General features: G+C 42.2%; 4 protein-coding genes across 5 annotated transcripts; 2 read left to right on the top strand and 2 right to left on the bottom strand.

Moving 5' to 3' along the window:
* Positions 1-12,913: 12,913 nt before the first annotated feature.
* megf11 (multiple EGF-like-domains 11) lies at positions 12,914-49,184 on the top strand (the record flags this gene model as incomplete). Its single annotated transcript, XM_084476039.1, has 24 exons — positions 12,914-13,035; positions 13,967-14,068; positions 14,594-14,694; positions 18,569-18,661; positions 19,355-19,601; positions 20,349-20,469; positions 23,413-23,549; positions 26,021-26,233; positions 26,780-26,954; positions 28,378-28,498; positions 32,194-32,357; positions 35,526-35,628; positions 38,791-38,937; positions 39,464-39,598; positions 39,985-40,113; positions 40,828-40,956; positions 41,894-42,022; positions 42,580-42,708; positions 44,043-44,279; positions 45,440-45,600; positions 46,005-46,074; positions 46,385-46,441; positions 47,716-47,961; positions 48,979-49,184. The coding sequence occupies 24 exons, from the start codon at positions 12,914-12,916 to the stop codon at positions 49,182-49,184; spliced, it is 3,474 nt and encodes a 1,157-aa protein (XP_084332165.1).
* Positions 49,185-54,664: 5,480 nt separating this feature from the next.
* LOC311356024 (ras-related protein Rab-11A) lies at positions 54,665-58,776 on the bottom strand. The gene is made up of 5 exons (XM_084475803.1): positions 58,616-58,776; positions 57,802-57,997; positions 56,804-56,997; positions 56,427-56,507; positions 54,665-56,198 (listed from the first exon to the last, which is right to left on the bottom strand). The coding sequence occupies exons 1-5, from the start codon at positions 58,653-58,655 to the stop codon at positions 56,062-56,064; spliced, it is 648 nt and encodes a 215-aa protein (XP_084331929.1). The 5' UTR covers positions 58,656-58,776; the 3' UTR covers positions 54,665-56,061.
* Positions 58,777-58,798: 22 nt separating this feature from the next.
* Positions 58,799-62,404, bottom strand: LOC311356592 (uncharacterized protein; the record flags this gene model as incomplete). Its single annotated transcript, XM_084476375.1, has 6 exons — positions 62,250-62,404; positions 61,131-61,220; positions 60,700-60,865; positions 60,250-60,501; positions 59,271-59,969; positions 58,799-58,816 (listed from the first exon to the last, which is right to left on the bottom strand). Exons 1-6 carry the CDS (start codon positions 62,399-62,401, stop codon positions 58,799-58,801), a joined length of 1,377 nt encoding a protein of 458 aa, XP_084332501.1. The 5' UTR covers positions 62,402-62,404.
* Positions 62,405-62,876: 472 nt separating this feature from the next.
* On the top strand, positions 62,877-71,316 carry dapk2a (death-associated protein kinase 2a). 2 transcript variants are annotated; one of them, XM_084476200.1, is made up of 9 exons: positions 62,877-62,934; positions 63,143-63,214; positions 65,743-65,964; positions 67,152-67,290; positions 68,927-69,056; positions 69,153-69,228; positions 69,332-69,484; positions 69,644-69,689; positions 69,911-71,316. In XM_084476200.1, exons 2-9 carry the CDS (start codon positions 63,153-63,155, stop codon positions 70,592-70,594), a joined length of 1,512 nt encoding a protein of 503 aa, XP_084332326.1. In that variant the 5' UTR covers positions 62,877-62,934; positions 63,143-63,152; the 3' UTR covers positions 70,595-71,316. The 2 variants fall into 2 exon arrangements, with proteins under 2 accessions (XP_084332326.1, XP_084332325.1); XM_084476199.1 differs by having other exon boundaries at positions 62,883-62,934; positions 63,080-63,214.
* The last annotated feature ends 773 nt before the right edge of the window (positions 71,317-72,089 follow it).

Here is a 72,089-nt window from a genome sequence, read left to right as displayed (position 1 = left end):
CATCATCATAAACATACTATAATATTGAATAATAGCACTTGGTACTTATAGTACTTAGTAACTGTATAACGTTAAAAGATTGTGACATGACATATTGTTGATGTTGATGATATATTGTTGATGATATTGTTTCCCCAGTATATTTCAGGTTTATAGTATAAAGGTGTGTGCAATAAAAATTGATCTTACAGAATATTCAGATGCTGAGATTGGTGATTGATTATTGGGCATTTGAAAACCACTGAACTATACGTGATTCAGAGTGTCAGTTCATATAGTAGGCCTAATCATTTACAGTGTAAGCCACAGTCTGGTGACCCCCTTCAGTTGGGAGTTGTTCATGTTCTGTTGGATCAATACCTGTTTAACCTGATTAATCAGGAGATCACTTGCTGTTGTCTCCCAAGGACATGTGGTGTTGGAGTGCCCATGTGGAGTGAGAGAGAATTCTTCACCCATTGATTATCTTGAAATCTGTCAAAATGTATAAACATTTGAATACGTGTGTAATTGAACACGTGTAAATTGACGAGTGTAAATTCACTTGTACAAAGTAATATAAGTAAAATATTAATTTAGTGTGGTTTTATGGTCACTACCTGATCCTCCTGATCCCAGAAATTGAATTTGTTATTCGGTCAATTGTGGCCAAGCATACAAGATTGGGCAAACAAAGAAATGGAATTCACGTTAAAGGATTTAAACTTTTTTGAAGTGATAATTGATGTTTCAAACAACAACACTGTGTCCAAAGCATGACACCTCTGAAGCAGTTTGACTGTATTATCAAGCATGAGTGGACATATCATAGCGCTGAACTCCCTTGTGTTAGGAGGGTAATGGAGTAATTAAATATAATGAGTGTTTCATTCATGAACACATTCACTTTTCTCAATCCTTTAGTGTGCTTGGTTTGAAATACATTCATTCTGTTTCTGAGAATTAGGCTCAAATTTATGAATTATGGAAGAGCTATGTTAGGAGGTTTCTGCCCTATTCCCTATGCTCTATGACATAAAAATAAAAATATATATAAAAATGGTCATGAAATTCAAATCGCTCATCATGCGGAGGTAAGAGGGAGCTACCATTAAGGTCAGGAGCCCCTGGGCTCTCTGTGGCTCATTCATTGAGGAACAAAGGGCACAGTGAGGCTAGATAGACGAAAAAAGAGTGCAAGAGTGACAGAGGCAGCATAAAAGGCTTCTGAGTGGTTCTGCCTGGAAGGGTAAGTGATGGAGCCGGCCAGAACAAGATGGAGGTCTTGAAACAAACAGAAGGGTAGCATAGACGTAGACAGGGATACTGTTAAGTTGTTGGCAAGTAGATGAAGACCAATGGAACCAATTTCATAAAAGGAACTCAAAAGGAATATTGTGGTTCATTCTTGGGGAGTACGGTACCATTACCGGTTCAGACCTTCCATTTAATAACAATAGAATGCATTCAATTGCATGAGAATTTATGCAAAAGTTTGAACAAAAACAAGTAGGCTATACATCCTTTATAACATGATAATAATCAGGATGAACAAAACATTGGAAATTATGTATGAGAATTTCCATCAACATCAGCCTGGAGTCCCCTAAAAGTCACCAATGGTGACTTGACTTGGAGGGACTTCGAGAGAATTATATATCTGGTCAGGAGTGCAGTCCAGGGGCAGCAGGAAAGTGAAGGTTCAGTATCAACTGACCAGAGTTGGACCTGAAGCTGATTCCTGTTCAATGTTTTGGTAAAGTGTATTTAAATGTACTGACGTCAGGGAAAGTCTGTGGGTGACCAACCTCATGATACATATATATATATATATATAGTGACATATCAGTATCTTAGTAAGTAGAGACAAGTACGAGGTGCCTTAGACCAAGACATTATGTGAAATAAGTTATTAAATTGACCAAAACAGTTAAAAGATATTGAGCAAGTATTATTATATTGTAAAAGAAAACATGCTTACGATACCATACAATGTTAACATTCCATTTTTTTTATTCCCATAATGGAACAAAATCCTACCATAGGAATCCTACCATAAGGAATCTACTGCAAATATTTTGAGAAGTGGTCTTTGAAGTCATTGCTTGGAAACTTTTCCAACACCACCACTTCCTGCTTGGGATGCTGGCGAGAAAATAAGTAGTTGTCTCCAAGTTAACCAGCTTTAACATTCTCCCTAGGAAAAGCAAAGCCTCTGAGAGCTGGAAGCATTATAGTGGATTATACAAAGTCCATCTGAGTACAGCAGGGAATCGCTTCACAGAAAGTATTTTTTCTCTATTTGTGACAATCAATATGCCGTCTCTTATGTGGTCTGCAATTTGGCAAGGCCAAGGTAGCCAGTAATCAATGATCTCCCATAACGCAATTATCTTATTGTAATGATTTAGCTATATCAACACAATGTAACAACAAAATAAATACTACTTGTAACATACTGTATATGGTGGAGACAGTGAGACAACTAGTCTTTGTTGTTTGTTTGAAGTTTAGTGCTTTGAAACCTTGATGATGCTTGGAGGGAGAATGAGGACAATTTAAAAATTTTGCCTATATTTCTGAACATCATAATGAAAGTCACTCGCCATTCTCAATATCTACTCTTCTATTCTCTTTATTTTCTTAAAATATTTTACTCATACTACATTCAATCTTTTCAAATCACAACAAGTTTAATCTTCCCTAGCCACACTGATTATAGTGTGATGGCTAAAATAGGAATCACATCTTTGAATTATAAAGTGAATTAGAAAGTATAACCAAGATAAATAAAGGAAGAAGGATAACAACAGCTAATTATCATTGGGGTTATTGATGGTTATTGATGGATTTCAACCCAAACAACCAACAGTATACATTGTATACACACATGTCTAACAAGTCCTATCTAGTTCCAAATGCTGAATCCAGCTATCTGACTAAAACTGAAACTGCAGTTGGAGGCCATTATCTATGTTTTTAAGAGGCAGACTTCAGGGTTCTTATCCAATATTGACTATATTGGCTATGCTTCATTAACTGTTTGGTGTTCTTAGGGTTGTGTTTCATCACTGTCTGGCATTCATAGGACATACTATGCAAGACCTGTGTAGACCTAGAAAATGTCACATTATCAAATACATAATGCATTAGTTGTTTAGTTGTAATGTATTAGCTATTTAATATTGGAGGACCTTACCTGCTCTTTAGATGCAACTTCAGGACAAAACGGCCAGGCCATTTTTTACACCCACTATTTGAAAAGAAAATCTGATTATGCAGAGGTAGATGTGGAAGGCACAGGTGCTGTGCCTAATCAGGACCATTCTCAGCACCCTCAATGAAAAAATACATACAAAAGATACATCTTCACAACTGCAGGGTGTCTATATGCATTTTAGACGGGTTTGCAATGGACCGGTTGTCCTGACAGCCATCACTTTTAAACAACAAAGCTTCCAGGACAGTGGCGTCTGAAGAAGTGTTTCTGGCGCAGGATGTCTCCAGTTTGCGTCAGTTATTACCTCCAATGGTTGCTGATGAGCGAGCATGTAGCCCTCATATGGTCATTCTTGACAGCAGGCTCAGAGATACGGAGTGAGGCTTTTAAGTCTAGTATAGTGTATTGAAGGGAGGATTTATTAAGGAAATGAGCAAGTCTAAGCAGGCTCCTTGGACTTAACTGCTGCTGGATCCCTGGGGTTTGTTCTCTACTTGTGAGAATATTTCATCAGTTTTCTTTGATTGTTCTTTGGTGCGCTAGGGCCATTGCAACAGGGTATGTTACCGTTCATGTGTGAGATGGAAGTGGAGCCAAGGCTGGCGTATGTGGTCGCTATTTCCATACATTGTGGACATCGGCCAGTTTGGGTCAGCCCTGCCCCCCCCCCCATCTGGGAAGTGTATTGAGACCATGTACCATGGTGATTTTGCACTTTAAATAATAAATTGATTGATTGATTGATTGATCTCCACACCCAACTGTTTATTGAGTATGTGCTCCCCACGTCCCAGTGTTTTTAGTCCTTTGAGATGATTTATGATACAAAAGTGCAAACTGGGGCAACCTGTGTGTGTGTCTGTGTCTGTGTGCAGGCCTGTGTGGAAAAACTCTGATCACGTCAACTATTAATGTTCTACAGTTTGTTCAAAGGGAGACCAAAGAGTAGTAATTATGAATGATGTACTCATTACAAAGTATTGCATATTGATCCTCCATTTAATTTTCATAGGGTGTATAGCCTATTAACATCACAAAAAAAAGTATTTGCACACACTTTATACGTGTGATAATCATTCAATCAATCAGACATTATACATTTCACACCTCCACACTGGATTATTGTGGCAAATATTCAAATCATTCTGACAATGATTATTTTCATAATTTAGATAGGGGAAGATTTAGTGTTATGATTTTTCAAAGAACTGAACATTTTATTAAGTACAGCAAACCAACTAAATCCTCAGGAAACCATTATAAAACTTGATTTACTTTTCAGGAAGCTTATGGTACATATTTTTTACTTAATGTATTATACACAAGGCTTTTACAAAAAAAAAGAAGCTTTTACATTATTTTAATGGGGTTGCAAAACAAACAAAATCATGGCGTTGCTTATTTTATCCTGAGATCCAGTTAAAAAGCCCCAGGTGTCATGAGATGTGAGGGACCATGAGGGAGAGCACTGCCCATAAGAAACACAGTTTCTGACCTATTCCCTTTAGTTTCGAAAGGTTGAGATTTTTTCTCCCATTTAATGTTCTTCTGGAGTTATATTCTTTGGTTTTGCCAAACCCTAAGGAAAACATTCTGGTCAGTAAGTCATTTCAAAATCTTTACACAATTTGCTTACATAACCCCACTTGCATCATCCACAATGGAAAACAAAAAGACGAAAACGAGACGAAAGCTTTGAAACAAGGGAGGCATGCTAAGTCTGAGGTTTCGCAAGGGGGTTGCTCTTTTTTTGCTCTTTTAGATATATTATAGTATCATTCAACGTATCCACGTATTCCACAGCGTGAATTATTCATCTGATTTGTCTGGAGTCAAGGTTGAAACTTACCGCATGCTCCTTATCACCGAGACAGCAAAACAACACCTACCTTAGACTCAGTGTAGGATGTGATGAATCAATTGGCTAAGGAGAAAAACTCCATGAATATGACAGTTTTGAGTGGTAATGGCCTACTATAGCTTCTAGACAATGGCACATTTTCTTGTCAAGAGCATAACATGACCAAATCATGTCGTTTAGCAAGCAGCGATCTCATTAGAGATTCTGGCAACAGGAGTTGAAAAATGATTCCTGGCTGTCTACTTCACCATCAGTTGTCCTTCAGCCATATCTATGCATTTTTTGCATAGATATGGCTTGCGATGCAAGTTCAATTTGAATTTGAGCTTGTCAGCAGCAACATACAGAAACCCGTTAATCAACATGAGTAGTATGACTTTAAGATCGAAAGGCGCCAAGTCGATCAATGTATTTGCTTGGTCTCAGGTCCATCAATAGCTATCCTAGCACTCTCTCTGCATCTCGTCAATAGCAGAGCATTGATTAAGACATGTTGAAAATTAATGGGGGGGGGGGAGGATTGGTGCAATGTCATAAGGACCATAGAAAGTTATTTTCAAAGACACATGATCTGGCCAGCATTGGTAAACTGTAAAAAAAAAAAAAAAAGAAGTGTCTGTAAATGTTTCAAATCAACACTGTTTATTCATGCCACTGTCCTCACACAAGTGGGTTTCTCTTCAGAATAATATCTCTGTAACGTAACAGGAAAGAGGCATAGGCATATCTCCGCACCTTTCAGTTTTGGTTTCTGGCCCAGCCTCTGTGCCGTCTGCTCCCAGATATGCTGCTTAACATAGTAGTTGGATCCGAGACTACATTAGCTAACTAATTTGGTTATGTGAATATTTTGCGTCTTCAATTCTAAGGGCAGTAGTAGCCAGTAGTATTAGTAGTAATGCAAGTAGAAACAACATTAAAGTGTAAATCCAAACGCTTACAAATCTTTATTCTATAAATTAATTTAATCTATATTGCTCAAAATAACACCAAACCTCTGCAGTAGCATGACTAGGGTCCATACACAAAAAACGAAGCATCAACTAACTAACAACTTAAAAAAGACTTTACAAGTTTTACCAGTCTGTGCCTTACCGGTAGGTCCATATTTACAGGAAGTATAATTGACTTACAAGTCAATTACCGAATGCACCAGAGTTCAGTTCAAGGAGGAAAGTTTGGGAATTTATAATTCCATCAAAATGCATGTTAAACTCCAATAATTGTTCTTGTTTATTCCATTTATTCCAAGCTCACGACAGCATAACAATCCTCCAGCACCGCCACAATGTCTGGAAACACCCGGCACACACCAACAGGGCCGGATTATCCATAAGGGCATGTGGGCCCATACCCAGGGGCACCAACCATTGACAACCAGTGGGGGGGGCAACACATGAAACAAGTTTTTAAAATATTTTTCGTAAATATTTATATTATTCACTTGAAATTGTCCATACATTACTCGTTTCTGAATATTAATTTCACAAAAATGACTAATAATAAATAAATTAAGATGGGCTTCTTAAGCCCATCAGTTACTTGGCTTCGCAGTGCATCAGTGTCTTTCTCTATGGCTCCCTGGCTCTCCTTCCACTGTATTTCGGCCTGGATTTAAGATTTTTAAGCAACGAAAATGAATCTGTTGATTGGTCTATTAAATTCAAGATGGGTGGGCGAGAATAGGGATATAGTGTCATACCGTCAATATGAATTTCATTCATAGAATTTCAGAAGTGGATGGTCAATGGTCAGACACAGATCTCGTTGTAACGAGAATTTATATTGATATAACGAGAAAGGATGTAATGATAACGGCATATGGTTATATATGGTTATAATAATTTAAATATAATTAACTTATATAGTGTGTAACGAGATAACGAGACAATCTAATTGTGGGACAGCAGAGGCTGAATTTTATCAGAATTGGCATTGGCTTGATGCCAATGCATTTCAATGGAGCATTTGATGATGCTGTGTGAGCCTTTCCCGTAGGGCTGGAGCCCCCAAGTTGATAATCGTGTTTGTCCTTTGAGACCCTCTTTGATATAAAAGAGACCCCAGGTCTATACTGTCTTGTTACTGTCCTTGACTCATAAGTCACCTATTGCATCACTTCCTTTAGGGCTTCGGCCTCCTTATTGATCATTGTTGCATATTTTAATGCCCTTTTTCATATATGTGACACCACCACCACTGGGACGTGGCAACAATTCTCCATATCCATATGGGGAGGGGGGGGGGGTTGTTTGGTGACAGTAGGATACACCAGACATAAATAGGAAGCTCACTCAGGAGGAGAAATGACCTCTCTCACATGATAACTTAATGAATTGTTTCAAATAACCCTGCCTCGTTAAATCCAATGAGCTTGGTGTTTTGCTTTCAGGAATATGTTATTGGCTGTGTCATAACCAAATCTGTCCATGCGCATCTCTCAGAGTGAGGTAACTAGCCCCCAGACAGTGATTTTAAAAAGTCGAGTCACGTTGATTACAAAAGTAACTTATTAATTACAAGTCTAAACTGGGGAAGATAGAAAGATATTCCAAGGTGACTTTTAAATCTACCTTGGAACATTTGACTATTTCCTAGCCAGCGGAACTTAGTTTACGACAAAAACAACACAAAAGCCCAGTTGCTAGAGCCGTTATTGTAAAACTACTGCTTTTTCCGCTGTGGACCAACGTGAGACTAGTGTGAGACTGGTGTGAGACTAAGTTTAAGGGATGTGGTTAGTTTCAGTTTTTGAGGAGGTCTGCTGCAAAAATCTGAGAAATCGGATTGTTGGTTTGTCATATCCGTGCGTGCACTGTGAAGCCCACCCCCCCTTCTGACGTTCTCCTGTTGGTTTGCATTTGTTTAATATTTAATTAATGAAATATTAAAATATATATTATATATTTATAAATATAAAAAATGTTAGTTATGATATTATAAGTAGACCGTAGCTCTTATTCAATTATCGTTATAACAAGATCTACATCTGACCATTGACAATCCACCAACTACATAAAAGTAACGTAAAAGTAATGAGTAACGGTAACGAGATACTTTCCATAGAGGGTAACTAGGTAAAGTAAGGGATTACTTTTTTTCTCTCGGACCCCGAGGGCAGTAAGGGGGGGTCTGAGGTTTCTGGTCAGGGTTAGGGTTAGGGCCGGCTTTTTTCCAGAGACTCACACTTTTCACAGAGTAATCTCAAGATGCACACTGGTTGAAGGTCTAATGGATTTTCTACTTTCAACTATCATCCGGAGGCGCAGCTTTTGACCATGATAATATATATTATATTATATAGATATCTAAATATAATATGATATTATTTAGATATAGAGCTCCGGGACTCCCGCCGGAGCACCCGGAGTGTTCAGTGTTCAACTGTAAACACTAGCGCATGGTGCCGTGGCCGCAAGCTGCTCAGGGCCACACCCCCACCCTCCACCTTGACCCGCCTCTAAAAACGGCGCATTTGTGGAGAGCTCATTGTGGGACTGGCTCGTAGTGGCTGTAACTCTGCACCAAGGCTGAATTTCTTGAACGTCTTCAAGTACTGTATTAGGGGCCCACTAATACCTATATTAAAGCGTCCATAAAATAGCATGCCATGGGACCTTTAAAATAACCCTAGCACGTTAAATCAATGAGCTTGATGTTTTGCTTTCACAAAAAGGTTATAGGCTGTGTCACTACCAAATGTCTGTCACTACCAAATGTCTGTACGTCACTCTTTCAGAGTGACGTAGCCCCCAGACAGCGATTTAAAAAAAAACCCAAGTAAAGTTCATTACAAAAGTTATAACCTATTAATTACAAATCTAAACTGTGGAAAATAGAAAGATATAGGGGGCTGGTCGACTGCAACCTCCATAGCAACCATGACAGTCACGTGACGTGGACGCAGGCCCATTGAAAAGAACAGGCGTGTCACATGTTTAGAGCCGTCATTGTAATGCGTACATTCTGGTGAGAGACTGGGTTTAAGGGATGTGGTTAGTTTATGCATTGGTTTAATATTGAATTAATGAAATATTAAAATATATTGTAATGTTCTCACATACGAGGCGGAGGCAGTGTCTAATCCAACGGTTTATTCAACCAACTGTAATCAATTCAGAACGGTAGGAATATTAACTAACGGTAACTCCAAATGGTAACTCCACTCCATCGCGCAATATCAAATGCAGCTGGCTTCTTTGCTACTGATGTAGGTTGCAGAGAAACGCTGAAATGCATGCCCATAGACCTGAAGAATAAGCCCCAGCCCTCCAAAACAGCCCTCCACCCTCCCTACATGGGACTGCTTCTTTCGACAGCCCTGCACCCGCTGCTGCAGTCCAACTTGTGGTGGCACTGGCAAACATATCTGTGATTTCGGCACATTTTGCTGCGTCCACTTGTAGGCTTTCAAGCCTTTTTTTTCATAGCTTCTCTGCGCCCCCCCTTGCGCTTTTGTGGTTTATCATCCATTTGCACAGACCTCGGACACCTTCTTTCAGTCAGCTGCTTAAATGGCAAAATCTAATCTGATAACCTCGGCCAAGTGGGAGGGGCGGGCCGAAGAGGGAGGGGAAGGCTGAGAGATTTTAAAAAATAATTAAAGCTGCAAGCAGCGTTGGGCTGGACCTCGCACTCCACGCAACTCGGGCCGCGGCCACGTCACGTGCCGTCGTAACATGTGCGCTGACCAATTTTGAAGCAGATCTGATAAATTCCCTAGGAGGAGTTCATTCAAATACAAGGCGAAAAAGACCCAAAATGGCCAACTTTGACGGCACGCCACGGACACGCCCTTCAAAGTACAGTCACAAATAGCACGGTGTTCATTCAGCAACATTATTCAAGTGTACTGTCCAATTTTGAAGCAGATCCGATAAATTCCCGAGGAGGAGTTCATTCAAATGCAAGGCGAAAAAGTGAAAATGGCACCATCAAATTTTACACCAGGCCCGACAAATTTGCCAAATAAAAATGAGTTTTCATATATGTTCGGGGGGGGGGGGGGGGGAAATGCAGTTGAAGACGCTAAAAAGAATAATAATAAACATAGCAAAAACAATAGGGACCTTCCAGTTCCTGGCTCGGTCCCTAATAATCAACCAATGGGCCGCGTTTCATGTCTCACATACCGTCGCCGTCGATACAAATTATTAGTTCTTCCTCCACAGTTCGTTCTGTGGAGCACGAAATATTCGTTTCAGTTTTTGAGGAGGACATATATATAACTAGAGGAAGCACTGTACTGTCTGCACACACCCCTTCTGAAGCCTCTTTCTCTCTCGTTTCGTTTAGTCCAGCACGAAAATTGTCGGAGAAACGCTCCCATTCAAAATGCACGGGTTTACATTTCGTTCCGTGTAGCACGAAAAAAGTCGGACAATCGTGCTCTGGGACACGATTCAATAGATTAACGATTGTGCGCATGAGCACGAAATCGCGTGATTGGGTTGGAGATAGACAGTAAGGTAGTTGTTACTGCAAGACTTATGCACAATATTCAATATCATTCCTGTTGTGCTGTGAGTAAGATAACGTCATAAACTGCCCCCGATCCCCAGCCCACCCCAAATCAAACCTTTTCAAGCCAGTGTCATGCTTCCGCTTCTTTGTTTCTTTCATCTTTTCCATCCCATGGATAAATGTTTGGTTTTTGGAAACATCTTTCATGCATTAATATCTATTAATGTCATTTGGATCTGGATGATCGAGTCTAATGTAATTGTAGTAGTAGTAAAACGAGTGGACCGTCTGGTTTCCCCACATATGAGCCAGGGACATGCTCAGCCAAAACCTGACAGCACTTAACAGCCTTCTTGTTCTCGTTGGAGACATTAGACAGGCCTCGAGGAATATCGTTTCATGAACAATAACAGTATTTCTATTGATTTTCTGTCCCAGTGACTCGGTATTCATATAAAACAGAACTAGCTCAAAACGCATCTGTGTGCGCACACACACACACACACACACACACACACACACACACACACACACACACACACACACACACACACACACACACACACACACACACACACACACACACACAAACACACACACAAACAATCATACACACACACGATAAGATGAACACATACACCAAACTGATGTGCACTCACACACACACGCATACACAAACACCCACACAAATACATTAGCCAAACACACTAGCCATCTGTTATCCTGCTATTTGATGTAATTTTCTGCAGTAATGAAACAAGTCGTAGCTCAGGCACGCTGTAGACTGTGACTATAGGGAAAACCGCCTTCACCAAGCAATAATATTGAGATAGTGGAGCCCTCAACGGTTGAACTCTGCAAGGATCTGTTCGAGCTCACACCTTTAGAGCAGTGGGACTGAAATTAAAACGGTTGTTTCAACATAACAATGGCATAGCAGAATTTCCATCAGTGAAATCTATCTACTTGTGTAAATCTCTGTGTTGGCTGCATGTGTGTTCATGTACTTATTTTGGAGAGTGTAGTCTCTGACTTTCTTTGTATCTGTCATGCAGGCCAGTCTGGTATCCTGAGTGATAATGCCGACAGCAGCAGTTCGTCCACACACCACTGTACATACAGCTTAAGTGAACAGCTAAAAGCATTCCCTATTTTGAGGGTAGCAATTGCTTGGGTGTAATTCATGAGGTTGAAGTGAAGAGGTAGTGTTCAGAGTTGCAACAGTCGATGTAATGGTTCCAACGCACAGGATGAGTTACATTGGTTGTCATTGTAACAAATAATCATTACTTAAAGGAGCTATATGTAACACATTTAGTGTATATCCTAAGATGACCATATGTCATCAAAGAGTAAGGAAAAATGCTAAATATAGTTACAAGAAACCATGACGGTGTCCTACTGTATGACCGACCGTATGAGTATGGCCTAATGAATACATGATGGTAAACATTATTTGATGTCATGTCTCACAGAATTATTGGTTGAGATTGGTCTTGAACCACCAACCTCATGGTCATGAGTTTGACACAATACCACTACACTTTATAGACATATGGACTGCCAGGGGCAGATAAGAGTATATTTTGAGAAATAGAAGTCTTCAGTACGTGGAGGTATGGTGAGCTTGGTCGGTATTGTAATATGCCATTGGTATGCCTAACAAACTGGTTTTCCAAAAGAAAATATATCAAAACAATCACCAACCATTTTTCTAAAGCATACTGTGTCAAAACCCACTGTCCAATCGGACGTTTGAGAAATTATGTGTTTACCGCTTTAAGGCCGCAGTTCAGAAATGCAACTTCAAACTAACGCATCCAATTTATATTTTCAGATATAGGCTTTAAATTTAGCATGGGTATATTATGGAATCTCCTCTTAGTAGCCATATTTTCGCTGTTGATAAAATGATAAATCCCTTTAATCCCTATTAATCTCTAACTCTTTAATATGTATTTAGAAATACATATTTCTTTGTTGTCATAAACAAATATTTTTTGATTGGGTTTCACATTCCTTTTAATGCTGTTTGTGTTTGTTTCCTGAAGGTAAAATGTCTTCTGTCCTTATTTCAGGGTTATTATGTCTTTATCCAACAGCAACTACTCACTATTTCTCTTTCTTCTCGCCTGCTATCAACCTCTCGTGCTCGGTTCTACCCTATATACCTTAGTTAATTAAAAAATGAATTCCTATAAGTACTCAATGAGTGCTGCAGTTCTTTGTTCTTTGTTGCACTCAAAATGTTTGTCGTTAATCCAACTGTGATTGTGTGCTGTGATTGTTCCTCAGCCTCACAACCTCACAATACATTTTTCTATTTTTCCTCTCTCTCTCTCTCCCTCTCTATCACAGGAAGGGAGACCTGGGGGTTAGGTGGTGTGAAGATGGGGGCAGTAGGGGTCCCCCCCCGGGTCTTATCCCTGCTGGGGTTCTGCCTGTGCGTCTCGGTCGCCGTGACGTTGACCCTTAACCCCGACGACCCCAATGTGTGCAGCCACTGGGAGAGGTCAGTCCCGTTGCTTCCCCTCTTGGAACCTCCCACCTTCCGTCTCCTGGTTACTGGGGAATGAAACCGCTCATCATGACGGTGCCGTAGCCTGTGTAATGGACCCCCGTCCAAAAGTCAAGGCTTAGACTTTACTAGGGATGGGTCAGAATATTCGATTATTCGATTATTCGTTCCCGAGGGTCAAAGCCGATTTTTAACATTTGGACCGTTAACATTTTTTCCCATTCAAATAAACAAGAATTAACGGACGGAACTAATGTTGGTTCTGTAGAACTATTCGTTTTTTTTTATTATTATTAATCATGTACAGAAAAACAATATACACAATACACAAGCATAAATATTTATATATATATATATATATATATATATATATGCATACAACACAAACACTGATCACAGTTTTTTTGCGTTTAAGATATTGAGTGATTTCTTGCCGATGATCCATGGCTGCCTTTGTGAATATCGGCATCGAATAATCGATTATACGTTCATACCACCCACTGATTATTCGACCATGAAAAATGGTTATTCACATCCCTAGACTTTACCAATAATCCTAAGCGTAACGGAGAGGCTGGGGGGGGGGGTGGTTGGGCTGTACTCCAGGGAAAGAGACCTAGGGCGCTATCTTGCGCCCGGCGCAATTGACGTTCTACACCGACGCACGTGTCGTTGCTAGTTTGCACCCGGCGCAAAGCTGATTTTCCCCCGCAGCAACCTACTTTGAGCCTACTTTGAGTAGAACCGATGATCAATACTCATACATGCTCTCTCTCTCTCTCTCTCTCTCTCTCTCTCTCTCTCTCTCTCTCTCTCTCTCTGTCAAAGCTACAGTGAAATTCAATATAAAAATCAAACTGCTGTTGAGCGTACACATTAAAATACATTGTGTCATGGTGAATGTGTTTCTTGTTGGTTCATCCAGCTATGCGGTGACGGTGCAGGAGACCTACGCCCATCCTTTTGACCAGGTCTACTACACCCGCTGCACAGACATTCTGAACTGGTTCAAATGCACCCGACACAGGTACAGGCACCAACTGAAGAAGTGATCAAGTCATTACTTTTCGCCAGATTCTAATTTCCTTATCCTGCAGGGCCCTGCTGCCCTAGTGTTATTCATATATATATATATATATATATATATATATATATATAAATCATAAATATAATTGAAATTGCACCTGAAAATATTTATCCTATAGCAACCGGCCTACCCCTGGACTTAAGTCAGCTTCAGTGAGATGGTGGTTTAAGTGGTACACCAGAGAATAGGAGCCGATTCATGTGAACAGTACACACACTGGGAGGTATTGATCAGAGCATGTTCCACAAGGACCTGGGGTTTGGAAATGGGGTTTAGGACGGAACCATAGAAAGGGATGACTGTAATTGGAAAACTTGCGGACAGCTGTAGATGGTGCTCCTGGGAGGCCTCCAAACCAAGCAGCAGAGGTTGCATGCGCACACATTTGCAGCTTACATTAGTACCTCAACAGGACAACAATTGACTTGTGTGTGTTTGTGTGGGTGTGTGTGTGTGTTTATACAGGATAAGCTACAAAACTGCATACAGGAGAGGTGTGAGGACTATGTACAGGCGGCGCTCCCAGTGCTGCCCAGGCTTCTATGAGAGCGGAGACTTGTGTGTTCGTAAGTGATACAGTTCGTTCTCTTTGGTCTATCGTCTCTTTGGAGATTGGTCTATCTACAAGTTTCATCTCTCCAAGGCTATCACTACTGCAGGAAGTGCTGGGAAGTACTATAAAGTCACTTTGAGGAAAGTCATCGTGAATTTCACTGCAGCCATTTCTAATCTGTACAAACAAAAGACCACAGACAAGATTCAAATTTGAATTAACCTGAACAAAATGAAGAATGCGAGAATGTGTTGAAAAAAAAGTCTCACTCTCGGATAAAAACAGGGCACTAAAGATGGTTGTTGCCTATATGGAGTTAACATTGAGCATGCATTGCTCAATGTTAATATTTAAAATAAATTTAGTTACACAGATTGTATCCTACAAGGAACTCAATCCATCATAACATGATAAACAGAGGAGAAAACAACCTCAAAAGCATCAACACAAGAGACTAGATAATATGAAAATGTTCATAGTGCCCAAAGTGGTGCTCAAATGTTTCGAAGGCAAACTTGGGGACGATACATAGACAGACACTTGTTGTGGAAACCTTGTGGAAACACTGGTCCTTGGACCTAATATTCCTCTCTGCCAACGTATTGGATTTACCTAACTACTCTTTTTTTTGTCTCCCTTGGAAAGTGGGTATTTGGTCGAAAAAATGTTTTAGTTTAAAATAAATCTGAATTATGTCCATTGTCAAATATAGGGACTTATAGGGCCCTATCTTGCGCCCGGCGCAATTGACTTTCTACACCGACGCATGTGTCGTGGCTAGTTTGCACCCGGCGCAAAGCTGATTTTCCCCCGCAGCAACCAGGCACCACTACACTTGCGCCTGGAGAGGCGTGTCGGCGAAAAGCAGGGGCGTGTTCCGGCGCAAATGATACTTGGTGCTATTTTAGTGATCTAAAAAATGCGCCAATGCAATTGCGCCACTGACCAAAAAATACCTGGTCTATAGCGGATAGCGCAGTTGTTGTTGCTATTTTGACGTGCCATGGCAGGTCGGAACTACAACATATCCTACGCTTACACACACGTAGGCTATACACAGCACAAACATGCAAACTATTAACCTGATTTAAATATTATGATGTCAAAGATTAACGTGTGAAACTGCATAGAAATAGCGTGTGGATTGTGGAAACTTTTTTTCAATAGGGCTGCATGAATGAACATGAATGAAGTATAGTAGGCTATGGCATGCGTTAAAATAATAATAATAACAATAATACATTCGAGCAAAGTATATTCCAGGCTTCCAAAACAAAATCTAATTTTAGGGTAAATGGTTGGTTAAATGATTTGGGAAAGAACAGCTTATACAGCGGTAAGTTGTACTTTTAAATCAATGCATCTGCAAACACCGTACAGCAAACACATATGTTCTTGACACAGACATCGTGTACAAGCCCATTACTTTTAGGATTGATGAGTAATTGATCGTGAGAAGTTTTACCGCGAGTGAGTGTTTAAAAGAATGAATGAATGCGGGTGATGCTTGGTGCGCGTGTGTGTGCGCACCCATCTGTTTGAACACACACAAACTAAACACGTAACACATAATACAGTCCATGGCGATGTATATTAACGGGGGGACATGCATATTATGAAGTCGATAACGATAATGTATACAATACTGGTAACAAACGATGTTTGTTAATGTATTGCCGCATATCATTAAATAGACCCACAGTTGCTGCCGTCGAGGACTGCGTCCGCTTAAGCCTCAAGTGGAAGTTGGCGCTAGTTCTAACTGGGCTTAATCAACTAAGCGCCGCTTTCGTTAGCGACTTTGATGGAATAACCCTCGTGTCGCCGCACCGAGCATGTGCCAACATGATAAACACACTGGGAGAATAAGCAGCGTCTTAATCTTTGCATTGTTTCCCACTGGCCATGGCCTCAATGAAATTACATATTTTCATTTCATTCCATTGCATCAAGCATATTTTCCCTTATTTAGAATATGAAACTGTTTCCTATTGTAAAATGTAGGGGACCTTGACTTCAGAATCTGTGAAAGAGAAAAATATTCATTAATTGTTGTGTCATTGTAAACAAGAGCCATGAACATAAATCTTCGATATTGTAAAGAAAATGGAGTAGGAGTGAAAAACATTAGAATGAAATGAAGTATCTTTAGTACTACAGGTCATAATACTTGATCTAGCCACTCGTAAAATCAAAAAACCCAAAAATATCGACCCAAGCCTCCAGTGGCGCCAACTTCAGGTCAACATTGGGGGTCATAAATATTTTGTTCAAATGTGTTCCACCAAAAAGTAGGCTATATCACTTCTCCAAAGTCCTGCTTTCAGAATTTGAGTTTCAGAACAGTAGTTCATGAATTATTTACGCAATATTTATCTGTAATTTATTACTTTTTTCCAAATTTTGGTTGTGATGATGTATGATTTAACCGTTCCATCAATTGACAAATGCGTTTTACAAGTTTGTTACGAGTGGCGGGGCGTGCACTTATTTTCCATAAACATGCCAGAATAAATGGGAGTAGGCCTAGCTCAATTACATTTCAGTCACTCATTTAGAAATGTGCCTGTCTGGGTACATATGTCTGCCTTACGCTAACTATTTCAGACAGCTCTTTTGTTGTTCAATATTTTCACATCTAGAGTTAACTGAAGGATATCCCCCCAGGCGGTTGAACAAACCCAATAACCCAGTAAAATATTCCCCAGACTTTTTCTGTGAGTGCACACGCAGCTTTACAGTGTGTGTTAGCAAAGTGCTACGAGGAGGTCTTCTGTTGGGCTGTTTTTCTTGATCCCCCATTGGCCTGATTTAAAAGTCTCTTCATTGCTTTGTTTCATGTCTTGCCTGAAAGGCACCTCTACGGCTATATCCTCTGTGCTGTGCTCCCTGCACAGCCCTTACAGAGCCTCACTGGCTCTGTGACTCAACTTGTTCGCCTGCCTGCCTAGTCTGTCTTCCTCACCCTCTTATCTCTGCACACTAACTGAATGCAGAATTCTTATTATTAGAACCAAGATGGAAACGAATAAGTTGCTAGGTGAACAAGGTATATTGTATAACTGATTAGCATGAAACCTGCTGATTAGGGACCGAGCCAGTGAAACTGGGAAGGTCTTAGGTTATTATGGTTTTAGGTTATTATTTTATATCTATGCAAAGCACACACATTTGTGTTGACCATGTCTAAAGCATTAAACTTTCAGAATATTTTTTTGTGCGTGCATGTGTGTATGTGTAAAACAGGCTCCACCAAGCACACAAATTCATTACAGAGACACATTAAAGAACAGTCGTCAACTGTCATCAACATGAAAGCGTGCTTCAACAGACCCAGCTAAAGGGTTGACAATTGTGCTATTGTTGTTATGTGTACACAGACACATGCACTCCACATAACATTACACATGCACTTCACTGCTCCCTAAGGTTGGGTCTTTGGTGAGATATACAGTGGTGTTAATCAGTGGCAAGGCGTGAATGTACTTGGAGCATGCTACTGTACTGCAGTACTCTGTAGGTTGATTAATGACTATGCTATACGTTATCTCAATAAAGGCTGCTTCTAATGCCTATCTTATTGGCCATTAAAGGTGACGTTATTTTTTAATCTGATATAATATCGATAATGATGATGTTTTTTTCTACTTGTGGCGTGGCCAGATGCAACTGAACCCTTTTGGTGATATCACAAAATGCTTTAAATGAGAACAAAAGTGTAAACTATTTTTTTTTTACATATTTCTACATATATATGTAACCATTACTTACCAAAGTAATCAAATTTGAGCACTATGAAATGTGACTATGTAACTATAAAGAGGTGTTTTCGACTGTATGAGTTGAATGTTGTTGTGTTGATTGTGTGTCCTGTTTGTCCCTCTCAGCCATGTGTACCGAGGAGTGTGCTCACGGACGCTGCGTTTCTCCTGATACCTGCCAGTGTGAACCCGGCTGGGGGGGGCTGGACTGCTCTAGTGGTGAGTAAGCACGGGGTCACCTGTGTTCAAATCATTCACTTGGCCAGTTACACATTATCCATTAGTGTCCTGCAATTCATCTGTTCAAATTGGCCTTTTCAGTTGGAAACATTTGATGTTAAGTGATATTTTTATTGATTATTATTATTTTTTTTTTTTTCATATTTTTCATATTCTTCGTCTTTTGTCACACTTTAATCATAAAGGTTCTGCACTTCAATCATAGGTACAATCTCTTTGATTAAAAAAAAAAATGTATATGGTAAAAACTACAAAAAAACATAGCTTAATGTGGATAAATGACCTTAAAGAAAGTCAGATTGAGATGGAATTCATACCATTCGTACTCCATCATGACGACGTGCTATGGTGAGAACAGCAAGTCTAAAGGAATGTGAGAAATATTTGAAACATTTCTAAAGGGTGATGTTAATTTCAAGTAAAAATTTCAAGTCTGCAAATTTTTACACCTTAAGTGCCTGGTGGAATTTTGCATGAGTATGTACTTATATTATCGATATGCAGACACACACACACACACACACACATAAATCTAGTAAACAGCACCAAAAGCACAACGAGGAGAGAGTGTGGCGTCTCGCCCCAGTACTGAGCCACGTGTCCCGTACGTATGTATGTATGTATGACGTGTCCTACATCACGTTGTGCGTTGTGCGTGTGGTTCCGAGGCAGGCTGTGGGAGTGACTTCTGGGGCCCCCACTGCAGCAACCGCTGCCAGTGCCAGAACGGGGCCAAGTGCAACCCGATAACGGGCGCCTGCGTCTGCACCGACGGGCACCAGGGCTGGCGGTGCGAGGAGCCCTGCGAGGCCGGCTTCTACGGCAGGGCCTGCCTGCTGGACTGCCACTGCCTGAACGGCGCCACCTGTCACCACGAGACGGGCTGGTGCCTCTGCGCGCCGGGCTTCACCGGGGTCCTGTGAGTAGTCCCTTTAATGTCAGCGTTGCTTTAACGCAGTTGCTTTAACGTGGTTGCTTTAACGCGGTTAGCGCTTTCTTTCGTTCTTCTTTCGGTGCAGGAAATTGGAATCATTTGTCATTTGGCGAATAATAATAATATAGTCAATAAATATTGTATCTTTCTTTCAATAAATGATTGCCAATGGATTTTAAATCTGCTACAATGTAGCCTTTTTGAAAGCTGCACTTTCACTTTCACTTTCGTTTATTAATATTATAAATAATATATAATTCAAACTGCTGGTCTGGCATATCCATTCATAAAATATTTAATTGAAACAACCAAGTATAACCAGGTGAGGATTCAAATATATAACATATCCAATATATCATAATCATAAAACAGTATTCCAGTTGAATACCGGCTTCATGTACTAGCAGCCTTGGTCTCGCCTTTCAAAAATAACAGACAGGAGTCCTTTTCTTATTAAAATAAAAAATATATCATCTCGTAACCTACACCTGCTTTACCCTCCCTCCACACACACACACACACACACACACACACACACACACACACACACACACACACACACACACACACACACACACACACACACACACACACCCCCACCCACACACCCACCCACCCACACACACACACACACACACACACACACACACACACACACACACACACACACACACACACACACACACACACACACACACACACACACACACACACACACACACACACACACAGCTGTGAGGAGCAGTGTCCTCCAGGCAGCCATGGGGTCCAGTGTGAGCAGCGTTGTCCGTGCCAGAACGAAGGATCCTGCCACCACGTCACGGGAGAGTGCTCCTGCCCTGCTGGTTGGATTGTAAGACCATGATCACCACATGACTTCTAAAAACAGAAGGTCACTGGTTACACTTTGCAGTGGGACACATGCATGAACCATTAATGAACGTTAGGTAATGCTAGTAAATGAACTGTTTAGTAAAGAAGAATGACAGAATGTCGGACAGACACCTTCAAATAAAGTGTAACCAAAAGACTACCAAAACACTTTAAGAATTTTATAGTCAATTAGAAAGTGGGATGAACATGCCAAGTTTAAACTCTTAAGTATGTTCCTTGATGGAGGAGCATTGTAACAAAAGGCAGTTTAACCAAATTCGGATCCGACTTTGGGAACATTAAAAAGAATCCTATAATTAGACCGGAGGTTATATTGTGTGTGTGTGTGGTTAAAGGGTTCTCTGCTCTCTTCTTCCAATATCTGATCTTGGTTGTAATTTTGTAACAAGTACTTAAATGGAATTCAGTACTTAAATGGAATTCTAATGAAATAATGAAGTCAATGTATCCATCAATTAACAAAAATCATTCATCTTTATGGGTTCACACATTACAAGGCAATCACATTTTTAAAAGAATACTAAATGAAGGCAGGATGTCCCTCTTGCGTGTCTTTGGGGTCTCAAGTAAAACATATTAGAAACATGCAACAAAAGCATCAGAAAATTAAAATATATATATATATATATATACAACCAACCTACTCTGAGCTCAGTTTAGAACTTGTGCCCCCATGTTCTCTTACTCTTTACAAGCTCTGTGTTTGTACTCGAATGTTCAGGTCCATAAAGTCGTTTTTTCCCCGGCTCTGGGATTTCAAAAGAATGGTGCTATTTGAGAGCCCTTGAGAAATCCCACCGTAAATGAATTCCACCAAGTCTTCGTTTACGCGGTTCATTCTACTTTCTTTTGAGTTGGTTGTGTCATGGCCATTACGCTCGCACATCTGCCTCACAACACCAACCCGTGACGTTGGCACTTGTTGCAAAATGGAAGTGGTACATACTGGTGGACAGGAATCTGCCCTTGTCGTCATAGGGTGACCAGCTGAAGAACCTGTTGGACAGTGGGATCGCTCCCACCTCCACTGAATGACATTTGTCCGATTCTTCCTACGGGGGAATCTCCCTTTTCCATTCTAATTTAGGCCATCCGGGTGGGTCCTCATAAAAAGGTCACCTGGAACAGTCCTTAAGGCCATCCTCAATGGCCTTCATCTGATATGTCTCCATACCTGAAGAGCAGGAAAATAGAACAGACAATTATACACACACACACACACACATACACCTAGAAGTCAACTCCTCATCTAATTCGTCAGTCCAAGTTCCTTATAGGTATTCCCATGACATGATGTGAAATCACTGCACCGATCAAGTATGTTAGACATTTTTTTAGTAACTTGAATTTTAGAGTTTCAGAGTTAGTTGGAAGTTTCAGAGTTAGTTGGAAGTCTGTCTGACTTAACCTACTTATGTCTAGATAACTCCCAGTTATCTATCAACAACTTGATACCTCTGAGTTATGCAGTGTGACAACATAACCCAAGCTGCATTGAAGGTAGCGCAATTCAACAGGCTGCCTCAGAGGTACTTACTTGCCAGTGCCACCATAACTTGAATGTCCACCATTGCTAGTTATTTTAACACATTGACTGCAATTGAGCTAACCATGACTTAAGAGTTCGCTAAAAATGAATTGGCTGTCTGGAAGTTAGCTAGCGCCAACGGCTAGCCCGTTAATAGTAAACCATATCCTTGATATCAACATACTTGCCACCATAATTTGAATGTCCACCACTGATATTTATAACACATTGACTGCACTGTGCTAACCATGACTTTAAAAAGTAAAAAGAACAGCCCTAGCTTAGGTGTCTGTTCAGTCAAGAAACACAAGAAAAACCTTGACAGTTAGTTCTGGCTTTATTTCAAAGGACACGCAACTTACATTTTTAAATATTGTCAAAATACTATCAAAATCGTAAGGTCAAAATACTGTCATTAAATATCTACTTAGGCTACCTTACCAGTGTAGAGCTCACTCAATGCAGGAAGAGGGAAAGACGGAACAAGTTTAAATCTAGCAGCAGTGCTGTGATTGGCTGAAACTGTCGGCGGCAGGGAAGAAGTTAAATTTAGCAGCAGTGCTGTGATTGGCTGAAACTGTTGGGGGCGGGGAGTGCCTTCCAGGCTGCGCTGCCTTGAAGGCTCCGTTGGGGGCACAAAACACCATCGAGCGTTGACAGCTGTCTACTGAAAACATCTTTCTCCCGCCAGAGCAGCCCCTCCGCCGCCCGTCCTTATACGGCATTCCCCGCCGCGCCGCAATGAACGAATAAAGATCATAAACACGTCAGGAGAAAAAAACATTTATTTTGACAGATGTGCCCGTTAGTTACTACTTTACAACTTCGTTGATGACCCACATTTAGAAAAACATGTACTTTTAATTCAGCCTTGGGTGAAATCGAAGCGTAGTGTCTGTGTGCTTCCACCTTTAATGAATGCATGCCATGTGCACTCCCGCGGCCGGGACACAATTGTTATAGGGGGTAACTACATTCACCGGCTTCCTCCATCTTCTGCGCCACCTTTTAAAATAAATCGCTGTTTCTCTTTTTCCGACAGCGACAACAACAAGACGACTATCGTCTCCTTCTACTTCCGGCTCACGGCCCCGGGAAAAGATCTCGAGCATGCACAGAACGTAATTCAACGCATAATCCAATTTGACTCCATACGTACACGCGCGTTTAACTCTATCTAGGGGTCTTAACTCGACTATGAGTAACCCAATTCGATTCGAGTATATCTCGAAGGTGTATACATGCATCTTAGTAATCCAATCATAGTTGGACTAAGCCAATAAGTCGACTTTCTTGAGTGTCACGTAAACGCAGTTGAGTGTGTGTGTGTGTGTTTGTTTGTACATCTGTGACGGGTCACTGTGTTGTGTTCAGGGCTCAGTGTGTGCCCAGCCGTGTCCCTTCGGATCCTACGGCGTCAACTGTTCACAGGAGTGCACGTGCCGCAACGGTGGCCTCTGTGACCACGTCAGTGGTCAGTGCCAGTGCACGGCGGGCTACCTCGGAGAAAGGTATGTTGTTGCTTGATACACAATTGGGGTTCTGCTATAAAAGGATTATATAGAGGTCCAGATAAGAACCCCTGGCAGAGTTTTTGGAAATGTCTCTACTCATTGATCCATTGGGCATTTTCATCAAGAGTCAATTGAGCAACAATTTCCTATTGTTGATTTCTGTATTTTTTTTTCACAAAAAATCGACCGCCTCTATTGCACACGTTGTCTGCATGGGGAGAAAATACCTTTCAGCCTCTGTTTGGTGTTTACTCTCTTTTGCTCCTACTTTCCATCTTTCTCTCTCCATCTCTTTCTTTCCCTCTGTCATTATTTTCAATTGAGCCAAATTACCTTCATTTATTTAGGTTCTCAGACGGGTGAATTAGCCTACATGGAATCATTTCTAGACCGGGTAATTTCTCCCACATTTACACATTTTAATGGAATTAGCCAAGATAAGGGCCAGAGGAAGTGAACACTCTTTAAGTGTGACTCTAAACAGGAGCCATTTTAATTGAACAATTTGTCTATTTCTGAATGGTCTCAACACAGACGTGAAGAGAATGACGTTCACTTTGTTGCTTTCAACCATCTCATGTGTTCACAAGCTCCCCCTGTCTTGGCATGTGTTGGGCTCATTGTCATTCATAAAGATGTACTGTGTATTGCAAGACCGCTTTTAAAGGGACACTTCACCCATTTGAATTTAGCTTTGTATCGTTAGAAACCCAGTCATATTTTTTAATGGTCCTGCATCATTCCCTCACTTTCCCCTGAGACGGGAGGGCTCCATATCTACCTCTAACACTTCCTGCTTTAAATGACGCTTTTTGCGTCATTTAAAAAACTACAAGGGCTCTAAAAAACTACAAGCACTAGTTCCAGTGGGTGGGACTTAGGGGTGTATGGTATAAACAGTACAGAGAGTACACCGGTGTGAATTTGCGCTACGGTGCGCAATGATGTGGTACCAGAGACGCAGTCGTTTATTCATAATACCTTCCGGAGGCACACACAGCTTTTGGCCGTGTTCTATAAGAACACTCCGGGAGCTCCGGCGGGAGACCTGGAGCTCTATATCTAAATAATATAATATATAGACATCTATTATATGATATATATTATCACGGCCAAAAGCTGTGTGCGCCTGGATGATATTATGAATAAACGACTGCGTCGGGTTCTCCGACGTCTCTGGTCCTTCCACATCAATCTGAAGTCGTGGTTCAATCTGGACTTAGAGAGTCAAAGCCATGGCCGAGAATCAATACACTGGTCTTTTTTTTTTTTTTTTTTTTGCAAACCCGCACCCGACCAGACCCGCTATAAATTGACATAGACGCGCGACCTGCAACCAAAGGAAAATTAGACACATTAGATGGAATGCCGGGGAATTACACTAGTGGTGTTTGCCGTGGTGCTTTAGATTGCTGTGCAAAAAAAGCACATCATCCACTGTGGACGGTTTTAGTTGACACCTCTGCTCCTGAATAACATATCCAGCACCGGAGAAGTCTCGCTCGCCATTGCAAAACCCGCGACCGACCCGCGCTGTTCAGGCGTCTGACCCGACTCGCACCCGTGTCTGACACATTATTTTTCAACCGTTTCATCCAAATTGTGCGGGTCATATTAAGTGTTAACCAAAGTGTTTAAATCCAGCATGGTAATTCCTAGTCTTTTTAGGTCATTAAAATTATCAATAGTTATCGATATTGATCAATATGATCAAGTTATATCGTGATATGTCTTTCAGCTATGTTGCCCAGGCCTAGCGGCTCCTGAAAAAAATCTCAGGGCGGGCAATTTTTCTGATAATGATTCAAGTGGTGCATTAAGCAAGAGAGTATGTATCTGTTGTATGAGGTGATTAACTCATACGGAGATCCTTCTTGTGTCCACTAGATGGCAACTCCATAAACAAAAATGGTGTAGCTCCACAATTAATTATTTACATGAAGCTAATGTTGTATGATGTGAAATAGTTAAAACAGGACACAAGTATTTATTTACTGCCCTTGAAAGTATTGGCTTACAAAAGCAAAACACATAGAAATTGGCACAATAATTTTACATTCCTCAACATTGCACGAACAATGTATTTTCATACACAAAAATACATTGCACACAGCTTTTGGCCGTGATATTATATATTATGTTATACAATATAAATACCTATATATTATATATTATTATTTTATTTAGATATAGAACTCCGGGAGACAACAAACGGCAACAATCACCTTCACCATGTCATGTCATAGACACTCTCATGTAGACGCCTTAAAATAAAGTGTTACCAAATATGCTTAACAATAACTTCGGTCATAATGTTGGTACTTGCGGAGAATAATATTTTCTGAAGTGGTAACACGGTATAAAAAGTTTGAGAACCACTGCCCTGAACCTCACCTCCCCCCCTCCTCGGATGACCTTGAATAACCTCCGGTGACCTCTAACGACCTCCTCTCCTCCTCCCGTCTCAGGTGTCAGGAGGAGTGTCCCCTGGGCTCCTACGGGCACCAGTGCGCCCAGAAGTGTGACTGCCAGAACGGCGCCAGGTGCTGCCATGTCAGCGGCGCCTGCCTGTGCGAAGACGGCTTCAAGGGCCCCAGCTGCAGCGACCGCTTCTGCCCGGTGGGCCACTACGGCCTCGTCTGTGACAAGTACTGCCCGTGCCACCCTCCCAACACCGTCAGGTAACACCGTCAGCAGCAGCACCACCGGCAACAGCGGCCACCAGCTCTCTCTTTGAGTTGTTTTTTGAAGAAAATCCCTGGCCTTCTTATGTGACGCTGAGTTCTGCACACACTGCGTTACCTCCAGTTCTATGGCTGCCGTCGTTTATGAAGATTTGCAAATGCTATTCGTATATTGTTCACTTTCCCCATCTGCTCACTAATGTGATCATGTTATGCCGCTGCATCAGTCACTTTTATATATATATATATATATATATGTGTGTATATGTGAGATTCCATATTTTTTGTGTGTTTAGTTTTGTGTGCCCTGCCCATGCTCAGTTAGCCAATAGTAAAGGATTGGATATTATCCCTTGTACAGCATTGTACTCACCTGAACAGGGAGACAAGAAGAAGGTGTTTTTGTGGACACAAGAGGCACAAGTAGCAATCTTATTCTACTTATCTTTTTCCCAAATGCAGAACAAAACAAACGTGACATCCTTCATCCGAGGTGGAATATTAATAACACAAAAATGTTCTCTATTCCTCCCTCTCTGCCAGCTGTCACCCCCTGTCTGGAGAGTGTGACTGCACTGTGGGCTGGGCAGGGTTCTTCTGCAACGAGACCTGCCCATCAGGTCTCTATGGAGAGGACTGCAGGGATCCCTGTGACTGTGCCAACGGAGCCGACTGCAACGGCGTCACCGGTGCCTGCGTGTGCGCACCGGGCTACACGGTGAGCGCCGTTCATATGCACTTCATTTGTAGTTCATTTGACGTTCCTGTGTGGCTGCCTGACTTTTAAAATAATAGTTTTGTTACAAAATGTTAACTAGTGTTAATTGAACTAGTATTCAATTAACAGTAGTTTATTTTCTGACCCAAATGTAGTCCATGGGCCAACCCGTCAATCAAGCCAATCATGCCCCCCAGACATGCCGTATGTTTGAGTCTTGAAGGAAAATACCCGTCTGGTTGGTCAGACCATTGTAACTGTCTCTCCTGGGGCCCCATTTTCAACCGTACGTAAATAGTGCGTACAAACATTGCCACGCAAAGTATGGAATTTACCAAGATGTACTAATACTTAGGAATGGGTTAGACCTTTGGTTGCTCTTAGTGATGGCGGTACCAGACGTCCAGCTGAGGTAGTTGAGTGGAGGGATCGAGCTGGGGTGTGTGGTTTGACCAAGGCTTGGAGGTAGGCAGGGGCAGTTCCAGAGGGGAGCGAGGGGTGAGGAGGGAATAGAACATGGAAAATAGTTTCCTTGGGTTGGAGGCGGAGGAGTTGATTTTAGACCGGTAGTAAGTTGATTTGGCTGTTGACACAGTGGAGGTGAAATCTGAGAGAAGGTGAAGATAGTGAGATAGATCATTAGGACAGTCTGATCTCTTCCATTTCCTCTCATCTGCCCGCAACTCTGTAAGACCGCAGAGATTCGGACAGCCAAGGTGGAGGGGGTGAGGATCGTGCAGGTCTGGAGTGGAAGGGACAGAGGGGGTCCAAGGAGGAGGAGAGGGAGGATAGCATAGTGTCTGAGGCTTCCTCAGTGAGGAAAGAAAGAAAGTGTAAAGCAGGCTTAAGTAATTAGAGGCGTTTGTAAGTGGAAGGATAGGATCAGCAAGGAAAGATTAGGATTTCTCTGATGCTAGCTAGTGCAGAATGTTCATGGTCCCCAGCATATGGTTGCATTAATAACAAACTAATAACAAGTCTATCAGTGGTCCTCTACTAATTAGACAAGCACAGATACCATGTCTCTCAGTAGGGACTCAGTCCTACACTTTCCAATCCATCCACTAAACCGTTAGGCCTTAAAGCAGGCTTTAGATAAAGTTGATCTTATCACCCTTTTCAGAGGAATTAAATTTTGAATATTACGTTGAGGAGACAATGTTGAGTTCCTCATTACATGCATTTGTTGTGAGATTTGCCAGCCAACCAAATAAGAGAATTGGAGAGTTAACTAATTTTACCTACGTGCGATTGAACACATCCATATTGTACTGTACAGGTGGGTCTTCTTTTCCATTGCATCTTTGACATCTCTCTCTCTCTCTCTCTCTCTCTCTCTCTCTCTCTCTCTCTCTCTCTCTCTCTCTCTCTCTCTCTCTCTCTCTCTCTCTCTCTCTCTCTCTCTCTCTCTCTCTCTCAACAGGGAGGAGACTGCTCTCTCAGCTGTGCTCCAGGCTGCTATGGGACAAACTGCAGCTCCTCCTGTTCATGCCAGAACCATATCTCCTGCTCCCACGTTGACGGCTTCTGTTTTTGCAGAGAAGGTACTGTTGCTATCTGCCTGGCACGGTTGGTTTGGATGCTAAGCAGGGCTGGTACTTTGGATGGCTCTTGGATGGGGACTATTTGGTGCTGGTATAGGGGTTGGAGGGCCAGTAGGGGCCACTATGTTATATCCACTATGGCCAAGGATGGAGACTGTGACTTTAGGCGAAAATAAACTCTGTTGGTAAACAATGCGTAACTAGAAAACAACTGATTTATCTCCGTTGGCTCGATATTTGCAACCTCACCAATTAGAGGCCACAGAGGCTATTTTGATCCCGCCCGTTCTTCATAATCCCGCTCAGAGTGGGTATGTTTAAATATTCATGTGCCACAGAGCTTTCTTGGGAAACATGGGTAATTAAAGTGGAGAGACACATCTGAGACAGGACGAAGGGACTTTGGGAGTCATGGTCAGCCTTTTATAACCCTTATTTTTATGTTGCCCTCAAAGCTATCGAGCTACGAGAGAACAGTTCAACAAAGTTAAAGGGGTAGTTCAGGATTTTGGACATCGGGTCTCATTTCCAAGTGAGCCAGTGTGTTATTTATCATTGGAAACCGTTTTCAACACTTTTCATTCAGTCCTTCTAGTTGCAGAGATCGCTGGTGCTAGGCTAGCGCAAGTCGAGGGGAACTGCTAGCCTGCCAATAAAAACAGTTTTACCCACTCCACAGTACACCCGATGCAAACCAATTATAATTAAAACTGCGCGCAGTGATGAACGGGACCTCGCGCCGGCTTGCAGCCGCCACTACGAGGTCCCGTTCATCACTGCGCGCAGTTTTAAAAAAAAATCGCGCCGGCTTGCGGCCGCGTCACGTGCCGTCGTAACATGTGTGCTGGCAAGATGTGCACATGTTAGGACCGCACGTGACGCAGCCGCAAGCCGGCACGAGGTCCCGTTCATCACTGCGCGCAGTTTTAAAAAAACGCAGTTTTAAAAAAAATTCGCAAATTTATGTAATCTGTAGAAGCAGAGGTGCCCTGTGGTGTCCTACTGATTGTTTTGACATTAACATGTAAGACCACATTTAACTGAATTACATGTTGTAACAACTTTAACTAACATTATTAACCCTACATCAATGATCCGATAAATTCCCTAGGAGGAGTTAGTTGAAATACAAGGCGAAAAAGTGAAAGTATTCCATTCAAAATGGCCAACTTTGACAGCACGCCACGGCCATGCCCTTCAATGTACAGTCACAAATAGCACGATTTTGTTTCAGCACCACTTCATGACTGTACTGACCAATTTTGAAGCAGATCCGATAAATTCCCTAGGAGGAGTTAGTTCAAATACAAATTCCCTAGGAGGAGTAAGTTTAATACAAGGCGACGGAATTCCAAAATGGCCAACTTTGACGGCACGCCACGGACACGCCCTTCAACGTACAGTCACAAATAGCACGATTTTGGTTCAGCACCACTTCATGACTGTACTGACCAATTGTGAAGCAGATGCGATAAATTCCCTAGGAGGAGTTCGTTCAAATACAATGCGAAAAAGTGAAATTCCATTCAAAATGGCCAACTTTGACATCACGCCACGGACACGCCCTTCAACGTACAGTCCCAAATAGCACGATTTTGGTTCAGCACCACTTCCTGACTGTACTGACCAAATTTGAAGCAGATCCGATAAATTCCCTAGGAGGAGTTAGTTCAAATACAAGGCGACGGAATTCAAAAATGGCCAACTTTGACGGCATGCCACGGACACGCCCTTCAACGTACAGTCACAAATAGCACGATTTTGGTTTAGCACCACTTCATGACTGTACTGACCAATTTTGAAGCAGATCCGATAAATTCCCTAGGAGGAGTTCATTCAAATACAAGGCAAAAAAGTTAAAAAATTTCAAAATGGCCGCCGAGAGTGAAAATGAAAAAATTAAAATTTCCGACTTCCGGTGGTGTTTGGAGCATGGGTCCAAGAGGCTTTTCTGTAGGTCATGGGACCTTATACGTGCCTACCGATTTTCATACATATTGGTGAAACGTGGCGCAGGGGCTGCATTTTAAAGTTCCTGTAGGGGGCGCTACAAAAAATAGAAACACGAATTTTGGTATGTGAGCTAGAGGCACCACTTTACACGTGTCCTGTGAATTTCATATTCATAACTATTACGGTGTCCGCAGAGTGATCGACCCTCCTCTGGCGGCCATGTTGTTTTTTAAATCGACTTAATTTTTGGTGAGCAGTTAGAACTTTGGTACCTAACGGCCATTGAGTTGGTCCCGCTCAAATCAAACATTGCGTCTATGAACTGTGGCTATTTTAGTAACGGGCCACGCCCACTTCGATGCCACGCCCCATTTGAAAAATTGTTGACTTATTCTTGTTCAGAATTTGATTATGAACAACTTTAGTAGAGAGGTCCAACACCATAGGAGTCCAACTTCATGTAGATATGTGCAATTTACTATTTTCGGGGTGAAAAACACACCCCTTTTTGAACTCAATGGCTCATGGGTACTTTGAAATTTATCCTACAGACTAATCCTTATGTCAGATTGAAGATAATGGGCCATAGATGATATGTGCCAAAGGATTTTGGTCAAAGTCGAAAAACCTGGGATCCTGGGGGAATTTACTGTTTTTAACTAAATTCAAAATGGCGGGAAATCTGGCTACCGGAAGTGCTAAGTTAGTATCTGCAAATTTCTTCATTATGAGGATTTGCATATGTGTGCAAAGTTTCATGAGTTTAGGTCCAACCGGTGACGAGTTATGCTTGTGCAAACGTTGAAATTTTGGCATAGTTGGTATAGCGCCACCTAGGGGCTAATGTGAATTTGAGGGCTAGAATATCAAATTTTTCACCAGTCCCACAAAATGTGCCAAATAAAAATGAGTTTTCGAATATGTGCAGGGGGGGAAAAATGCAGTCGAAGATGAGGGAAAATAATAAGAAGAAGAAACACGAGGGTTTCAATAGGGTCCTTGCCAAGTTTGGCTCGGTCCCTAATGACCGACTATCGATGTAAATGTCTGTGTTGATAGAATAATATTAGAAATAAAACTATCCTTGTATCGCAATGATCACATTACATTTTGGGGGACTACTTTCTCAGCAGCGGCAGAATTTCACTTTGCTCCAGTGTAGCAACCAATTCACTACAGCAGAAGGTAAACAGAGAAGCGCACTTCAGGTAATATCAGTCCGCCGCTGCTGTAGCTTGCTTCCAACTACAGGGATTATAAACTAAATGCAATGCAAGGGTAAGTTTATTTCTAACACTATTCTATCAACACAGACATTTACATCGATAGTCGGTCATTATAATTGGTTTGCCTCGGGAGTGGGTAAAACTGTTTTTATTGGCAGGCTAGCAGTTCCCCTCGACTTGCGCTAGCCTAGCACCAGCGATTACTAGAAGGACTGAATGAAAAGTGTTGTCTCCAATGATAAATAACACACTGGCTCACTTGGAAATGAGACCCGATGTCCAAAATCCTGAACAACCCCTTTAAGGCAGTGTCTGTGGGGCACGTATGGAATCAAATCACTGCCACGATGTTTGAATTTTAAAAGCTATTGAATTTTGTATATAGAAATACGATAGGTAATGACCTGTTATTTCAGAGAGTGACTCATGTGTGTGTAGTAGAGGTAACGGTGTCGTCGCTTGTGCGGGTGGACGGCATGTACGTGTGTGTGTGTGTGTGTGTGTGTGTGTGCGCAGGTTGGCAGGGGGTCGACTGCTCCATCCCCTGCTCCAGTGGGACCTGGGGGCTGGGCTGCAACCAGACGTGTGCGTGCGCCAACGGGGCGGCCTGCGACCCGGTCAACGGGACCTGCACCTGCGCTCCCGGGTGGCAGGGCGAGTATTGCGACGACCCGTGTCCTGTGAGTGGCCCAATTATTATTAAACACTCACACGCCCCGCTCAGGATGTTATTCTGATGCGTGGTGGAACTACGTAACGTTTAATAATACTAAGTGAAATTAATTTAATTGTCTTCTACTTCAACATGGGCTTCGTGAGTTATATTAAGCGCCTGTTAGCGCATAGTTCGTCTCATTGTGACGAAGGACGCTCTCTTTGTCTTTGTGCTTGACGGGTCACGTGCTTTTGTGGAATTTAAGTTGCAATGAGTAAGATTGAGCCTCTGAGTAGGCCCAAGATTTTAAATAAAATTATAGCTGCTGCGCAGCAATGGGTCGGGTCCGGGCTAATTTTGGCAAATTCTGAGCAACAAACAGGAGAATAGGAAGACAGGACAGTTGACCTTATAATGTTCAATTTGCACCAGTTGAGGATTGAACCCACAACCTCTGGAACCAAAGACCATTGTCTATCACACTGAGCTAATTGGCAAGTGGCATTTCAACAGTGGCTTCACAAATTGAGTAAGCCATTCACTGTCGTGCAGGCAGATTTGAAACCACAGTAAAAAGAAAAATCAGTTTTTGAGGTAAAATTATGATATGTATTTGTCAAACATCTACTATGAGTCTAAGATGTTAGGAGCCTTCGCACATGGTCCAGTCCAAGCTATTTGGATTTTTAAATTTAGAGGCTTGCTGTGATGCCACCATCAGTACAACTGTCATGTGTTTCATGTTGAGGACATCTGACATTTTGATCTGTCATCATCATCATCATCATCATCACCACCCTTGCTGGGTCTCGAACTCACAATTCAGAACATTTTGTTGTTTTGTTTCGGAGTGCCAGCCCATAATGATTTTTTGAAAAAGGGGTGCCATTCCGAACCTGAAAAAAAGTCTGCCTTTGAAGGGACCTGCAGTTGTTCCCATGAGAGCAGAATTCAAAATGTTCTCAAAAATTCAGTTTTTGAGATAAAATTCTGATATTTGCCAAACTTCATCAACCATGACTCCAGAATATTCTCAATATAATATAATATTCTGCCACAGGTTGTTCAAAACCCAGTTAGAATGAAGTTGATACCTCATCAAAATACCAGATGGCCTCATTTAGAAATATAAATTCTTCTTGATGGAGACAGCACACCTCTGAATAAAAAAAAAAGAGAATCCAGGACACAATTGTATTCCTAGGTTGTTTTCTTTTTCTGAGAAAATCATCATGAATGAAAACTCACCAAACTCTGCACACAAAAGACAATAGTCCTGATGGTGGCGCTAAAGCAAATGTCTAAATTTTAAAACTTTGAAAATTCATACGAAATCAACCATATGCGACAGCTTCACAACTTCCATTTAACTGTAGCCCCAACATTGGAGAAAGTTATGTACATTTTTTTTCCTTCACTCTGTTTTTTCAAAGACCAATTATGCTTTTCCAGCTTTATAATGATTATTACTATCCTGTCTTCCTATTCCCGTTTGTTGCTCAATTGCCAAATTTTGCCCGGAACCGACCCATCGCTGCGCAGCACCTATAATTGTATTTTTTATTTGGAGGCTTGCTGTGATGTCACTATGAGGACTTCTGGCATTTTTATGTGTCATTATCATCATCACCCTTGCTGGGTCTTGAACCCACATCCCCTCGCACCACAAACCAGCGCTTAACTCAGTGAGCTAATTATCTGGAAGTGAGACATGGTGTGTGTCTTCTCAAATAGACTCAAGGAGTCAGTGTCCGGACAGCTGTTGTAAAGGCAAATTTAAAAAATGGTCAAAATTTCAGAAATTCAGTCATCTAAACAAAAATCTGATAATACATAAATTGCATCTTGACAGCATGGAAATGTTGGTGATTTGTTTTTAATGATAAGTGTTTTGCTTCATAAGAGAAAATATGATGTTTAAAAATTCCACTCTCACATTGGCTGCAGTTGTTCCCATGAGAGCAGAATTCAAAATGTTCTCAAAAATTCAGTTTTTGAGATAAAATTCTGATATTTGCCAAACTTCATCAACCATGACTCCAGAATATTCTCAATTTTTTTCAGGAAGATTGAAAATGTATTTATCAAGAATTTGATGGTATACGTTTACAGTACTGTTTACAGTCATACGTTTTCATGCACTGTAGGATCAATTTTTGCTTAATCAAAAATCCGAGAAACAAGTTTTGTTGAGGACGGTCTGGAGATGCTCTGTACCAAGTTGTACCGCTGTACCAAAAATTGTGGGAGGAGATACATTTTAAAAGTTTTACAGTTATTGAAAAAAACAGAGTGATGGACTTCATAATTTGTAATGAGTTTAAGTGGACAAAAGTTTCAGCAGTATTGAGGCTACATTGTGGTGAAGTTTCAACACTGTAGCATCTACCGTTGGTTTGGTAGGAATTTTTTAAGTTTTTAAATTTAAACGCTTATTGTGCCCCCCCTAGGAGGGGGGGGCACATGTCCTTGGAGTTGAGTGAATCTGGCATGGGACTGGACCTTTGTGCAAAGTTTGGTGAGTTTTCACCCATGGGAAGTATGACTTCCTTGGAAGAAGAAAGAATTCCTAGGAATACAATAGGTTCCCGGCAGCTTAGCTGCCCGGACCCTAATAAAAAAGGACTCAATGACATTGTTCTCTTAACTGGCCGTGCAACTGGGTGACATGAACTAACGTAGCTTTGTTTGCAGGGCGGCGTGAGTGGAAGGGGTTTTGGGAGTGTCGATACTGAGAGAGAAGTATAGGGTGGCCGGTAATAGGGTTGTGTGTGTGTGATTTTATTTATAACATTGTTGAAATCACTATGGATCGGCATTGACTACAACTGCGTTGTCCACCTCTGTCTTCCTACAAAACAGAGTTCTGCCACAAAGAAAGTTTCATGCAATCACACACAGTTAGGGGATAGACATGAAATGTATGAGTGGAGATAGCTCAGGAGTCTACAGAACAAAAATGAGTCTGAACCAAGAATCCATTTTTTGTTTGACTTTCTTATGGCTTCCGCGTTCTCCATGTAAGTGTGTTTTTCATGGTGTAGTATCAGGGATCCATGCACCCTGCAACTACATGAACGTAGGTAGGTTCACTTCTCAACCATTGCAGACTTATTTTTCAGGTCAAAATTGGACTCTGCACATGAGTAGTTACTTCAGTAGCGTAATCATATCTTCACGTCTCTGTGTTCAGGAGGGGACTCACGGGCTGGACTGTGGAGAGCAGTGTGAGTGCGTCAACACAGACGGTTGTGACCCGGTGTCCGGGCGGTGTCTCTGTCAGACAGGATGGACAGGTGAGGGAGCCACCGCCTCCACCACGCCCGCTTCTCAATTAACACTGCCTGTTCGATAACCCTATTTTTACATGAATTAAAGACCAAAGCACAGAGTTGATTGTAACGAAGGGTTAAAGTATTCTCCGTGCAGAGAGGACAGACAGTGTTCGTGTTCTTTAGAAAATCGCAGAGTCATCGTCGCTTTTAACTCATTTTATTTGTTAAAGGTCCGGTATGTTATCTACGAAGCAAAAGGAGGGGAATTGTATAAGCACCGCGTGGAGATACGCTTAGAAAGGCATCCGATAAATGCGTTACCTGGAGCGTTCTGGTCCCTTGAGCTATGTGTCGTGACTTTATGAATGGGTGGGCGTGGCCTCCGTAATGCGCTCTGATTAGCTAAGCATGGTGCTGCGTTCTGATCATGAGTTTTGGCCCATGAGCGTGGCGATGAGAGTGTGAAGAAATTATATCTCCGGGATAATCATCTTTAATTAATTGTATATTTTTATTTTCTAGAATATCTCAGAAATGCTTCTTTGTCCTTTTTTTTTATTTATGGTGTGCTAACCTCATATTTACCAGTCTAAATTATAAAACAGTGAGGATAATTATCAATGAAATGACCACACACACACCAACACTTTTTAAACGTGTGTTTGTTTAATGTTTTGTATGCATGCTGTTTTTCCTGTCAAATATTTAATCCAAAGCGTTATTACTGAGCATTCAAGGGCCCATATTTTGTGATTTATTATTAACTAAAACTACTACTATGTGTGGTTGAAGTGTGTGGCTGAAGCAATTATAGTGCTTCTAACACTGTAAGACTGGGAACTTTTTATTGACTATTGACTGGTGCAGAGTACAGATTTAGGATTGATGGGAGTCTAGGCATTGGATGATGTGGACGTTTGCTGGATTTTTTTTACCTATACAGTTGGTGAAGAATCCAATGCTATTGCAGTATTTAGCGAACTGAACGCTTATGCCAGTGGCGATCAGGACAAGTTGAACTGTTTCTTTGAATGGGGTTCAGGCGAAAGCAAATCAGCTAATAAATTAAGTCTTGAAGACAGAAAAGTCTAAACAGCCTTGAAAATCACCTGACTTCTCCTTTAATATAACAGAGGGGACCAGTTAGAGTGCCATTTTACCGAAGTCTCGCTTAAATACAACAACGCCAGTGGTATTTAACATTCAGTCCATCGCATGGTATCACAGAGAGGGGTGAAGAACGATCATTAGGAAAGCTCTGGCAGGGGTTAACCTCAGTCTTCTATATTCACAGTGGGCCCCGACCCCCTGCCATCACAGGGACTGCTCCTCTGCAGCTCTGTGTCGTTAGAGGGGTCAGGGGTAATGCTCAAACCACATAAGGCAGGCTCCAGGCACTTGGATAATGGTGAAAACGCTTGGCACTTGGTTGTCCCGCATAACAATGACTTGACAATGAATTAACAATTGAGAATCAGGTTCAAAAACTTAAGACATCATGTATTTATGTCTTGGAATCATTTATGGTGGTTATAGATATTTCACAGAACATAATATATTTATTCGATTTTTTTGCTCAGAGCATAGAATCCGATGCTTTAGGCCAGATATCTGTTATTTTTGAGCTTCGCAAAAAGAGTGACCTATTGAGTGACCTTGATATATCTATACTCCAATCTCTAGAACCAAGTAATGCTAATTACATAATAAAATCCTCCAAGTCTACCACCAATGTTAATGCTATGCTATTTTCAGTCCTGATTCCCAAAGTATTTTGAGTGTTCTTTGGGCCAACCAGGCAATGCTTGGTTGACATGCTCTCAAATGTCAACCGTGCAGCATGGACAGATCTTCCGTCTGTTCTCCACTTCTTTCTCCAGTGGGGGTTGTGTTATTAATTGATTTGTAATGGTTGCCCAACTATTGTATTCCGTCATATGCTCTCATTTTCGTAGTCAAAGGAAGCTTCTAATGAGGCATAGATAGACAGCAATGATAAAGAGACATAGAGAGAGAGAGAGAGAGAGAGAGAGAGAGAGAGAGCGACAGAGACAGAGACAGAGACAGAGGCAGAGTTCAGTGTGTGTGTATGCAAACTACAAACTGCACTCCACGGGCCTGACTAAGTTATGAACTGGCGGCCATGTTGCTGGGCGTTAATGTGATTTATGTCTCTTTTTGCTTTTTGGCAAGACACTTTCCCTTCTGTCCCTGGTGGATATCTCAGCGCTCGGATGTGTTCTCTGGTCCAGATTTCTGCCGAGACAGACTCCTGTCTACACATACACTCATGCAAGACTGATGAAAGGCAGAGACACTTTAACAAATGATTAAAGAGCAGTAATTCTGAGGAAAATGAATCCCCAACTTATGAAATCCTCTGTGTTGGATACAGTATGTCAAGTGTTTCTGGGAATGCAGAGATTTCCCATATGCCCCATCTTGGGCTGAATGCTGAATGCTTTATCTTAACCCTGTCTTTATCTGACAATCAGCTGAACATTGATGGAGACTTTCCTAGAGATATTTGTTGTATAATTCAAGCTCCTCGCAAGCAGAGCATTTTCATTATGCCAGGACATTTCAGCTAGGGGGGGACAGTCTTCACCTCCCCTGATGTATGTGATTGGATCTCAGTTTGGGACATTTCTTTCTGGCTTGTCCGGGACAGTGGCACATGGCGGGGTAAATAAACGGATCCTCTAGTTTGTCATTTATTTGTTGGTTTCCCTGTCTACACCTTTTAAAGATTTTCACAGAGGTCATGGCTCTGGTCATGGCCTGAACCTTCATCTCGACACACTGCTCTGTCTCTAAAGAGGCTTTTGGTTTTATATAAAAGCCTGCTATACAAACTGTTTTTATATGTGGTTTACACGTGTGTGTGTGTGTGTGTACGTTAGCATTTTTCACGTGAGAACTGCCAGAGTTCTATGAAATAGAAATTGAAGGAGGAAGCTCAGATTATTATTACTTATTTCACGCGTGTGTGTGTGTGTGTGTGTGTGTGTTTGTATTTCCATGTGTCTATTTTGTGTGTGTGTTTATTTCTGTGTGAGTGTTTGTTTTTCGGTTTGGTTTGTTTGAGTGTTGTCTGCACACGCTACACACGTGTATGTGTGTTACTGCATGCTTATCTGTCTTGTTTTTGCATGTGTGTGTGTGTGTGTGTGTGTTGTTCAGGCGTCCGGTGTGACAGTGTGTGTGAGCAGGACCGCTGGGGGCCCGACTGTACCTACAGCTGTGCCTGTGAGAACGGAGGCTCCTGCTCCCCGGAGGACGGCTCCTGTGTGTGCGCCGCCGGCTACCGCGGCACCGACTGCCGCCGCAGTAAGCAGAACACCCACACCCGTAGAACGTGATGACACCATCACCGCATACACACCCATAGGACATCATGACACACACAACATCATACGCCATATACACTTACTTGTAGTTGATCACCAGTCCTGTGATTTCCTATGTCTTACTAAAAAGAGGACTTCCATTCAAGTATGGGTTGAACATTGAAGTGCTAGTATGTACAATGACGGACATTACGGAAGGGAAAACTCCTTGCGGTGCACTCTGCTGTTTTCTGTTTTCGATCTTCGATCAATGTAACCTGAAGAGCACAGAGGCACACAGACCAGAAAAAAGTCGGGCAATCGTGCTCTGGGACACGATTCAATAGATTAAAGTTTGCGTGAAATCACGTGATACCGTTGGCTAACAAGACAAACACAACACCGTACCAGAGACACGAACGACACATAAACACAGCAGAATGGCACATTCTCAGGCAGGTAAACCACGCCTTCATGGATGTCAGTCATAACAAAAATGAATATGTTTTGTGTGTCCTACCCACTAGCCTGCTCTCCTGGCTTCTATGGTCAGCGCTGCAGTCAGTCCTGTCCGCAGTGTCTCCATAGTGACGGCGCCTGCCACCACATCTCGGGCTTCTGTGAGTGTCTGCCGGGCTTCTACGGCTCTCTCTGCAACCAGGGTGAGTGTTCTTGTACCCTGTGTGTGTGTGTGTGTGTGTGTGTGTGTGTGTGTGTGTGTGTGTGTGTGTGTGTGTGTGTGTGTGTGTGTGTGTGGTTGGGTGTGGGTGTATGCCTGTGTATGTCAGTTTGGGGATACATATATGTAACATTATTTTAGGACTCATTTTAGTTTGAATGAGTTTGCATGTATAGCTTCTTTACGTGTGTCATATATTCTGAGTGTCCCCATGCGTGTGTCTGTGTGTGCGTGTGTGTGTGTGTGTGTGTGTGTGTGTGTCGCTGAAGTGTCCAAACGCAATCTGTGCTTCTGTGTGTGCTACATTATTTTGCCGACTTTGTGGTGCCGGTGTGTACCCTTTGTGTGTTTGTTTGTGTGTCTGCACAGTGTGTCCCAGCGGGAGGTTTGGGAGAGCCTGTGCGGAGACGTGTCTCTGCACCAACAACGGAACGTGTAATCCCATCGACGGCTCCTGTCAGTGCTACCCTGGCTGGTTGGGGGACGACTGCTCCAAAGGTACTCAGGGGCCGAGCCAGACTTTTTTTCAAGGGGTGGCACGAGGGTGGCCCAGGCTTTATAGGGGGGGTCCATATTGAATTGTTGACGGACGCGATTGTCGACGGGGGGGGGGGGGGGGGGGTACGAACGCGATTGTCGACATGGGGGGGGGGGCACGATTGTCAACGGGGGGGGGGGGGCAACGCGATTGTCGACTGTCGTCTGTATTAATGCAATTTATAGTTTATATAATTTATAATGTGACATGGTGTGCCGTTTGTGTCAATAATCATCAAGCACAGATGACTCTGCAGTGGTGGGAGGGGGGGGCCCCAAAGGCCCTGAAACAAATTCTGCTTAGGGCCCCCAAAATGCTTGGGCCGGCCCTGCCCACACACAAACAGAACAGAATTGGTGACATCGTTCTGGCAATGTGGTTTTTCTCTATACAGCAAAGATTGTCTCCCCAGGAGCTCCTATGATGTGGCTAATCATTTATGAATGACCTCAGTTTGTTGTGCGTTGACAGAGCAGCGGTTGGCTCTGGGCTCTGTTGATGAGGGGCTCACACACACTCTGACCTATTAACCTCAATCCTTTGGTTGCAATAGAGGGCAGCTGGCGTTTGTAAGCACGACTATGATCAGGGGGTCTGTGTGTGTGTGTGTGTGTGCGTGTGTGTGTGTGTGTGCGTGTGTGTGTGCGTGTGTGTGTGTGTGTGTGTGTCTCCAGCGTGCCCCCAGGGCTCTTGGGGACCAGACTGCATCCATACGTGCAACTGTCACAACGGAGCCGAGTGCAGCGCTACAGACGGAGCGTGTCACTGCCGGGGGGGCTGGACAGGACTCTTTTGTACTCAACGTAGGTCCCCCCCACACACACACACACACACACACACACACACCTCATTAAGATCCATTTCTTCTTATTCACTTTTTAAAAAGCAGTTAAAAATACATCTCAATTTCTCTTGAATTTCCCACTCTTTCCTCTCTCTCTTTCACTCTCTCCATATCCCACATCCTTACTCTGTCCTTTTATGAGTTTAATTAATTAATTAGTTTTTTGTATATTATCTCTATTGTCCTTATTTGTTACCGAATTACTTTGCACTTTATCTCTCTATTTTTTTCTCATTTCTGTTTTCTTTTGCTCACATAACATTGATTATGTATGCACTTTATCTCCTTTTTATGTTTATTTGTTAGCCATTGAAATTTGTCTTGTTGTAATTTGTTATAGGGGTGGAACCTATGTACAAGCCAACCGGCTTCGTTCCCTCCTTGCACCATTGAAATTTGTGTGCTAAATAAATAAACTCAAACTCAAACTCAAACACGCACACACACGCACAGACACACATCATCATCAACGTTGCAACGTTGTGTTAACTGAACAGCGGATTATTCAAGACTGAAATGCAACATGAGTTTCAATGAGTTTCAATGGAACAACAAATACAACGAGAAACTCAACCTGAGCTCGGTGGTTTGACCAGTTGCTTCTATCGTTGTACAGCTCTTGGGTCTTTTACATTTTGTAACTCAAACCAACACTGCCACCTAGTGGCTGACGGTAACACTGCACCATTGGTATTTTGTTGCCATGTTACACTGAAGTAACTATATATATATTGATCATTTTTTTAAGGAAATGTATCCACAAGAATGTACATACACCAACACACTGACAAGATTGTGGCATTTTAAATTTTCCTATGCATTTCTTTCGCTGATTTATTTGTCTCATTTAATAATAATATTTTATTTATTTATTTATTTATGGTTTTTTTTTACAGGTTGTCCAACAGGTTTCTATGGCGATGACTGCGCCGAGGTGTGCCGCTGTCAAAACGGAGCGGACTGTGATCATGTCGGTGGAGGGTGTACCTGTCGGACGGGCTTCACGGGACACAGCTGTGAACTCAGTGAGTCGAGTCATGGAGCTCCAACCCTGACCTCTCTGCCCGAGTGTGCGTGTGCGTCAGTCCATGCATGTGTGTGTGTGTGTGTGTGTGTGTTAGGGCTGGGCGATTAATCGAATTTTGATTTTGATTTCGTGAAACAATCACCAAACTAATATAATCGAGTTGAAACGATTAAAAAAATATATATATTTTTTTTTATTATTATTTTTTAATAGAAATTGCAGAACAGCTGGATTCATATCTGGACTTTATTTTCTATTTGACCATTTTGTGTATATTTTTAAGGGGAAATTTCTCATTTACTTTATGAGAAAGTTCTCATTTACAAAGTGTTTTTTTTTGGAGAGAAATTATGAATAAAATGCATCATGTTTTCAAACTCAAAAATAATCGTTTGAATAATCGAGATTTCAATATTGACCAAAATAATCGTGATTATGATTTTTTTTCCATAATCGAGCGGCCCTAGTGTGTGTGTGTGTATTTGTTAGTGTGTGAACGTTGGCTTCGTAAGTAGGACGTGCTCACACTCTGCTCTGACGCTCCCCCTGGTGCAGAGTGTCCCGCCGCGACGTTTGGTTACGGCTGCCAGCAGCTGTGTGAGTGTATGAACAACTCCACCTGTGACTACATAACGGGGACGTGCTACTGCAGCAGTGGCTTCAAGGGCATACGCTGCGACCAGGGTACGAACACGCTCACATCCACTCCATCCGCTGTGACCAGGGTACGAACACGCTCACATCCACTCCATACGCTGTGAGCTCACATCCACTCCATAGCTGCGACCAGGGTACGAACACGCTCACATCCACTCCATACGCTGTGACCAGGGTACGAACACGCAAATAAATAAACTCAGGTCAGTTCTGTTCAACTCTGATACTGATCGGAATAAATTAACTATTGCACTAATAAGAGACCTGCATTCGGACTCCCGTTCTTCCTTGCTGTTTTTTTTAGGATTTGAAGATTTGTTATGTTTCATTTCTGGTTAGCCTGGTGTTAAGAGGATACAGTCATTAGATGCCTGGGGCCGTATTCACAAAGAATCTTAGGGCTAAAAGTAGGTCATAAGTGGCGAATTTAGTAGTAACTCCTAAATATAATGGGTGTGTGTCAGTCTTAAATTTAGTTTAAGACTGACACACACTTAATTACTTAATTGTCTTTTACTAAGAGCAATTCACAAAGTATTTTAGGCCTAAGTCTAGGAGAGCTTAAAAGTCCTCAAGAGGACTCCTAACTCACTAAGACCTATTCACAGAGAATCTGAAAATGGCTGCAGCAAGACGAAATGTGTTGGAGACAATGGAGAACTGTGAATTGATAAAGAGATATATTAATAATAATAATAATAACTTGGATTTCTTTATAGAGACCTCAAGATACTCAAGGTCGCTTAAATATAGGTGAAATCATGAGGGTATCAAACTTGTGGTTGTGTTAGTGCAGGATGCAATAACGTCCCCAACAAACAGTAATAACCCGATCAGTCCGGAGATAAAATGTTTGGCAATACTTCGATATTTAGCAACAGGGAAAATGCAACTACTTTGCAATGCCGAAAATTTAGGAATATCGCAACCATCAGTCAGCCGTGCCATGAATCAAACCATCAACTAGACCACATATCATCCAACAGTTTATCCGGTGTTTATGCCCGGTGTGATCGGTGCTACTGACGAAGGAAGTTTTCGTCAATTGAAAGAAAGTCCGCTTCATCAACACGCAGATTGCTTTTTGATTCAAATTTCACCATTCTTGAGTGTTGCAAATTGGCCTGGATCGACCCATAACACGCGTATTTTAATGGAGAGCGGTCTGAGGCAGCTTTCTGAGAGGCACCATGTACCAGCTGGACGTCACTCGCTGGGTGACAGTGGCTAGCCCTGCAATACGTGGCTCTTGACATCCTGTCTCAACCCACAACCGGGAGCACAGTTAAATCATAACATGTTATTTTTTTTGCCATTGACCAAACAATCAAAAAAAATCCTCCACCTCCTCCCTCCACCAGCCTCCTTGATGATGGAGGAGCTGAACCCGTACACCAAGATCAGCCCTGCACTGGGCTCGGAGCGCCAGTCAGTGGGCGCCGTCCTGGGCATCGTGGTGCTGCTGCTGCTCATCGCCGCCATGCTGGCGCTGGTGGTGTGGTTCCGCTGCCGGCAGAGGGAGAAGGGGGGCCGCAACGTTCCCAGCGTCACGTACACTCCGGCACTGCACGTCAACGCCACCGACTACTCCCTCTCTGGTTAGTGATGCGGTGGCTTCAACGTCGCTTTGTGCGCCGACGCCGCTGCCGCCTGCGAGAGAATGTTATGTACGTTTCGTATGATCCGCTTTGCGCCCCACTCAAACAAGAGTGGTGTAGAAAGTTGATTTTACATATTCCAACGTCATGCTGGTTTGTGCCGCACACGTACAACCGCTTTTTGCAAGGGTCAGGCTTTTGTGTGTCAGGGCTACACGTGTTTCCGGTGTGTTTTGGTGCACAAGTTGTTGTTTTTTTCAACGTGTGCAGGGCTGTGGATGCAGCACAAGAGCTTGTGTAACACACGGTTGCAAGCCTTTATGCTGCGTCGAATCTTCTTGTGAACTGCAACTTAATTATGCAACCGGTATGTACAAGGCATTGTACGAAATGCAATGTTTTTATAAAGTGTGTTGTGCTTGTAGTTCTAGTTGTAGTTGCTGATAGTTGTTTTTAATGTTTTTCCTGCCCTGGGACCATGGATGCACATTGGCTTTCTAGCTAGCTCGGGCCCATTTACTGTGTTGTGCACAGTTCCTGTTCAATGAACAAACGTCTGCTAATAACTTCCTTTTTCCTTCAAAAGTTCCATGTTTCGAGGCACCCGGTGGTACAGTCTCCTAGCTTGGCTGTCTGCAGATTGGTCGTGTTTCTCTCACTCGTCGACCTCCCATTTCATCCTTCTTTCAATGCCATATAGGAGGGAGTGTATCTGTGTGTGTGTTTGTGTGTCTGTGCATGAGCATGTATGTGAGAGGTTTCTGTCTGCAAACATTAACCTTGGCATGTGTGCATACATGCGTGTGTGTGTTGTGGCAACCCGCCTCGGGGAGTGAACCCGCCTTGGTTCAAACAGCACACAAATCGGTTGGGTGTTAAGCCACAACGGCACGTTTAATCAAACAATAAATCTTTCTTATCGCGTGGCGCAGCCACAACAGCTGGACTCTCCGTCCACCCCCAGCCACGAGAGAGCCCCCAATGGGTGAGGAAGCCTCTGCCTTTTAAGCAGGCTTCCTCCCGGCTCCTCAGGTGCTCTGCATCACGTTGATTGTGACGAGGCCGGGTTGCCACAGTGTGTGTGTGTGTGTGTGTGTGTGTGTGTGTTTTTGCTTGTGTATGTTTGCTGAGCCACCAGTGTTGTGCTACGGTGCCAGCAGGGCTACAATGCACAGGCCTGCTCTCCTCTCCAGAGTCCTCTCCCATCAACAGCGGCAGCAGTGTGGTCAACCCCTGCTTCTCCAACGCCAGCTACCACACGCTGGGGCCCTGCACCTACGCCGCTCACTACCCCCGGCCGGACAAGAGGACCACAGCCAAGGTGGGGGCCTATTTTGGGTCTCTATTAATAAAAACGTTTTGACTTTTTGAGGTTTTCTAACATTAATATGCGTTCCCCTAGCCTGCCTATGGTCCCCCAGTGGCTTAAAAAGTGGCTTAAATCTTAAAAAGTATAAAATATTTTTGATTCCAAGCTAATCTGAACATTTTAAAATTGGAATGGAGTCTCTAGGTGAAACATTTAGGAAGGAGGTAGGTCCCAAAGTTTGTAGAGAATAATAAAGAAGAAAGAATAAAACTAAAGAAGAAGAATAGTTGAGCACTGCATGCAGCACTCACCTAATAACAATAGGTATCAAAAGAACACTGTGGATACCTAATTATAGAATAGTTATTATAAGTTGTAATATAATATGGGAGTGTTTTTTGTGGGTTTCTTTGTAGAGGAAGATGAAGAGGAGGCACAGGAACAGTGCCCCAGAGTGGGGAGCCTACTGTAACCTCAACGAGCTGGGTCAGTGGGCGTCCCTAGCACCCTGCACCACAGTCACACCTCACCATAAACCAAGTCTGCATCACCACGTTTTTACATTTGAAACAACACTGACCCGTCTGTTAGCTAGGAGTCATCTGTTAGGACATCTTTTCTGAAAGCCAAACTCCTTTTGAGTCACTGTTAATAATTTAATTCCATAACCTGTTATTGTATTAGTTCAACCCATGAGTGGAGCAATAAAGTATAACTTCAGCGTACCACATTCCACCACGGTCTACCTTGTGAACTTACCCAGTGGAGGTGTGTGTGCGCTTCTGGGTGTGTCTAGGTGTGTACTGTCTGGACCGAAGGTACAGCTACCATGTGGAGCAGCAGCGCTACAGAGGTACAGTAGTGGGGGTTAGCTAGACACCCATACCCTGCCCCCGCCCCCGAACATTACATCCCGCACCCCCCAACCACAGATTAAAAAAAACGTTTTAGCTTTAGCTGTCGTCCCCTGTGCAAGAAGGTTACACTGAAACTTAATCTCAGCATGACTCTCGCACACAGTCCTGCGGAGTGCATCGTACCTCAGCAGCTACTGTTGATAACCAGCATCACCACACCCCAATCCTCCTTGCTTTGAACACCAGGGTTTTGGTTGAGTTAGTTCACAGAGCTGCTAGTCAGACAGAGGACCAATCTAACATGACATGAACTACATTCATATTTATAACATTTATAACATGCATATATATATTACCAAATTACATACAAATTGACCAGAATGCATATTTAGTTACCTGATCTCATACTCATTTGCTAGAATGCATAATTATTTACCGCATTACATACTCATTTACCAGGATGCCAAATGATTTACCAGATTACATTGACCAGAATGCATATTTATTTATTTATTTATTTTATGTTTTCCAAATATGGTGAAATTAAAGGTTATATAACTTCCTCATTCTATTATATATCAAGTGAACTCAGTTCACTCAGTTGTACAAAAGTGCTATCAAAATGTCATTGAACCGCCATGACCTTAGGGTTCCTACAGATTTAAGTCTGAATGTGGGAAATGTTATGGGAGAATCCAGTCTTCTTGACTGGTTTTGAACCGCATGATCTGTGTTCTTGTTTGAATGCCTGGTCTGTTGTGATTTAGAAGGAGATCAACTAAGCTGTGACCTACGTGTTGACCTGTTTTTGTCTTTCTGCAGGACAGGAAGGTCGTCTCCTCTGTGTGTGCTCCCTTCCTGCCGCTCTCACTAATTTCAACCCCTGAATCCCTGCTGCTGCCACTCACTAACCTAATGCCTTGACTGGCCCCCTCCCAGTTGAAGTTTTCTATCTAAAATAATGCTGTTTTCTTTCCTTGTGTCTTGTACTTTTGTGTCTGATTTGTTATAAGTTAAGTTCTTTGAAGTGGTCTCCATATGGAATTGATTGAATACATGTTCTCGCTCTGCAATGTACTGTTGTATATTAAGTACATTTTGGAACCCAATAATGAATGACAATGATCCATCGTGTTTTGATGGGCTTTGATAGCCTCAATCACGGGGGACTTCGTTCAGGCAGCATGCTCCGTTGTCTGTAATGCTTTCACCTCAACGCTAAGCACTTGTCTGTGTCAAGGTGTCAACTCTCCCCTCTCCCCTCCCCCAGACTACATGAAGGGCTCCCTGTCCAGCAGCTTTTCCCTGAACAGTGAGAATCCCTACGCCACCATCACCGACGCGCCCGGGGGCTCGGCCGGCAAGCACACCGAGGGCAGCTACGAGGAGATGAAGTCCCCGGCTCACCGCGAACACGTGGCCTACCACTTCTCCGCCGCCGTCATCACCACCACCGCTAGCACGCCGCCGCCGCCGCCAGCCGCCAGCGCACCGGCTAAGAATGTTTACGACATGGGTAGGTCTGAGGGAGAACCAGCGTAGTGGTACCGCTTGTGCCGTTTCACTGTCTTATCTCGGTTTCTGCTATCACAACGTTCACATTCATAACTACTTCTAAAAGTGCAGTAGGGTAGATTTAAGAGCTACCAGAGTTACATAATTAGTACATAATTAAGACGGCCATATTTCCTGACCCCAAAAGGCGGGATTAACTCGAGTCAATAATCACCAAGCTTGGTGTACTTAAAGAAGCATAGGTGAAAGTTAATCAGGCTAAAGTTCATCAAAATAGGACTATAGGGGGCACCAAAGCAATCAATTTAAAACTTTAAAGACTCCAAACTCCTTTTGACGTACAGTCATGGAAGTTTGTTTGCCCATCACCAGATCCAAGCTGAGGCTATTCGAGCGTTGTCAACCATATGCAAACAAAAGTTGTCTTAATGGTCTTCGTCAGGATCTCAATGGCCTGTCAGGGTCTTAATGGTCTGACAGGGTATTATTGGTCTGCTTTAGGCTCGGCCCCCATAAAATGCTGCTTGCAACTTTAATTTCAGTCAAATTTGTATGAAATGCCACAGCCATCTTTCAGCTATTAGGGAGTGAAATGTGGTGTTCTAGTTTACTAAGCCTGCCTCTGTATGAGCATATTTCGATATTAGGCCACTCCCGGCTCCTTTCCGATCAATCAGGGCATTTTTTCAGTGATGGTTTTGGGAATCCATCTTACCTGTCAATCACTGGTGTGTGAAATGCAACACTTCTCACTGGTGGAGAAACTTATGGAGCAAAGAGAACCTTTTAAGTTTCAAATCGTACTCTTGTGCTTTTTACTTCTCTCTCTTTACAACTCTTAAAAATCTTACCAACAGCAGCATTAAGCGTCGCAATTCAGCACCTAATTTGGAAGACTCAGTTATGTCACAAGCAGTTACTCTTAATTAGTTTCAAACAACAGATTTGTGTTACCTTGGGACGGTGCCTGCAGCTACTTCATTGTCACTTTTTGTTCTGCTTTGCTGCCTTCCTCCAGAGCCGACCATCGGCATCCCCCTGGGAGCCAATGGCATGCCGGTTCCCAGCTATCTGCAGAACCCGTACGACATGCCCAGGAACAGCCACATCCCAAGCCACTATGACCTGCTGCCCATGCGGCCCAGCCCCTCCCACAGCCTGGGCCTCGCCCAGCACGGCCACTGCCCTCCGTTGCCAGGCAGCCCCACCAGCTCCCTACTCTAGGTGATGGGCGGGGGTAGACACCAGGGACCAGGAGAACGTCTACACTTGCTGAGTCTTTCTCGACACTACAAGTCAGATTGAATGGGACGAACCTGCAACGCAAGTTTTGTTCCGTGTTTATTGAATTGATGTCTATGTGTGGGTTTGAAGTGATTGGATTTGTGCTGGAGCACTTCCTCCAAACTGAAGGAACATCCAATTGGAGTCTACAGAGCCTGGGCAGAAAGGATGCAAGACTTGCGCCTCGGATGGAAATGACAAGGTACATCTTTTTGTATGAACCTAGCTCCTGTAGTCTCCGCAATACAGTGCAAACAGGACATCGGAGCTGTTTACAGAACCTGCAAAACAGTCAAAAGTTATTTCAGTGCAAAATTAGTGAAAGTTTTCAAGGGGTATACATACTAACTCCTACATAAACACTGGCAGCCATTGCCATTTTCCAATGTTGAGACGTTCTCTGTGTTGGAAGATGGAAGCACACACCGAAGATAGAAAAACTAAATTGAAACACCACATATTATACTGGATCTGGAAGTATCTTACTTTTGTTGTCTTACATTTAATTGTCATTAAATGTATAGATAAAAAACGTTATCACTGGGATAATTAGTATATAGGTGTACAACAAACAGATGGATCTTTTTGAACTTTTTCAATTCATGACAATAAAGGCAGGGACCCAACATTTTGTCATGTAGCCAAACCAAAGCTGGACAGATAATTCTTATCTGATACTGTATGATACTGATACTAGTATTTTTTTTTTTGAAATTATTGGTAATAATTATTGGTGTTCCATATGTAAAAGATCCTTAGAGGGTCAATATTTTCTCTGTAAAAGCTCTCATTTTATATGTAATCCCAAAAAATGTAAGTGATGTATTCCTCGTTCACTTAACAACCGTGATGTGTTTTATTTTTGTAATTTTTTGTGACGCTCGAGCCACTTGCATGCCCGATGATGGATCAAGCTTAATTATAGGTAGCTCAACTTTGAGGAACTTTACTGAGGTTGATGATTTAAAACCCCTTTTGAAAAAACATCACAAAAATCTATATAGATAAGAATGATAATATAATGCGGTGACATTTGTGGTGGTATTTACTGTCTCATTAACAAATGTGTGTCGAAATTGCTGTTCAGAAACAACACTTTTGTGAATCTTTTTTATATCTCATTCCCTTGCAGAGCCTTGATCACATGTCAATTCTCGATCCCTCGCAAATTGAAACATGTGCAGTGGCCTTGTGACCGTTTCTATTGTTGTTGAAAACATCACCACAAAGCTTCTATTGTTGTTGAAGTAGTTCAAGTAGTTTATATTGTTGTTGAATACATCGCCAAGTAGTTTATATTGTTGTTGAATTGCCACATAGTTTCTTTTGTTGTCGAATACATCACCTTTTTGCACTATGTTTGTTTGTTGTTTGTTTTTGCGCCACCACACCAAAAATAATTCCTTGCATGTGTAAACATACTTGGCAATAAATAAGATTCTGATTCTGATTCTGACCTGGTAGACTTTTTACAATATAATTTCGACCCTTGACAAACAGCAATAACACAACATATTGACAATCAGAAGTAGAATATTATTTCACAATGATTCTATAATAGACAATACGGATAGCAACTATTACATTGAGAACATGTTTATTTCCTATTTTGTGTCCACATGAGAATATATATATTTTTAAATGTGTTCTCGTGATGCTTGTGTGTTTGATTAATCCCCTTGATTGAATAAAGTTTGCCAAAGCTCAGAATGGTGGAGTCATTTGTCTAACCTGGTTATCACAAAGGGTCTCAATGTTTCAGATCTCTCTGTGACTGATCCTTCACCACTTCTGTGTTTTCTTTAATATATATTTTATTTCCGACATACAGACAAAATCAAATACTGTCAAAAAACGGTATATCAATGAACATTCTAATGTACTTTTGTTTTTGCTTTTTGTTTTTAAAAAGGCCATCTCCTTGCTACCACCTCTCAACCCATGTTCTGCTGATGATCTTTTGGAAAACTTTAATTTGAAAATTTTGAAAGTCATAGATGTCATTGCACCTTATAAGGTTAAAACGATTTCTGGAACGCAAAAGGCACCCTGGCCTGGAGAAAAGCTGCTTTTGTAACAGCCAAGAAAAAAGAATGCAGGAAGGTTGCATACGCATATGGCGTAAAACAAAACTTCATATTCACCATGACATCTATAAAGAGAGCCTCCGTGCCTACAATTTAGACTTAAAAAGTGCTAGAGAAACTGTAGAACTTTCCGGCAGGTGTAACTATTGCTTTACATATATATATATATATATATATATATATATTAAAAGTGATAAATGTTATGATTTTGTTCTGGGGTATTTGAGGAAACAATTGTGTGCATTTACTCCTTACCTTTGAAATGCATGCATATTTTATGTCATAGTTCATATATGTTTAATCATACCAGGTTATAGGTTTGTTTTATTATCATTCCTGGTCTCCAGAGAGTCTGTGTACGTATGCGTAATTAGTCGCAGTGTGTAGGTGGCCACGCCTTTAGGTTGCGTTTCATTTAATTGATAGTCAGGACTGGTACGCCTTGCCGGTGAGTGATTAACATGTCTAGTAATTCATATCAAGAATTAATATAACGTGAACGTATAATTTCATTTGGTTAATTATGGGTTGGTGTTTGTGTTTTCTTTGCAGGTTTACAACCTAACGTACTAATTGTCACTAACTTACTAACTAACGCTAGCTTAGCGTTAGCAGTTAGGCTACCTAGTGTGCTTATTGTGTTTGCGAACGCAATAAAAGTTTCTAAAGTGACACGAGTGGTATCCGCCGTACTTGGCCTGACACCCTTCCAGAGGGGGATTTATTAGACTACAGCAGGTAGCCAGTAAGAAGCTGGACAGAAACATTTTTCTCCAATATCATTAAAACCAATACTAATAATGCCAAAACCCTATTTGCAACTGATGACAGAATGACCAAGCCCCCAACACAAATTCCATTTGTGGCATTTTATACTGATAAAATTGAAGGCATCAGACGCGCCATCAATGTCTCCACTTTAAACAAAAATGTTGGACTACCACCCTGTTCAGGCAAAAGTAACATGGTAACTGTTGCCTTGATACTTTACCTACCAACCTCTTTAAGAATGTTTTTGACTGCCTAGCAATAGACATATTGCAAATAGTTAACAACTCTCTCCAATCAAGCCTTAAAAACTGCAGTTATTAAACCCCTTTTTTTAAAGTGGAGCCTAGATGCCTCTATTATTAACAACTACAGACCAATATCAAATCTACCCTATGTAAGTAAAATCATTGAGAAAGTTGTCCTCCAGCAACTTAGTGACTTCCTGGCATCAACTGGTTGCTGTGACACCTTCCAATCCGGATTTCGACCCCTTCACAGCACCGAGACCGCCCTTATTAAAGTTGTGAAAATTTCTACTTTTTCGCCTTGTATTTGAACAAACTCCTCCTAGGGAATTTATCATCTGCTTCAAAATTGTTCAGTACAGTCAAAAAATGGTGCTGAACCAACACCGTGTTATTTGTGACTGTACGTTGAAGGGAGTGTCCGTGGCGTGCCGTTAAAGTTGGTCATTTTGGGTATTTTTCGCCTTGGATTTCAACAAACTCCTCCTAGGGAATTTTTCTAATCTGCTTCTACATTGGTCAGCGCACGTTACGACAGCCAGGTGCGAGGTCCCGTTCATCACTGCTCGGTTTTAATTTTTTTTACTTTGCCTTACCTTATTTTCTATTTATTTTACTTTCTTTTATTGTATGACAATGTTTATATGTGAAGCACTTTGAGTCTGCCTTGTGTATGAAAAGTGCTATATAAATAAAGTTGCCTTGCCTAATCAGATTTTCTTACAATATCGTCTTACTAAAATGGTGAATTTGATGAGATGCAACTCAATAGATACAAACATACATTTCCTAGAATCAAAGTGACATGTGAATAACCTTTCATAATAATCCAACACAACAAATAATAACTAGCTATTTCGAAGGTTGTATGACTGGTGCGCTTTATTATGAGGAACCGATAACTTAAGATATAGACACAATTTATTCAATCTGTACAAAAACATAACACCATTCATGTAAACTCCACTCCTCTTGCATTTAAACCTGCCGGATTCATTGAAATTACTAAACTTGTTTACATTATCACTTAGTCAGCCGTGATGGCACATTTAAAATGAGAGAATAGAACACACTTCTTTAAAAAAAAAAAAAAGAAACGAAAACAATGGAGGTATATTGGAAAGATTGTAAATAATTTTTCATGAGTAAACAGAGTCATTGCTCAAGCACAGATCGCTAATATGTCAGGAGGGAATCAGGCTGGCAAGGGGACCTTCTTTAAAACATTGAAAATAATGGAAGCAAGAGAAAAAACATTGGACTTGCCATCCAGACTCCCACGCACAAGAGATAACTCTTACTTATTCCCCTAAACATATATAACGCAGGGAAGTTCAACTTTGAACACACTCTGAATATCAACTAGTTAGTAAGCAAGGCTTCCGTCATGGCTCAAGAACTGGACGTCATAAGGTCAGAATAATTGACTGCCTGCTAGGACTATTGTGCTCATGTGTTACCAGCTAGTCAATCCTAACCAGACAGCAGGGACACAGCATTGACATTGTTAATAAGGCATTATGAAATGTGGTGGGGGGGGGAGAAAGCCATGCATTGTGTCAGAGGCAGCGCGGTATCCAATAGCCTTACTGTGAAAAGTAACACAGGACAAACTCTCTATAGCCTTCTTTTTATGGCCACATGGTCCGAGGCAAATGCTTTGTCACAGCAAACCTAAGTAAATAATGAGCATAAGGAGGACGTCGCGTCGTTAGCGGGTGTCTTTTTGAAGACCTGTGAGAGTAGGCACTGTGAAGGGACACTAACGAGCTCCCTGGTAGAGCTCAATAGACAACACAAGGACATGACAACCGTCACGTCAGCTACCAGATGCGGGCAGATATGACCGATGATAGGATAATGTATATTTTATGACTAAAGCCAGAAGTCAGTAGGAGTAGTGATGTGTCCTTTAACTAGAGGTACAATCAGTGCTGCGTTCTATATGCCAGAAGTGGAACTGTGTCAGTTGTATGTTGTATTATTAAAACTGTTCATGAAGGGTCTCTGTTTAAAGGGCTGATGTCATGCCACCAGGTGTGGGTGTGGTTAGCCGGTACAAGCCGTTTGGCACAGGGAAGGAATGATTTTCATAGTGACATCACAAGTGGGCGTGCCCACCCTGATGATAGATGAAGGATAGATGAGCAATGTTTTGCTACAGTCCACTGGGTAGGCTGGTCTATCCAGCGTACATCTAGGTGGACACGCCCACTTGTGATGTCACTATGAAAATCATTCCTTCCCTGTGCCAAACGGCTTGTACCAGCTAACCACACCCACACCTGGTGGCATGACATCAGCCCTTTAAACAATACAATTAAAACCAACTGAAATATTTTGGAATAATATGCCAAAGTGGCCAGCTTCATTAGCTTTTTTTTCATCTGCCGTTGAACTTAAGGTGTGGTGAAACACAGAATGCCTAATTGCATTTTGTCATGTTGTGAAATTGTGGCTTTGGGAACACATCATTTTTAAATTCCAAACATCTGCTGCATAGACATAGCACTCTTTATGTTTGCGGTTAAATACAGAATATGCATAATAACTAGGACGATGTATCCTTAAAATGAGCAACAATCTATATTCATAGCAATGTTGCTTTAAACCCCTCATATCAACTGTTAAAAGTAATTGTATTTCAGTAAACTATGTATGGAAGTGAGAGTCATTTCAATGAATGGTCTAATGTGCAGGAGGAGTCCTTTCTATTTTCTATCTGCACGGTCAACGCCTCGACTCGACAGTGGTGTTCCCCGTTCAGTCCAACCCGGGCCTGGCGTCTGTACAAACATGCAAAGCTGACCGGATCTCCTCACCTGGCACAGCATCTACAAAGCAGCTACATGCTAGTTTCCATCTGGCCTTTATGCTGGGGCCGCTTGCAGCTCAGCTGATGCAAAAAGGTAATGTTCTATGTTGCTAGCATTATATTCACAGCAATCAGAGCGATCATACGATACTATCGCAGGAGCACCTACTTCTACACTGTGCTCAATACATCCAATTGGTTTCCAAAACAGTATATTGCACTAAGGAGGAGGGGAGCTAGCTTGAAAATGACAGGAGGCGGAGGGTGGCTCTACACAACAACACACATCAGAGCAGCTTCAATGTGCTTCAATTTCTACCCGTTAGTAAATTCAGGACATACAATTCACAAAGAGATCGTTAAAAAATCAATGAGATCACAAAAATGGAAATAAAAGAGTGGTTGAAGAAAAGGAAGAAAGAAAAAAAAAAAATCACATTCATATATTAACACATTTCCGTGACATGTCAGCGCATCTACAGTAATGAATTTCTAAGTGATAAGAAATGCCTGCTGCCTTTCATCCAGCATTTCCCAGAAAAAGAAGAGGCCGTGGAGGGATAGAAAGGGATGGGCAAGGAGGGAGAGGAGGGGGGGGGGGTGTATAGGGGTCCTGCCCACACAGTAGCTTCCATGACTGGGATCAGTGGAGGTTGGATGTGGGTAGGGGACCAGGGTTGAGGGTGAGGGGGTGGGAGGGGGGGCAGTGCAAAAATCAGGGGGTTCCAGCGTACAAGCTACCAATCCCTTTACTTCTACACCACAGAGTGCAGAAAGGCAAGAGGCTGTCAAAGGAGGAGGAGCAGCAGGAGGACTGTGGAAATATGTGGACGCAAGGGAGGTTCAGAGGAGGACAAGGGGAGGGAGAGAGGTGGAGGGAGGAGCTAGGGGTGCTTGGGCTAGATGTTTTGACAGCACTGCATCTTTGGTTTGTTCTCTGTGGGCTGCACCTGGATGTTGACCACGTTGTTGCTGGGCGACATGTCACTCTCCTGGCGTTCTGACATCTGCTTCTGGGACACTATGCGGTAGATCTCTGGTGAAGGGGAAGAGGGTCACAATCTATTAGAGCACAGTCACACAGATATGTACAAGGCTTGCTGATAAGCTCTCCAGTCCAGTAAGCCTGTTTTCTGACAAGTATTGTCCAGTGCATATATGCTGGATTTGCCATGTATCTATTGGTAACTGGCATATTTAACTTTTACATTTAGCACAACACACAATATTCCCATGGTGTGAACAACAAAGAGTCAAGAATCACCTGTGAGAATAGTCTGGAAAGCAGTTTCCACATTAGTGGAATCCAAAGCCGACGTCTCCAGGAAGGATAAACCGTTTTTCTCTGCGATGCAAGACAGAAACATAAGTTACATGAAGAACAAACAGCAAACTACCGTTCACTGCGACATTTTGCATTCAGTTTGACTAACACCAGGGGAAGAATCATTTAACATTCACTACAGACGGCCGATTTATGGTATATAAGTATTGAAATCATATCTATAAAAAAAAATGGGAATCTGAGCACCGGAACGGACGACAAACAAATGGCAATCGTGAACAGATCAACCCGATTAAAGAAACATATATATAATTCTCGTACATGTAAAAATAGACAATGGATAATAAAAAACTGACCGGCAAACGCGCGGGCCTCGTCGGTGGGCACGGCCCGCAGGTGGCGCAGGTCGCTCTTGTTGCCCACCAGCATGATGACGATGTTGCTGTCGGCGTGGTCGCGCAGCTCCTTCAGCCAGCGCTCCACGTTCTCGTAGGTCAGGTGCTTGGCGATGTCGTACACCAGGAGTGCGCCCACCGCCCCGCGGTAGTACCTGCAGCGCGGGGGGGACACACATTCAAGGGGAGGGTTGAGCCAAGTAGAGGGGTGTTATGGAGGGTTGTTGGAAAATAGGACTGCTTAGTAGCAGTCCTATTTTCCAACAACCCTATTATAACCCAACCCTATATATAACCCTGGACCCTTCCTCCCCCTCCTCTGCTCAAGCAACAGTAGGACGAGCAGTAGTCTGCTCGTCCTACTGTTGCTTGAGCAGAGGGAGGGGGAGGGAGGGTCCAACTGGCTTGTAACCGGGTGAAGGATGCAATGAATCTATATTCATTTCAATATTGTTTCAGAGTCATCGTTTGAAGTGTTGATCAGATTAATACTTTTTCTTTAGCAAAACAACACCCATATCGGTTTTATGTCGTAATACTTTAGATATTAATCTAGTCTGATTTGTGAGACATGTTTTTTTTTTTAACAAATGAAACTATCCCCTTTATGTTTTATAAAGAAACAGCTGATATATTTAGATGTGTGACAAATGTTATGAATACAGTTAACTATATCTAAAAGGTATAATAAAGTTATAATTAACAATGCAACATGAAATATCTATTTCTGTGTATCCCTGGGAGACAAGTACAATGGCATAGCTTGTCGTTTCTTAAAACATGACAAATAGGCCTAACTTTTTTTTATTGAACAAGACAACTTGCTGTGTTGTGTAAGATGTAACATACTGCTTGCATGTGCAATTAATATACACAATAACAATGGAAACAGATACATAGAGTCTAAAAAAGGAGTTGTGTATATGACGACAAGTTGCTAACGACATACTCCTACTCACGCAGATGTGATGGCACGATAGCGCTCTTGGCCAGCTGTGTCCCAGATCTGCGCCTTTACAGTTTTCCCATCCACCTGAATGCTGCGTGTGGCAAATTCTACCCCGATTGTGCTCTTGCTCTCCAGGTTGAACTCATTGCGGGTAAAACGGGACAGCAGGTTACTCTTGCCCACACCCGAATCACCAATCAAGACGACTGGAACAAAGTGGTGACACTCAGGTTATCTACAAAGTACTTGACACGATGAGACCTATATCAATGGCTTCTAGCGACAGAACTACCAGCTGGTCTCGTATAGGATTTGCTTATCTTGTGGACAACAACAACAACACAACACCATCAACTGGTTCATGTTCAGCTCGTTATTCAAAATTGGTGAAAATCAATGACGATCGGACACCTTTAACTTTAATAGCGATAGTCTGCCTTGCTCTAGATATGTTTCTAAAGCCAAAGCAGAGCTAGGTGTGTCCGACCCGCCGTGTTGTGACTCCAGGCTCACGTTAGCTGACGACCAACACGCCTTTGACTGCTGCTACCACATCTGTGATTCGGTCGGTCTGTACACAGGTTTAACCAAAAACAGCAGTAGCAGTATTATAACTCAAAGTAAGTTATTGCTATAGCATTTTCTTAGAGGATAGTTGAGTTGGAACAAAGTAGTTCTTCCGAGGAGGATCCAGACGCCAGCCACGGTCCCTCTGAGCGCTCCGGCCTGGAGAGCTAACCGGCTAACGGTAGCAAACAAACCAAACATTGAAGCCAGATCGCGACGGTCATCAAAACAACGTGAATTGTTTTGGTGTTTTTTACCTTTAAACAAATAATCATATTCGTCATCTCTAGTGCCCATCTTCTTGTATGTCAATAACCACCCGAATATTTCGTGAAGTGCTGTATTTATTTCTCACACACAACCACAACCAACGGGAGTAAGTATTTCCGGTGTATCTTCTTCTGTTGATATTTTGCACATGAATGAGAAAACGGCGGCCTCTACTGGATCCCACTGTACTATTACACAATTACACATACATAAAGGTTTAATTGACATACTATTACACACACATTGCCATTAAAACACCAGTATAAAAGTAATGCCAAGGCCTTATTTCAATGTATAAAACATGGATAAGATATATGTTATGACCAAACACTGATGCAGATCATGTCATTTCTTGAGTTCCCCTTCTGGATTGCATCTAGACATTAGCGTACATCGGAACTGTGAAATTCGACTAACAAGGACCGTCCTTATGTTGGTTTTCTAAGATAAAACATATCAACAAATTTTGTACATTTCTTGATTAAAAAAAAGAAAGTAAAAAGTAATATCATTTTTTTTTGTATTCAGGGAGGAATTTTGGCCACTGGATATTCTGGAATTCGAAAAATGGAAACAGTGGTTAAAAAATAACAACAATAATATAAAATTAACCATTAATCTTAACATATTTTTCATACCCACCGTGTTACCCATGGTGAACTTTGAGTTGTTGCCCTTTATATCTTCCAGGGTTTCGTAAACGTTTCCCTGGATACTGGGACTTTCTTCAATATCCTCATAAGGGTTGACATTTGAATAATGGTCATGCAGGGTTTGTCCTTCTGGGACTTCGTCGTACCATTCGACGTTGTGCTGTGCCAGAGTTTCATCCAGCACTTTACAGTCCTGGTAAAGGGGGTTGGATTTGAGGACATAGTGGTCGTCCGTCTGGTGGTCTATTTTGCCCTGCTGTTTCATGACATTCCTTGGAATATGACGGGAGTAAGTGTTGCAGCCGGTGACTTTCTTCTGTGGTACAGCGTAATCGGACGTCAGCAGCGTAACCACTGGGGTATCTTCACCTGTATCTCTATCTAGACTGGGCAGATAATATGTGCTTCTGTTTTCCACCAGGGAACTCACTGGATATTCATGGGTTTTGTATTGAGTTGGATTGTTGTCATTGTGATTTCTGTCAATGCTCTCAGTCGATAAGGGGTTTCTGCCCGTCTCATCTGACACTTCTGATAGTTGCTGCTGCATTGTTGCTCTGGCTCTCTCTCCTCTTTTTGGGTCCGTGGCAATGGTTTTGATTTGGCTGTAGTCTGAAGAGGTGCTAGCCGACCTTTTGCTCAGGGTGTAGCTCGGGGGTGAGCCTCTCTTTGGAAGTGGTGGTGCTCTCTGAAACGTGAGATGAGGATGAGAGATTACAATGATTAACACAATAGTAATACTTACTTTTTGGATAACTTTGACGTGTGTCAAGGTTGCTACAAAAAAAGACTTGTTCATTACATGGTGTTCATAATGTTAGTTTATGAGGGGCGGAATTTTTACTATGTCATTGGTTGATACATCCAAGCAGTTTCACAAATCTTTGTAATGGACCATTACTTAAAGCCATAGTCAATCTTATTCTTGGAATCAAATGAAGGCATCAAGAACGTTACTGTAACTTTACCTGGGAAAGAGACACAGGGTCAACTGACACTGTGCCGGTTTTCCTGGTTTTGGTTTTAGAAAGCAGCGCCGGTGGTTGCACATCGGGAAAAATATTTTGCCGCAGAGGCTTCTGGATAAGTTTCCCATCGTTGTTTTGGCCGTGGATTTTGTCACTCATCTGATTCCATAAAGTCTTCAGCACTTGCACGCTCACCCCTGACTTCTCCTGGGTCTCAAATCTGACCACATCATACAGTTCACTGGGTTTGCTCTGCCATAAGAAGAACCATATTTTTGTCAGAAACACATCACGTTGCATCACACACCCAAAATACCGGGAAATCCATTCCCGGTATTTGTTCATTACAAGGTAAAGTTTTATTTTTTAATAGGACTATATGTATGAGCAGCCTTCAATCTCTGTTAGGAGCCAGATACACTAATGTCGCGGGTCAAACTGCAGCTTTACCTCACTACAGCAATAGGTGAGATATTCTCCATAGGGCTGGATGGGACTGATTTTGTAGTGCGCTATCAGCTCTTTGAGGCTGCAGTGGGAACGACAGTCTCCTTCCAGAACAAACAATCCAGCATTGTTCTGGTTGATCACAAAGTGACGGCATCTGGACTGTCCTCTGTGGTAAGTAAAGGTTACTTCATAAGATGAGATAAGATAAGATGGTGGATGACAATATTTTTGACCTTGAAAGAGATATATAGCAGAAACTACTGTGTTATACATTTGGTATATATTGTCTAAATGATTCATTGTTCGTGTTTTTTTGTGCAGGGCCTCGGGCACCTTGATCATTTAATTGTAGTCCTACTTAGTTTGTGTTTTATGTAATCTGCAGGGAAAGTTGTTAATTACTTAAGGAAAATGGTATTAATAGGACGTACTTGTAGGAGAGGATGAACCCAAGGACTTTATCACTGAGGCGAATGAGAAAACAGCCCGTGGTCTTATCTCTCAACAGATCTTCAGCATCCCTGAAGGAGAGACGTGGACAGAACAGATTAAATTATTTCACAGGCAAATTACAGTTTAAAAATAACTCTGACGTCCTCTAAACACCTCTCACTCTCACTCTCACTCACTCACTCACTCACGACCCAGAGCACCCTCTCCACCAGCACTGCACCCTCCTTCGTCCCTCCAGCCGCAGACTCATACGCCTCAGATGCTGAAGGCGTCTTTTCAGCAAAACCTTTCTTTTGGTCATCCTTGCACTCAATAATAAAGCTCTCGATGCATCAGTGGCGATTCTAGACCGGTTTTAATGGGGGGGCCGAGATGGGGCCGTCTTTTCTGTTAGAGGGGCACAAACGAAATTGTTGACGGGGGGTGGGGGGGTGGATCGCGGACGAGCGCTGTTGCGAGCGCGATTGTTGACGGGGAGTGGAGTTGGCTCGTTTGGGGGGGCCACAGGGGGGGCCGGACTCAGAGTTACGGGGGCACTGGCCCCCCCCCCAGAACCGCCACTGCATCAGCCCAACCCTCTTTTTAATGTGCTGTATGTATTCAGTCTTGTGTTGTGTTGTATTATTATGTCTTGTGTACTGTGTCTATGTCAGGGCTGCAATGATTACTTGATTAATAGATTAAAGTCAATCAACAGAACATAAAATTTAATCTAATATTGATAATTGATTAATCATTGAGTAATTTATCACAAACGAATAAACATTGGCTGCTTTATGTTGTAGTTCAATTCAAATATTTGGTTCATGTATCATTTTAAAAGGTATAGTTTCGTTTTTTCTTGGCGGCTTGTCAAAGCAAGCACATTTAATGCATCACTTTGGAATATGTAGTAACTAACTAATGATGGCATTGGCTATTATTTATGACATTTTATCGACTAAATTGTTAATAGATGAATCCCAAAGAAATATCGTTCGATTAATCGACTACGATTAACCAAAATAATAGTTGGTTGCAAATATAGTCTATGTGTTTTAACGTGCACCACATTATGACAATAAATGTAAATCAACGAATCCATCCTTGGTACTTACTCTCTGGCCGTGAAGCCCCTGAACCACGCTGGGAAGCTGCCGTTGTGTAGGATGAGTGCTTCCTGGGTCTCTGTGAACCATCGTAGGACCCGGGCCCTCAGGCCTCCCTCTGAGTCCTCAGTCTGCATACCAGCTCCCAGACTCCGCTCCATCCTCACTCGTTCCACCGGGACGTAGTGAAACACCAGAGCGACGCATACACCTCCCTGCATTCGCTGCCCCAGACGGGACCTTTATCTCTCATTAGACGGAGCATGTGCCTCATTTGACTATATCCGCCTGAATATGGCTGCCACTACTGTGGATAGCGGGTTGATTTGACTATGGCTCTTCCTCATTCACAGTGGAAACATAAACAGTGAAACAGAGCCGATGGTTTCGACGCTGTAGTAGGCCTACGTTGACTGACACACACACACACACACACACACACACACACACACACACACACACACACACACATTAATCATATTAAACACTATTATTTTCGGTAGGCTTCATAGTTTTCGGTAAATGTATTGAACATCAATGGGCAGAGTACTCAGGTGACAGTTTCACGCGCAGCACAACAGGTGGCAAGTGATGCGAGCGCGCACTTGTAATAGGAGAACCCTTCTCGTGCACGAGTGTCACAGCGGTTATCTTCGATCCCGAGAGGACCAGACCGGCGACCGGCGAACGACTTGTAAGTTTGTTAAAGTCTGTTACCGTTTCATAACTTGTACCTACAATATGAAAATGAGTATGTATGTGCGAACCAACATTGAGCTGTCAACGATTAGGCGTCTGTGACCTTTAAACGCATTGTTATATTTTGCTTCTGAAAATAGAACTGGCAGACGAGTGAGCCTGTACACACTATGAAGAGTTAAACAGTATCCTAAATCACTCAGGACTGCAGGAATGGCCTTCTTCAAGCAACAGAGAGTGGAGGACTTCTATGAAATTGGTGAAGAGTTGGGAAGGTAGGACTTCTTAATCTTATTAAAATCAACCCGAGGAACCTGCAAAACTACCTAAATATAGGCTATGTAAAAAAATGAAAAATACTTAGTAATTTGAATGATAGTTATTTGATAATAATGCACAATTGCTAGTTTATTAAATGTACATAACATCAATCAATTTAATAGGCCTATATGTTCGTACACATAGCATTTCAAATGATCATGGTCTGACTCAACACACAAAAGGACGCTAATGTTGGCCAGAGCAATGCTAATACCGTAGGACAGAACTCTGAATAATCGTATTTTGTTATGTTTATATATATAAATTTCTAATGGAAATTTTAAGATGTGGTTTTTCAGAGTTAATCGTCCAATTCACGGCTCACCTTAATTCCTTGATCAATCCAAAACGTAATAACTTTTTTTAATAACATATATATATATTTATATATATATTCAGTGTTCAATATAGATAAAAATCAGTTTAGCAGACTGCTGACAAGCTAAAGCTTGCTAACTTCTGAAGCATTTATAATTTGTATAAAGTTATTTACCTTTCTTTATTTTCAACTTTATTTAAAACATTGATTGATCTCTAATCCAGTCTGTCCACTGTCTTTTTCTGCAAAGCAATACACTGGTTTCATTTTGTGTCAGATGAAGGCAACTGTCCGTACAGTCATGTTGCTTTTAAAAGGAGTTGGATATTTTTAGCCTGTGCTGTTTTGACATGCAGACCAAACATGATTGAGGAAGTGGGGCGTTTTGCTTAGCTTTCGTACTAAAACCAGTCCAGTTTCATAGGTAATAACTTGACCTTTGTCTAGTAGGTCCATTGTGTAACACCTAACTGTTTGCATAAAGTGTAGGCCTATCCGTCCTCCTAGTATAGTTCTCATAGCAACTTGCTATGTATAGACCAGTATTACACTCATGGAAAGACATGAAGTCAAACATCATTATGCACTACCAGTTCCAACACAATAGATTCAATAGTTATTATACAGGATCAAGGAAAATTCATTATTTGCAATAATAGACCCTAGATGACTCAATAAATAGAGTTATTGATAGAACAAACATAAAACCCAAAAGTGTATTAAGTTTAACGTAGGATTCATAAACCCAGCTTACCCCTTTTCCAGACTTCCAGTGTCTGGGCGTGTGCAACCTCAATTAGTGCCCCATCGGAAACAATAACAAAACGATGAGTGGAACTACAGACCAGTGGGGTATACTACGAACCTCGATTAGCTAGCTAGGGTTAGCGAGGTATGTCGCAACATACCTCGCTAACCCACTAATCGAGGTTCGTAGTATACCCCACTGGTCTGTTGTCTGGGCAAGCTCTATATACTGCGGTCCCGGTCCAACCCACACCTCTCCTAATTAGTAAGGAGAGCAACACAGGCATACAAACAGCAGGGGCGGGGTCAAAGACCCACCTGGGCCGTCACATCCCCCCCCTTAAAACAGAAGCCCACCTAGATGGGATTCTGTAGCAAAGAAACAATCAAAACAATCAAAATAAATCAATCAATAACCAATCAATCCAAAACAAGTAGAAACAACCAAAAACAACCAAAACTCAACCACCACCAGCTATCTCCAACCAACACTCATACACACTACCACTCCTCTCGCCCACCAGTCTCCGGACTTCCTGTCCCACAGCAAAACCAGGCCCGAGCACTTTAAGAGGGACAGGGGAGGAGTGAAATAATACCATGCATGAAATCAACCACCTATTCCACCACCTCCGGGCGCTAACGCATGGGAAGTTGGAACCATAGGATTCAATTCGTATTTGTTTATTTTGCCAACTCAGTTTATGGAGTGAGATAAACTTTTAACCAGAAACATTTGGAAGTTAGTTGAAACAGCTCACAGTTTACAGTGCAACTTGTAGTTTTATGTTCACTCAATGTAAAAATCCTTTTAAGACCTGCAATTTCAAGTTATCGTTTTTACAGTGTATCTCTAGACATCATGCTCTGTGTGAGATCTCACGTGACATTTCAGTGATTCTCAGAAAGCTGCTATCGACAAACTAATATTTATTTATATTTGACCAAACCGCCAGAAACAACAAAGTATATGTGTTTTTTGCCTTCCTTTTGCATTGCATTCGATGATCGACTTGTACAGACTTTCCTACTAGAGGAGCTGGTGGGGGGAAAGTTGGTAGGTCGTTTAAAACAATTTTAATAAACTCTGTGTTCGCTAACTACGTTGTTGGTGCTTCATTTTATGTGCATGGACCCTAGTCTATTTTGAGCAGTATTAGTGGTTAAAAAACGCTGATTTGGAAGCGTTCGGGGCACCGCCCCTAGCCAATGCACTGTTAGCCATTTGGGCTGTTGCTCCGGGAAGATTGATACTGGGTTGATCAAAAAGAAAAATGTCTGGACGGCTTATTTGATATTTCCTCAAGCAGAAAAAGACACTGGGTTCAATTTTTGCCAGACTCACACTTTTAAGTCAGAATCAGAATCACCTCCCTTTCTACTCCTCTGCGTTGACACTTGTTTGTTTTCTTGAAGCGGGCAGTTTGCCATCGTGAAGCAATGCCGGGAGAAACGCACCGGACTGGAGTTTGCTGCCAAGTTCATAAAGAAGCGGCAGAGTGCGGTGAGCCTGCGGGGGGTCCGGCGGGAGGAGATCGAGAGGGAGGTGAACATCCTGCAGCAGACCCGGCACCCCAACATCGTCACGCTGCACGACATCTACGAGAACCGCTCTGACGTCGTTCTCATCCTGGAACTGTGAGTGCTGCCGAGTAGGTCACATATACAGGCTGGTCGTGCAGTACCAGACCGTCAGAGCAGGCACGTGCACAGGAGTTTTGAGGGGCAGGGGCCCGATTGGTGACGGGGGGGGGGTTGGATCGCGGACGAGCGCTATTGTGGGCGCGATTGTTGACGGGGGTGGGGGGGGGGGGCTTCGATCAAACACTCAGAGGACACTTTTTAATACGAGGCAAAAAGGGCAGGGGCTCAATCACCCCTAGGGCCCTATGTGTGCACGTGCCTGCATCAGAGATCTCCCCGCCTACCAAACGTCTGGGGATTTTCTAAGGGCGGAGTTAGTTGTTTGAATGGCTGCGAGAATGGTAACCCTTACATTTTACAGGAAATTATGACTTACTGGAAATTATATTCTCTCCCCATTCTCCTTTGCAAGGTTACATTATTTGATTCTGTTTTGTTGAATGTATTTCACTGCAACGCGACACACATTAAAAAAAAACTTTAAAAAAAAAAGGGAAAGCCATTTAGAGAGCCATCTCTCTAAATGGCTTTGGGGAGCTACCTATAATGGACGTGATGCTTGAACGATGGTGTTTACAAGCACACACACACCTTCTCAACATGAAGGGCCGTCCTAAACACTTTTGTTGTTGAGCGAAAGCGTATAGAAACAGATTTTAAGTCTATATACAGGGTGGCAATTTTCTTTCTTGATTTCCATACATTTTAAATAAGAACATATTTATAACCCAAAATGCGGTAGGTAGGTAAAAGAGTAGCATAGAAAGAAAGAGCAGAAAAGAGCGGAAGAGAGCAAGATATTGAAACTAAACTACCCCAAAAACGTCCCCTCTCTCTGCTCCCTCCCTTCCTACTGTCGTTGAGAAGGGTTGCATCTCACACAACTGTTATTAATGGCTCAGATATGAGCCAAGAGCGGCCTATAATCTACATTAGCTCTTGCAAAGGCAGGCGCAGTCAACTTGATATCAAATAACATATTTCACTCACTAATTGAGTGAAATATGTTCTAACAAATCACATTTAATAACGTTATTACCTACAGAACCTTTAATATAGGTTCCTTGAGAGTTTGGTTTAGCAGTACAGTTTCTGGAAGGTTTCTTAATACATCTGTGATAACCCCTTTGTTATCACACACTGTGTCACACACTGGATATGTGTGTGTTTGGTGGCTGCAGGGTGTCTGGAGGAGAGCTCTTTGACTTCCTGGCCCAGAAGGAGTCTCTGAGTGAGGAGGAGGCCACCCAGTTCATTAACCAGATCCTGGAAGGGGTCAACTACCTCCACTCGAGAAATATAGCCCACTTTGATCTCAAGGTGGGTTGTTTGCCATTTGTATGGCGCGGTTTCTGGCATTGCACGAGTGCCACAAGACCAGTGTTGAAATGAGTCAGAGGTTTTTGAGCAAAAGGCTAGATTTAGTTTGAAGTTCTAACTACCATTTAATGTCAGTTGTGAACACAAATGTAAAATAGAAACACTTGTAAATTGATTGTATGTTATCAACTAATATAGATGTTAGGGATGCACCGAAATTTCGGCCACCGAAAATTTTCGGCCGAAAATGGCCCAAAAGTGTATTTTTTGGCTTTTGGCCGAAACACATTTATCACCGAAACAACACGGCCGAAACAGGAAATTGTGGTGATGCAAACAAAAACCGCGGCCAGCACACGCTTGTCTGGTTACATGTCTGCGGTGTGGGCATATTTCCATATATCTGAAAAAGACCCACAGATCAGCTACAACCTTGTTTTCATCCAAACGAGCCGTCTACAGCGACGGCTCGCTATGAGACAGCTTCTATGAGCCGTCGGCTATCAGCCGCGAGTTTAGGGACCGTCCGCAAAGTGTAAAACGGAAAACGGTGTTGTTTTTTCAGTGCTAAATAAATATTTTTATACTTTGCATAATTGTAATTGATTTATTCTTTGAATTGCAATGCCTTGATTTTAGTGAGGTTAGTACACAGTCATAGCTATAAATGCAATGGTAGGCCTACTAATAATTGGCATAATAATTTATTTCGGTTTTCGGCCTTGGTTTCCTCATTTTCGGTTTTCGGTTTCGGCCAAGAATTTTAATTTCGGTGCATCCCTAATAGATGTAGGTTTATTTTATTCTATAATATATATTAGATATTTGAATCCATGATTAAAAAATGCTTTGCTTCTGAAATATAATGAACAATCACATTTAAATTTCACTTCATACATATAGACCTGTAGATACCATGTGAACCTAGGTGGAGCGTCTAACTTTAATTTGCGGTTATCCAGCTGCTATTGCACAGTATTGTAATGGTGTCATTACGCTGTGGATGTAGAAACTGATATAATGATAACAGTTTAAAATGAACTAACCTCTGAAGGCTCAATAGTAAAGGGTTTAAATGGATTATATAAAGTTCTTTAGAGGATAATTTATAATCCGTATAACAGAGATTTATTTAGACATACTATCATTAATATTGTAAGTGTTTGTAAATGGATCAAGAAATGTTATTGCAGAGCTCGTATTTCCTCTTTCCATCTGACATTGTACAGTGTTAGCGAATAAGAGCAAGAGAAAGACAGACAGAGACAAGAGAGAAACAAAGAGAGAGAGAGAGAGAAAGAGAGAGAGAGAGAGAGGGGGGGGAAAGAGAGAGATTTAAGAGACCATATAATGTATTATATACACAATATGAAAACAATTCATTATTGATTAATGATTCCATTTTGTTCTAAAATCATTTACAATATTATTTTGCCACTATGTGTGATTTGATCCTGTCCTGGCCTAACAAGTGGTGTAGTGGCTTAGAAAATATACATGATTTAAATTCTAGGGTCACAACTTCCAACAACTTGTGCTGCTGGCGAGCACTATAATACTAAATGATTTTCAAGCATAAAGAAGTGGGTTCTCCTAATGCTTTGTGACAATAACTCACTTCCCCTCTGCTCTGCAGCCAGAGAACATAATGCTTCTGGACAAGAACGTGCCGTTGCCTAGAATCAAGCTCATTGATTTCGGCCTTGCCCACAAGATTGAAGCAGGAGTTGAATTCAAAAACATCTTTGGAACTCCTGAGTTTGTAGGTAAGACAATCGCACAGTTTTAATGTGTCTATCTATGTTACAAATCTTACTTGGCTATCATATAATTTTAACATGCTGCATTTTTTTTTCTCTCAGCACCAGAGATTGTCAACTACGAGCCACTGGGGTTAGAGGCAGACATGTGGAGTATAGGTGTCATCACCTACATCCTGTAAGCATCAACAGAAGTATCCATCTATGAAATGCTATCTAGACTGTGTGTATTTAAAATTGACTAAAATTGACTAGAGCTGTTTGGATTGGTTTTATTTTAGACTGAGCGGTGCTTCACCCTTCCTGGGAGAAAGCAAACAGGACACACTTGGAAACATTTCGGCCATCAATTATGAGTTTGATGAAGAGTTCTTCTGCCACACCAGTGAGCTTGCGAAATCATTCATCAGGCAACTGCTGGAGAGAGATAAAAGGTAGAATGTGATATTGAAAGAGTATTGTACGTTCTCGGTGACACTATGAAATGCAACTGTCTCCGTATAATACACAATTTACATTTTTTATACTATTTTAAATGCTACACTCATGGTTAAATATTGTAATATTAATTTAATTATTTATGTTTCCTACAGAAAAAGGCTAACAATACAAGATGCCCTTAATCATCAATGGATAAAGGTATTGAAGAAACTCAATGTCAACACGTATGTCTGTTTTATGTTTACACCTACATAACCCTCAAGGTTGTCCTCCTCTAATGAACCTTTGTTTGTGGTCACCTATTGACATAATGTGCTTTGTTCCTGCTCCAGTACACCTTTAATTTATCATCGTGCTGTCGGTCGCTGAAAGCTCACTGGTGTGATTCACCATTCTTTTTTTTTCCTGTTCAATCGGAGTCCAATGAGCACAAAGAGGAAAGCAAAGCTCCGGAGGCCCGGCGGCGCGGGCGTCGCGAGCTCAAGACCAAGCGGCTCCGGGAGTACACCATCAAGTCCCACTCCAGCATGCCGCCCAACAACACCTACGTCAACTTTGAGCGCTTCGCCCAGGTGGTGGAGGACATCGGCCAAATGGAGGGCTCCTTCGCCCGGCTGGCGGCCACGCACGACACCCTGCAGGGGGACATCGACGCCATGGCGTCGCTGTACAACGACAAGGAGGCCTGGTACAAGGAGGAGAGCGAGGGCGTGCGCCACGAGCTCTCCCAGATCCGCTACGAGTTCCGCAAGGTGGAGGCCATGAAGAGGAGCGTGCAGGACGACATGCGCGCCGTCGACGCCAACCTCGTCACCGTCGTTAACCGCTACCGGGAGAGGCACGGCCGCTTTGAGGCGCTGCGCAACGAACTCAGCGACGAGCTGAAGTGGGTGCAGGAGGTGGTGGGGTCGTTTCCCCCGAGCAGCGGGGGCGGCGGCGGCGGCGGCGGCGGCTGCGCGGTAGGCCATCCCAACTGCAGCTTCTCCAGTGTCTTCTCCAACGACGTGAACGAAGCACTGAAGGAGCTGCTGAACCGCTCGTGTGGCGGAGAGCTCCTCTCTGGAATCAACCTGGACCTCACAGAGAGTGGGCAGCAGAGATAGTGCCCACTACACTACACTACAGATTTTTGTGTGTTATTTATAGCAGTATGTACTGGAAACTATAGGGTTATTAGGGTACTATGTTTATAGGAGCACATTGAAATCAGATTCATGACATGAATCGCTTTAAAAATAAAACTGAGCAGTTGCTTCAACCTCAAAGTAGAGTCTCCCAATCAGAGCTGCTCTTCCTGAAAACCACACCCCCAGAGCTCAATTCCACACTATATGTAGATCCTCGCTGCTATTTTTAAGGGAGCATATGAATATTTGGGAGTCACAGTGCAAACTGACTACAAACAGCAAACTGAGATCAAATGAATCAATTAGAACATTGATTATGAGATTGTTAAATGCGTAATACACCAATGATACTCAGCAATGAGTAGAGATTTATAAGATCATGCAGTACGTTTTGAGTATATTTGTATGACGCTATATGCTGTTAGACTGGGTAGCCCCGCACATTCTGCCGGCGATTTGAGTTCGCCCTGCAGAAGGGTCTGTGGGGTATACTACGAAGCGCGCTGAACATACCCAGGCTTTCTTGGGAAAACCTGGATCAACTAATCGAATCCTAGCCTAGAGAAAGAAGTGTACCATGGGTCATTGTTTCATTATCAAATAGTAACAAATGCCAAACTTTGTTTCATAATGATGCAAGTATCATTAATCAATCTATGTTAACAGGTGAAAATAAACAGTTTTGAGCAACAGTGACACACTTTTGAGCAGCTTTATCAATTGCATTGGTTCAAGAAACTGTACATGGCAAAGTAATTTAAATTCTTGACAAAATACAAGACCACAGCTTAGGTTGAGTTCAGGTTGAGTAATATTCTGAGTTGTAAGAGACACTAATGGCCTGCACCTGAATGGTGGTGACAGTCTGAGTCTGTGCTGCTGTGTTGGGTTCCCATCTCACAAGTCCTCATCCTCATCAAAATAACCAGTGTAATCAATGTCTGGCTCTGTGAAACTCTCCTCCTGGGAAGTAGGCTCTATAGCCAACTCAATATCACCAAAAACCTCACTAATTACTAGTAGGACTTCTCTTGCATGTCGTGCTCTGAATACTGGAAGGTTGGTAACAATATAAGCAAAGTAAAATATGTGTTTGCTGTGTTCTACCACTGCCTCAATAAGTTCAGTGCTAAATCCTGTACAGGCTGACCTGCTAGTGAAGAGATGAGCAGTGTTAACTAAAGAGCTCCTGTACTCCAAGATATCCCGGACTAAGGTTTTATCATCATCTGTTACTGCGCTACATTTCAGATCAATGCAAACATCTGGTTGTAACAACTCATGTTTAGGAATAGGCTCTCCACAAACATCAGATGCACATGAACATACGGAGTGGCAATAGGTACCGCACAGATGTCCTGGCTCAACACTTGTGGTGTGCTCCTCAAAATGGCTGAATAAAGCTTTTCTAAAGCTTTATTAGGTACCGCACATGTTTAGGAATAGGCTCTCCACAAACATCAGATGCACA

Source organism: Micromesistius poutassou (assembly GCF_964030765.1).
Source record: "Micromesistius poutassou genome assembly, chromosome: 12".
NCBI classification, from domain to species: domain Eukaryota; kingdom Metazoa; phylum Chordata; class Actinopteri; order Gadiformes; family Gadidae; genus Micromesistius; species Micromesistius poutassou.
The sequence above is the reverse complement of the archived record's forward strand: the minus strand, read 5'-3'. Positions and strand labels throughout refer to the sequence as shown.

Coding starts and splice junctions, on each gene's coding strand:
- LOC311356024 (XM_084475803.1), bottom strand. CDS start 58,655: ATGGGCACTAGAGATGACGAATATGATTATTTGTTTAAAG. Junction 56,998..57,801: donor TATCGTGCCATCACATCTGC/GTGAGTAGGAGT, acceptor CCCGCGCTGCAG/GTACTACCGCGGGGCGGTGG. Junction 56,199..56,426: donor TTTCCAGACTATTCTCACAG/GTGATTCTTGAC, acceptor CCCCTTCACCAG/AGATCTACCGCATAGTGTCC.
- dapk2a (XM_084476200.1), top strand. CDS start 63,153: ATGGCCTTCTTCAAGCAACAGAGAGTGGAGGACTTCTATGAAATTGGT. Junction 67,291..68,926: donor TAGCCCACTTTGATCTCAAG/GTGGGTTGTTTG, acceptor TCTGCTCTGCAG/CCAGAGAACATAATGCTTCT. Junction 69,229..69,331: donor GGTGTCATCACCTACATCCT/GTAAGCATCAAC, acceptor GTTTTATTTTAG/ACTGAGCGGTGCTTCACCCT.